Source organism: Gobius niger, assembly GCF_951799975.1.
Source record: "Gobius niger genome assembly, chromosome: 20".
Lineage (NCBI taxonomy): Eukaryota > Metazoa > Chordata > Actinopteri > Gobiiformes > Gobiidae > Gobius > Gobius niger.
In genome coordinates, this window is record NC_136871.1 from 18,830,981 (window position 1) to 18,901,455 (window position 70,475).

The 70,475-nt window shown below is 39.8% G+C and overlaps 7 protein-coding genes and 3 long non-coding RNA genes across 12 annotated transcripts in view; 7 read left to right on the forward strand and 3 right to left on the reverse strand.

Annotated features, from left to right (window-relative positions):
• Nucleotides 1-7,710: 7,710 nt before the first annotated feature.
• LOC306979897 (uncharacterized protein) lies at nt 7,711-9,709 on the forward strand. Of its 2 annotated transcripts, none has more exons than XM_079579055.1 (5): nt 7,711-8,433; nt 8,512-8,622; nt 8,924-8,985; nt 9,238-9,504; nt 9,575-9,709. In XM_079579055.1, exons 1-5 carry the CDS (start codon nt 7,797-7,799, stop codon nt 9,611-9,613), a joined length of 1,116 nt encoding a protein of 371 aa, XP_079435181.1. In that variant the 5' UTR covers nt 7,711-7,796; the 3' UTR covers nt 9,614-9,709. The 2 variants fall into 2 exon arrangements, with proteins under 2 accessions (XP_079435181.1, XP_079435182.1); XM_079579056.1 differs by having other exon boundaries at nt 9,274-9,504.
• A 1,431-nt stretch (nt 9,710-11,140) lies between these two features.
• Nucleotides 11,141-13,136, reverse strand: rplp2 (ribosomal protein, large P2). Its single transcript, XM_079579067.1, has 5 exons — nt 13,036-13,136; nt 11,649-11,772; nt 11,538-11,586; nt 11,351-11,449; nt 11,141-11,275 (listed from the first exon to the last, which is right to left on the reverse strand). Exons 2-5 carry the CDS (start codon nt 11,769-11,771, stop codon nt 11,199-11,201), a joined length of 348 nt encoding a protein of 115 aa, XP_079435193.1. The 5' UTR covers nt 11,772; nt 13,036-13,136; the 3' UTR covers nt 11,141-11,198.
• Nucleotides 13,137-16,819: 3,683 nt separating this feature from the next.
• LOC306979898 (adenosine receptor A1-like) lies at nt 16,820-18,550 on the reverse strand. The gene is made up of 2 exons (XM_079579057.1): nt 18,166-18,550; nt 16,820-17,550 (listed from the first exon to the last, which is right to left on the reverse strand). Exons 1-2 carry the CDS (start codon nt 18,519-18,521, stop codon nt 16,893-16,895), a joined length of 1,014 nt encoding a protein of 337 aa, XP_079435183.1. The 5' UTR covers nt 18,522-18,550; the 3' UTR covers nt 16,820-16,892.
• Nucleotides 18,551-19,103: 553 nt separating this feature from the next.
• LOC306979915 lies at nt 19,104-29,297 on the forward strand. Its single transcript, XR_013793973.1, has 3 exons — nt 19,104-19,143; nt 28,648-28,732; nt 28,828-29,297. It is a non-coding gene; the product is annotated as an uncharacterized lncRNA (long non-coding RNA).
• On the forward strand, nt 21,635-22,063 carry LOC306979909 (adenosine receptor A1-like). Its single transcript, XM_079579068.1, has one exon. The coding sequence runs from the start codon at nt 21,663-21,665 to the stop codon at nt 21,999-22,001; it is 339 nt and encodes a 112-aa protein (XP_079435194.1). The 5' UTR covers nt 21,635-21,662; the 3' UTR covers nt 22,002-22,063.
• On the forward strand, nt 22,195-22,862 carry LOC306979482 (adenosine receptor A1-like; the record flags this gene model as incomplete). Its single annotated transcript, XM_079578435.1, has 1 exon — nt 22,195-22,862. Exon 1 carries the CDS (start codon nt 22,206-22,208, stop codon nt 22,860-22,862), a length of 657 nt encoding a protein of 218 aa, XP_079434561.1. The 5' UTR covers nt 22,195-22,205.
• On the reverse strand, nt 27,222-30,379 carry LOC306979917. Its single transcript, XR_013793975.1, has 3 exons — nt 29,305-30,379; nt 28,806-28,931; nt 27,222-27,336 (listed from the first exon to the last, which is right to left on the reverse strand). It is a non-coding gene; the product is annotated as an uncharacterized lncRNA (long non-coding RNA).
• Nucleotides 30,380-33,648: 3,269 nt separating this feature from the next.
• LOC306979889 (uncharacterized protein) lies at nt 33,649-46,733 on the forward strand. Its single transcript, XM_079579042.1, has 15 exons — nt 33,649-33,735; nt 34,739-34,915; nt 35,562-35,610; nt 37,248-37,380; nt 37,458-37,568; nt 37,678-37,800; nt 41,581-41,706; nt 41,795-41,941; nt 43,121-43,206; nt 43,297-43,461; nt 43,538-43,650; nt 44,098-44,206; nt 44,283-44,381; nt 44,829-45,000; nt 46,391-46,733. The coding sequence occupies exons 2-15, from the start codon at nt 34,869-34,871 to the stop codon at nt 46,522-46,524; spliced, it is 1,614 nt and encodes a 537-aa protein (XP_079435168.1). The 5' UTR covers nt 33,649-33,735; nt 34,739-34,868; the 3' UTR covers nt 46,525-46,733.
• Nucleotides 46,734-48,590: 1,857 nt separating this feature from the next.
• Nucleotides 48,591-64,914, forward strand: LOC306979916. Its single transcript, XR_013793974.1, has 3 exons — nt 48,591-48,738; nt 49,052-49,167; nt 64,881-64,914. It is a non-coding gene; the product is annotated as an uncharacterized lncRNA (long non-coding RNA).
• Nucleotides 64,915-65,002: 88 nt separating this feature from the next.
• Nucleotides 65,003-70,475, forward strand: part of tead3b (TEA domain family member 3 b) — a 15,132-nt gene continuing 9,659 nt past the window's right edge. For both annotated transcript variants that reach the window (XM_079579053.1, XM_079579054.1), the window contains exon 1: nt 65,003-65,136. In XM_079579053.1, coding sequence (XP_079435179.1) covers nt 65,130-65,136 — 7 coding nt within the window. In that variant the 5' untranslated portion in view covers nt 65,003-65,129. The remainder of the gene's footprint in view (nt 65,137-70,475) is intronic.

A 70,475-nucleotide genomic window follows, 5' to 3' on the forward strand; every position in this document is an offset into this window, starting at 1 on the left:
ACTAAAAATGCCTGTTTATATAGTAGTATGGTAACAATCAGGCTATTGTCATGACACTTGTTTTTATGATGTTCCACGTTCAAACATTCTTCACGACATACAAGCTGTTTCAAAGAAGTTTAAATTATTGCTAGGCCTAACCTCTTAACCCCGACCTGAACTAAGCACATTTTCTTCAGTTTGGCTTTCCCCAAATCTTTACCCAAATTTGAAAGCTTCAAAAAAAGCATCAAACTAGCGACAGAAAATTAGAGACAAAAACTCGGTGAAAACACGACAAATAAGCATTAAAAAAAGCTATGAAAAAGCAACACGGACCGGTTTGGTCACATTTTTTGAGCGTTTTTGTCTCTTTTTTCGATCAATCTGATATCACCAAGTAATTAAGAGTCCAGGATCAATGTAAAACAAATGTTACAGCCAGCCAATCAGCCTGACCCTCACCCTAACATTGGCCCTGGGCAAACCACTTTGGCATTGATCCTGGACTCTTAATGACTTGGTGATATCAGGAACATCTTGCGTTTTTGTGACATTCTTTAAGCGTTTTTGTCATGTTTTTGTCTCTTTTTTTTGTCAGTTTTTGTTGCTTTTTTTTTTGCTTCATTTTTGTCGTGTTTTTGCCACGTTTTTGTTGCTCTTTCATCGCTTCTTTTTAAGTTTTTAGATATGGGAAAAGCCAAAGTGAAGAAAATGCACTCGGTTCACGTGGGGGTTAAGAGGTTAAGCCTTACTATTCAGTTTCACCTTAGTTTTATCTGAAATTATTCAAAGTAGGCCCCGACTTCCTGCAAAGTGCTCACCTCACTTGGGAAACATTGCTGTAGATAATCTGGGACGATTATTTTAGATACTTGATGATAATACTCACTCACTTGTACACATGGATAACTTTCAGTAACACTGCCTGGATAATTACCCTATAACATCCACTATGAGGAAAAATGTGCACTAACTACTGAATAAAGTAGTAATTACATTGTATTTTATTGTAATACAATAGATTTTCTCTTCTTCCTTTTCTTCATACTCTCTAGAAAAGATCTGGAGCCACGTCACTGTTAACACTGGCTGGTGCTGAGTCTGCTTTCACCTGCACACAATGAACTGTAAATGCTTTTGCCACAGAGGGATGCAAACACCTCATAAAGCCTGGCGCCTTGTGGAATATCTGTGTCACTACATCACAGAGCATAGAAATCTAATACATTCAGGACTTTTCCTTTTAGTTTTCCCTGACCTGCTCTTAAGAGAAAAAGAACAAATACTGGTCCTTGACCACAAACTAAATTGGAAACCAAACCTTGCCTTTATTAAAAATAAACGAAATGTATTGCAATTATGGGAAAATCTAAATACTTACTCGTTGAAAAAACGTTAACTTACATAAGTAACTGTATAGAGCAGTGTTGGGGTAACGTATCTCAAAAGTAACGAGTTACAAAAATATATTACTTTTTTCAGTAACTAGGGAATTATTTAAACAAAATACGGGAATATATTAGTCACCCCATTTGGTAACACTTCATTTTACACCTTGATACATACAACTAAATTTAGTTCAGTGTAATGTGCTTTGTAACAATGTGTAATAACTTGTGCCTATGCAGTACAAACACAATGGAAAATGTGTATTAATACTTTGGAGGTACATAATGTGACAAGACATTTGACCCTCGGGGTTAGGGCTTAAGGTTAGGGTTAGAATTTGGGTCTGATGTCTTATTACATTATGTACCACCAGAATACTAATACACATTATTCCATTGTGTATCTAACCTGTAGGTACACATTATTACACAGTACTACATAGCACATTACACTGTACTTAATATGGCATGTACAATGTCTCAAGTGTAAAGTACCAATACCAATGTGGCATAACAAATCAAGTTGGACACTGAGGAATAAGATCTGCAGTCTGTAGTTAATGTCGTCAAAACAAAACACAAGAGAATGGGGGAAGCGAAGGAAAAGGAAATCTGTGACTTACTTTTGCTCGGTGACATTATTACTATTTTCAGTTTACATTTTGCCAAAACTAACTCAAAAGTAACTTAATATGTGGTTTCCATAGAAATCAGGAGATTGTTTTTTCTCCTCTTACAACATGTAGCAGTGGCTCCGTTTGTTTAAACCCAAGAAGTCGCTCACGTCGGCACTAACGCTGTTGTCAGGAGGAAGATCGAGCCCAATGGGTTTGTTCAAACATGTCAGGCTCAAAAACACCATCAGCCCTCAGCACTTTCACCTGACGCTGATTCAACTTCACCCCAAACTCATGATCATGACGCTCTGATCTAATACTATGAAACTGTAATGCTGCTGAGAGAAAACATCTGGAACAAAGCACGTTTCGAGGTTTAAAAAACAAAAGCTGGGACATAAAATATGCAGCATTTTTATTTATTGCAGTATCAGAAGACAATGTTGGAAATGTTTCTGGTTCTTGTTCCCAGTTTCACCAAAACATCACTGAGACATTATACTTCAGATGCTCTGCTGTCCTCGGTGAATCCTCTTGTGTCTTTGGAGATTACTCTGGTCAGCAAAGGTTTTCTCACAGACTGGACAGACGTAAGGTTTCTCTCCTGTGTGTGTTCTTCTATGTGTATTCAGATGAGCTTGTTGTGTGAAGGTTTTCACACAGGTTGAACAAGTGAATGGTTTTTCCCCTGTGTGTTTTCTCATATGTTGCTTTAGGGTTGAGTTTTGTGCAAATTTTGTCTCACAGGTTGGACAAGTGAATGGTTTCTCTCCTGTGTGTGTTCTTCTATGTGTAATCAGATGAGCTTGTTGTGTGAATGTTTTCTCACAGGTTGGACAAGTGAATGGTTTCTCTCCTGTGTGTGTTCTCATATGGCGATTGAGATCACCTTTTTGTGTAAATGCTTTATCACAGGTTGGACAGCCGTAAGGTTTCTCTCCTGTGTGTGTTCTCATATGGCGATTGAGAGCACCTTTTAGTGTAAATGCTTTATCACAGGTTGGACAGATGTAAGGTTTCTCTCCTGTGTGAACTGTAATGTGCTTTTGTAAATTTGCTCTACTCCTAAATCTCCTGTTACAAACTGAGCACTGATGCTTCTTCCGCTCAGCTCCATCAGGTCCTGCCTTGTCTTCATTGTGGACAGTGGTCTCTGGTGCAGACTTGTTGTTGTGGGACAGTTTGGTGTTTGTGTCTCTGCTCTGGACTTGGCTGTTTTCTCCATCAGCCTCTGTCTCCATCAGCTGCTCCAATGGAGGCTCTTCACTCTTCACACAGACGGCACTGGACTCTGGACCAGGCCTGAAACATGATTTAGATGAAGTATTCATGAATCTATTGTCAACATTAGTCAGTGAAATGGGCCGTGTTTGAAAGTGTTGGACTTACAGTGGCAGCTCTTCCTCCTCAGTGACGCTGTGTTCCTCAGGCTCCTCTTTGATCTGTGGAGTCTGTGTAAAGTCCTGGTTCAGACCCAGGTTCATCAGGACTCTTCTGCTCAGAGCCCGGTCCAGACGCTGCTGTGTCCACTGGTTCTCCTCTTCGGAGCGAGAAAGCTCCTCCTCATACTCCGCTGTGGCTCTTTCAAACAGCACAGAAATCTCTTCAGCCGCCGCGGCCAGACGCTCGATCACCAAAGCTCTCAGCGTTTGGAGTTTCGACATTTTTACAAACCTGAACAGAGACAACAGAGAAAACAATTATGACCTAGAGATGATACAGATTTAGCTCAAAGAGTCAAACATTACGAGCAAACCCCGATTGTATCGTCCATACATTTACATTAACCTCTTAACTCCCACCTGAACGGATCCCATTTTCTCCAGTTTGGCTTGACCCTAATCAAAAAGCTTCTTGGGAAAAAAAGCACCAAAACAGCCACAAAAAATGAGAAGAAAACAAAAACTCAACAAAGATGTGACAAAAATGTGACAAAAACTCAACAAAAAATTACAAAAATTCAACAAAAATGTGACAAAAATTCAACAAAAAAAATACAAAAACTCAACAAAAGTGACCAACATGAAAAAAACAACAACAACACACAAAATAAGGTGACACAACACAGCAACAACGCGAGGAAAAAGATCAGTTTTGTGGGTCTTAGCTTTCAAATGAGGTGTTACACAGGCCTATATATTGTTCAAGCTTTTAATTAGCTACTTTTGGGCTGCTATGATTTCTGTGTTGTTTTGACCCCTTTTTATATTGTATGTAACTTCTGCTTTTAACTATGTTGTGAAGCGCTTTGTGGCCTTTGCCTGTGAGAGGTGCTATATAAATAAAGATTACTTACTTACTTACTATATAATAGCCAAAGAGGACAGAATGCATTTGGTTTAGGCGGGTGGTAAGAGGTTAAGACAGAAATAAAAAGCATTTAGCGAACAGTCGTACCAGAATACATTAGTGTGAGACTAGTTTGAACACTAACTTCATCTAACATCAGGATTAAGGGCAACAATAACTAATAAATGAACTAATAATAAACTAATCCTTCAAATTGTGTTTAACAAACATATTTAACATGAATTAAACATTGGACTCACCTCGATAAAGTGATAATAAAGTCACAGCTAAAGTCGTCCGTTTTCAAACAGAAAGAGGGCGTTGTCACGGTAACATGCTTTAAAATCAAACAAGTGCCAATAATATGTGGTTTCCATAGATATCAAGAGATTGGCGCTCCATTATTTTATTTATTTTATTGAAATGTTGCACATACGTTCCATAAAAACATGAGGTAATTTGTGCAAAATACATAAAACTTGCCAGGGGGAAGGGAAATTAACAAAATAATAATAATAATAATAATGAAATCTACATATATTGTGACCAGATTTTAGCAGCCTTTCTGTTAGTACATGGCTCAACGCTTTTTATACACATATCAAGTTCTTTTTGACAAAATACAGGGACTTTGTTTGCAAATTTACACTTATGAATATAATGTTTTGCCAAAATAATGGTTAGGTTGACAATAAACATCTTGTCAGGACTCATTAATTCACTTGTAAAGAACCCAAGAGTGACACGCTCGTAAAACATTTTAGAATTGTTGCATAGCTTTGACACAAAAAGACATGTGACGTCTTTCCAAAACTTCTGAATTACTGGTCCAAAATAAATAAAAAACAGTTTCTGGATGGGATTCACAAAACGTGTAACGAATGTCCACGTCTTTCTTGAATCTTCTTAACAAATGTTTTACTGGGTATTATGTTTTATTCTTCAGCTTACTCCTGGGCTTTTCTGTGTACCTTGCTTAATAACTGTATGTGACGCAAGTTCTGCCTGTTTATGTATTTATTTTTACACAAATAGCTCAAATGAATGAAAATGAAAAAAATGAAAAAAATGAAACATCACTTTTAGTCTAATTTGATTTGGCCCAGAGTGTCATGGAAGCACAAGGCATTATGTGTTTACTGTCTTTTTAAATGGGTAAAAAGGCAATACTGTAGTTTATTGTTGTTGTAAAATATGAGGAAGTTGTTGTGGTATCTTACAGTGGTTTGTCTTTCATAATTCTCACCAACTTCCTGTACAAAGATTTGACTCCCACTTAAAGGAAACCATTTATAGCCTGCTTCATTTAGAAGAAGAGTGTTTCATAATCTTGGAGTTGAGTCATGACGAAAGTTTTTTAAAACCAATATGCAGCATTTAAAAATGAATCATTTTATTTATTTGGTTTAATAATTAATGCGATATCATATGCAGTAATAACCAACAAACCCACTTGTTAAGTTCTTGTTACGGTAACCAGGCTGCATGACTGTTGTACAGCGGTTCACATCCTAATCACTCAGTTTCTAAGATAAGAAAATCATAAAGCAACACTTTGAACCTGACTGCTTACTCGTGTAATCATCTTCATCAGCCTGTATTCTGTTCAAATGTGCCCAGTGTGAGTTGTGCAGGGGTTTATGGTCGTTTTAAAGGCCTTCATAGAATTAAGATGATTATTTTCTTGGTTTGAATAGAGAAGGGACACTCACATGGGCAAAATATTTTACAATTGTAACATATTAATTATAGGCTTATAGGCTTAAAGGCTTATAGGCTTGGTGCTTAACTACTAGCTATTATTTAGGCTACTTTCATTTTTTCATAAGACCTAAAAGTGATTCTAAAACATTCCAGTGTTGGGTAAAATGTTTGGGTTGGCCTATTGTCACGATCTGTCAGTCAGTTCTCAGGAACTCCAGTTGCCTGCGGGCTTCTGGGTGCTGGTCTGAAAAGCTTCACTGTTTAAAGGCGCTCTGATCATTTCAATGCTAACATGGCCTGCACTAAATACTTGTATTTACTTTTAGCCTAACTTGCAATATTCACTCCTCTGTTTATGACAGAAGAAAAGTCCAGGCTTTTCATATAGCCTATGCTTCTAGTTATAAAACAGTGCTGCCTGAATAATGCAAGGCTAATGTGTGGAGAAGCTTGTAAAGCTCGCTGTTTGAGTATTGATATCATGGTCAATTGTAGAGGCTAGATAATCCTATTCTTTGTTAAATCTTTGTCCTCCAGTCCCTGTGACCGGACCGGTTCCTCACTGGGGGCTCGTTTTGGCGATGCTGTGGTTTCGCAGTTTGATTTTGTGCAGCAGCGTAAACAACTTCCTGACGTCTAGGTTTCAGCTACAAACCAGGAAGAAAGGTGTTGTTTTTCCCAGTAGTCCGCCCTCTTTCGCCTCTCCCCCTCTTTCAGGTGAAGATCTCCAAATATGGGCGGTGTATGACTTCATGAATGTGCTTCCCCTTCCCTCTGCCATGCGATAACTCTGCGCTACAGCTGCCGTGGCACTGACGCGCAAAACGCGCATTCACCAAGTTCCACAAAGGAGTCACAGGCTTCATACTCTCACCCCGTGTGTGCGGAAGAAGGCGAGGTAAGTGTCGAGACATGGACATGAAACAATGGAGAGCAGATCTCCTTCTTACCCTGTTAGCCAGTGGGGTAGTAGCTACATTTGCCGGTGCAGACCTAGGTCTTAGTAACTGAAGTAATTGTATGAGTTTGATCATACAGTTCACTCGGGCGGTGCTTGTACTTGTACTTGTACTTCACGTCCCGTGCTCGATCTCTGGCCGGAGGGGTTTGTGTAGAGTTTGCATGTTCTCCCTGTGTCTGCATAGCGTCTGTTTATACCACCAAAAACATGTACAATAAGCCAGAATGAAAGTGTGAAGTAGTGTGTGGTGGTCGGAGATTGGCAGTCTCGCTTCCGTCAGCAGCTCCAGGGCAGCTATGGCTACAATAGTGTCTTACCACCACTGAGTTTGGTGTGAATGAATTAAAAGACTGTGGCGCTTTGAGAAACTTGGTAACACAGGCACAATACACGTTTATTGCCTCTGAGTAGACCTAATATACTTTTATTATGCAACCCAGGTTAAACATTTTGTTCCTCTTTCCACTGTGAGTAAATCCCTAAGTGGACATCTTCAATTGACATTTTGAAAAGTGTTAACAATTAATAATAATGACTGTTTTATCTCATTTCAGTGCTTATTCTTTGAAAATATATTACGATTTTTGCATTTATTTAACAACAACAACAACCCTAAGGCATAAATTACACTTTTGCTCATTTTAAACATACCTTAAATTATTATGAATACACTTAATATGAACAGGATTAGGCCTACTTTTACACTAGTAACTTCACCAAGTTTTTTTTTGCTACTCTCACTTTTTCTCTCACTTTTTTGGCCACTTCAGTAGATTTGCTTACACAGTTTTTAAGGAGTTAGAGCGAGCTGCCTGTCTAGAGTTGAGTGTTGTCCCTTTATCTGCATTGCTCTGAATGTGGCCTGTATTTCATTGCAGCTCTATCACAATGGATACAATATCAGAGAGCCAGAAGTCCAATAATAACGGGCAGCTGATCTTGGTGCCCCACAAAGACACCATTCGTTTGCTGGAAGTATACGTGAAGCGCAGCCTGAGCCTAAACGATGGTTCCCCGCAGGGAAAAAAGGCGGGCAGGAAGGCTAAATGGGTGCCAATGCGCAACGCCCTAAAGCAGAGGAGACACTCCAGTGACCCCTCCATTCATCTGAGCGATGGATTAGCTGATGGTGACATAGGAACATTTGCCGGTGTTGAACCTGAAGCAAATCTGCCAGAGACACTCCCAGAAGAAAAGAAGAAACATAAGAAATCTAAGAAAGTAAAAAAGACTTCTGTGTGGAAGAACTTCTTGGGGCTTTTCTCTCGGAAGGACGCTGATGAGAAAGATGAAGAGCAGGGCATTCCAGCAGAGGCTCCTGAACCGTGCATCAATGATGGAGTCTTTGAGGCGGTGCCCACTGCAACAGCTGCCAGTGTACGGAGAAGGTCAACAAAGAGGCGAGATATGAAAAGACGTCTGTCCCGAAGGTGGTCACTGCGGAAATCACACGTACTTGAGGACGTCGATCTAGCCGACATATCAGTAGGAGGTACGATAATGTAATGAACATGAGAAGGTTTATTTTGTTTTTTCAAAATTCATTAAGTGTTAATATTTTATTTTGCAGCTGTGACGAGTGTTGAACCGACATACTCGTATTATGAGAAAGTAACGGAGGAATTGGAGAAAATTGTTCAAGAGGCCAAAGTAAAAGAGGAAGCAAAACCCCTCACAGATGGTAGGTTTGTGTTGTCACGCTGACAGACAAGATAAGATATGCACACTTTCCCTTTTGGTTTCAGATGAGGCCACCAACAACATAAAGAAACAGGGAGATGCTATTGATTGCTCGATTGATTATTTTCCACAAATAGTTAATAATATCATTTAGGATTGCTAAGATTCTTGGTGCATTCCATAACTAATGGATTTATCTTTTTTTTGCATTATAAATTTGAGTGGGATTGGACCCAGTAGCTCGTTTCTCTACTTCTTTACATTGTGTTTAGCTAATGTTTGTCTTTCACTTTTTGTTTCAGCTGAGATCACCGATAGAATCATTGCTTTGATAAAGCAACAGGGAGATGCTATTGATGATAAGGTGGGTATTTTCACACAGAAAACAATACATTTCCACAAAAAAGGGATGTGTTCGTCTTAAGGGGTCAGTACGATATACTGTTCTTAAACTTTTTCAGATCATACTCAACGCAATGTGTTTTAAGTTAGGTGGTTGCTGGTTTTGTCAAATTTAGACTTATATTAGATCCTTTTTCTCCTTGGTTTGCCCACTGCATGGTCTTATTGAAAAGAACATGATGAGAACAACGTTGCCTTCACTTTTGTTTTCCAGATTAAAGACAACCCCACATTGAACAACTTCTTCCAGGCAATGTCATATTCATCTTTCCAAAAATTAGCTGATGCCTACATTGAAAAGGAGGCTGCTCCCATTCAGAATCCACCCACAGTTCCTCCCACAGCTCCTGAGCTGGTCAAACTGGCCTTCACCCTCGACTTTACAGCCAGAATGGCTGGGCTCTCCAAAACAAGACAGAACATTGGCCACATTACTGGCCTCGGGAACCGCTATTTACAGGACAGATTTGAATATAACCAGGTAAAACAAATATAATTAATTTAACATGATTTAATTCATTATTGATTACATTTTATATATCATTTTTCAGGTGTGTACGGAAAACCCATGGTCTGACTGTGATGACTGAACATGTGCCTCTTCAACACCATGGGAAAGTTGAAACAACTTCTGTTGAAGTTACGAAGAACTTTGTTTAGAAACTCGCTGTAGTTAAATGACATTGACACTTTAAAAAAATAGCAATGTTAATCAATTAGTGCGGTTTATGAGGGTACTTCATTATTATGTGGTTAATTCAGAGACTTTCAAGGGCTAAAATGCTGTATACATTTTTAAAACTGATTTCTTTTCGTTTATAAGCTATTTCTGTGCAATATTTTTGTACGTGTTTACAGATGAGGAAACTGTGATGTGACTGTGTATGGGTGCTGGCATTCATATGCAATTAAAATGAATTTGTAATTATTCGATTCATTTGTATTATTCAAAGATATAACATTTCTCTTACCCCACTGACAGCCAGATGCGCTGTTTTAAAACCTTTTTTTTTTTTTTTTTTTTCACATCTGCAGGAGAATGTATTTGGTGGAGGAACTGAACATGTGCAAACAGTATAAAGTGCAAACAAGTAATTGCAAATAGAGGCGTCAAAAGTGCCAAAAGCAATAGAAATTAAAATGAAAGAGTTGCAAAAGTTGGCTTCCATGTGCAAAAACACGTTTAGAAAAAAGTAAAATTAGCAAAAGCTGTACAAAAAGCACCATCTTGGACCAACTACATGGTTTAGATCCTGTAGAAATGATAATGACATGACCTTTTTATATGTACCTGAACATGAATATAAATGTTCGAAGTTTAGGTCATGAATTGTAGTGAATCACCAGATCATCTTAAGATTTTTACATAGAAAGGTCCCAACACCTGCTGAAGACTTGGGGTTAAAAACATTCCCCACTCTGACTCACTGCTATGTGACTCAACCCTTGGCACTTGTAAACAAGCAATTATGCTGTCTATCTTGATTAACACTTCACAAAGGAAGCAATATGGTGGAAAATGTGTGAAGTAATTTCAGAAATTACCATTCAATAATATCAACTGCTGTGATTGAGTCAGTCTTCACATACAAGGTCCAACTTTGATTTTGAGGGAAAAGGATCAAACCAAGCCTTACATTGAAACTATTTGAACAGTTGTCTGTAATTTTCCTGTTCTTAGATCTGAGTTGAATGAAATTACTTATTAACCTCAAGTATATTTTCTCCACCTCAGCTTCACCCAAATCTACAAAACTTTTCTAAACAGATACTTTCCCTTGTATCGCTATGTTAGATCAGCACTTTGCCCTTTTTTTTTTAACGTTTGTCACATGTTCGTCATTTGTGGCTCATGTTTCTGTTGCCCTTTTATGGCTTTTTTGTTGCAATTTTGTCACACATGTCACTTTTTCTCCACTTTTTTGGCCGCTCTTTTGTTGCATTTTCATCCTCATTTTCGTCTCATTTTTGTTGCTATTTTGACGTTTCTTCCAAGAAGCTTTAATGTTCTAACTGGAGAAAATGTGCTCGGTTCAGGTGGGGGTCAAGAGGTAAACGGGCTACACTTTATAACTAACCAAGATCAACATTAATTCAGAAAAAGAAAAGTACATGAATTCTATTTGTGTAAACCTTTTACATTTTTATTGCTTTTCAAACAGAGGCAAAAAGATTTTAATCAAAAAGTCCAAATCCCATATCTTCATCAGACTCCTCAGATTCCTCTTTCTTCTCTTCCTTTTTCTCTTCCGCTAAAAGTCAAAATTAGACACTTTAGTACTTGGTGGCAAGATATTTGTGATAAACATTACATATTTGGTACACACCAGCAGCAGGTGCAGCCCCAGCTCCAGCAGCTCCGGCAGCAGCGGCGGCCGGAGCTGCCACAGCGCCACCTGCTGGTACAGAGGCTAACTTGGAGAGGCCTGAAAAAAATAATTGAAGATGACAATAAATTCAAAAGGTCAGTTTATTTGGTTGAGGTTTATGTTAAGGTCTTTTTTTTTTTTTTACCAGAGTTCATAACTTCATTGATGTCCTTGCCATTCAGCTCACTGATGACCTGTTGAAACATTTATTAAATACAGTCCACTTGTGAATAGGTTTATAGTCTTGACTTTATACCTTGTTCATGCGTTCGTCATCGGCCTCTATTCCCACGCTGCCCAAGATGGCCTTGATGTCCTTAGCAGAGGGGCTGGTGTTCCCTCCGAGAGCACACAGAAGGTAAGCGGCCACGTAACGCATTCTGAGATCAAAAGCAAAACCTGGGTTAATGATCGTCATCTTTTTTTAACAAACGCATTTGAATAGCCAGTTAACACAATGAAACCCCTGTGAAACCTTATTCCGCCCCGCCCACTTTTGCCACTTTTTGCGTTGTCTCGGCACTTCCGTTGTACAGACACTTCCGGTCGAGCGCGAAGCCCGTTCATTTAAACGGAGAACGAGGGAAAATATTCTCCGCTCAAATCTGATGTTTAGTCGATTGATTTGTGTAAAATGTTCAATGTTCATTTGCACCGATATGTCGACACTGCAGAGTTTCTCTGCGCGGCCGAAAAACAGCTTTGTTTTCGTGTAGCAACTGATTTTATTTGGACTTCTCCAGCCCCATGTTAACAGAAAAGGGGCGGGCACAATTCATGGCGGCGGCGGCGCCCACGCGAGCCTCCGGAATAAGGTGAAGTTGAGATAAGTGTTCATTACTGAAGCGTCATACACCCGAATTGTCACTAGAGGGCGCTATTGCAACTCCATTACAAATCTGAAAATGAGATGGTTTATTTTGATACAAAGCGTGTCAGTGAATGGTCCGTAATCAGTTCACATTTCAATTAATAAGTTTTGTTATGAGCAATATTACAATGATGATGGTTATTATATGTGTTCATTATTAATACGGCTCGGAAATGTGACGTCATATCGTTAAGGATTAGCGGCAACTGTAAACGAATGGAGATTTTAAAAGTTAAAATACTGGAGTTATTGTTCACATTAAAACACTTGGACACCACAGTGTGTTAGATGTATTTACCAGCAGTAACTCAGCAGCTAACGGAACTGTTCCACGGCTTTTTTCTTCACTTTTTATATTGTTTTTAGCTTATGTTAGTCAATGGAAATGTATGCCAACAGCTGCAAAGATGGCGGATCTCCATGGTAACTGTGGAAATTCCCGAACTCCATAGGTTCGGTTCTGGCGTTTCAATAAGCGAAATGTGAAATAGCCAACATTGTTTGACATACTGTGTAAATAGTTGTAAAGTACAGCCGTATGTATTAAGTGAAATTTGGGATTTTCGCGTTTTAGCCAGTGCACAGGAAACAAACTGCATGGCGTTTGGCAGCTAGCATGGCTAATATAGGCCTCCATCTTTAGCAAGACGTTTAGCTTCTCAGGGCAAAAACAGCAATACAAATATGATACCCATCAAACGACTATGTCATTTAAACCGTATTGCCTTTATCGTACATGGCTTGGGTTAGCTATTTCTTCTTTTTTACTTACTTTAAGTCTTTGCAGACACGAAACGTAGGTCACGCTGGAAATCCGGAAGAGGGAGAAGGAAGTTCCGGAACCTCATAAGATACCACACCGACGCCCTGATTGGTCAGTTTTGAGGTCAGTTTTTGTGGGTTTTTGTCAAACCCACAACCCGCCTCCTGTTGGTTGTTTATCATGTTGTTGTTGTTGTTGTTGTATGTTTTTTTTATTTATGTTTTTTATGTTTTAACACATTCTATGAAATGTACATGGAACTTACTTTAAACTTGAATCAAAGAAATATAATAGACAAAAGTTGAAAAGAAACTAAACAAATCATTAACACAAATACGATCTAAAGATAAAAAAAAATACAGAAACCATTCAGACTACATTTTGAACACATTAGGGAAAGTCAGGGAAAAACAAAATAAATAGTAAAAAAACGAAAAATAAATAAATAAACATATTACGTATCTCGCCCAGATATCCACTCTATCAAACTGGACCGCCGTTTGTCATGAAGTTCTTTTTCTTTTCCAGATTTTAATGTACCCTCAACTTTGATGTTCAATACACAGTACTGCAAAAAACTTAATATACTGTATTCAGGGAAGCCAAATCTTTGGCTTTAAAAATAAATAGCTTATTTAAAAGAAGGATTAGGTTAACAAATTACTTCCATTTTTATTCTCCAAGAAACCCTAACATCATCGAAGGCAGACCTAATTGACAACTTATGTTCATGTCTTTGAGTATTTGTTGTAGCCTACTGCTTCCCAAAATAAATGAGCAATAGATTCTGGTTCTTTTGAATAAATCCGATTCAACAAGACCCCATATTTGAAGCATTTTATTTGTAAAACAAAAACAAAAAAGATATATGATTTTAATTGGAAAAAATCTGGTATGCACATTTACTACAGTTTGATATATTTGTTTGAAAACCATCTTCCAATAAACCAGTTGTTGTTGTTGCCTCACCTTCCCAGGCAAGTTACCCTTAAGCGACATTGTGAGTGAGTAATTATTGTGATCCTTGGAATTAGGCTATAGCGGGGGGGAAATATAGGCCATATGGGTTTTTTGATTGATTGTTTGATCCCATAATAATGAATAATATAGTTTAGGATTGTCAAAACTGCTAAGATATTGGTATGTATGTATATACTGTACATAGGATACATATCTATCCTTGTGCATTCCATAATTACAAACTAATGTACATTTTAAAATACTGGCGTTCACATAAAATCATTTGGACACTACAAACTAGCAGCTAAAGGATCCACAGCTCTTTTATCCACTTCCTGTTAAGCTTATGTTAATCAATGAAAAATATTTGTTTGTACCTCCTAAAATGGCAGATTTCTATGGTAGCATTTAGTTCATAACATATTATCATGAACTTAACTCAAATCACACAACTAAAACATATGCAAGTCACTACTTTTAAAAAAAATGTGATTTATTTGATTGAACTCCGAAATGTCTTGGTTTACATTGGCTCTTTCAACATGTTTCTTAATAATGGATAAATAAAATAAGCAGCCCTATTGATTCAGAATAAACATTTACCATGAGGCATTATTATTAACATTACAATTCAGCTCTCTCCTCTTGTCTATCCTGCTTGAATAGCCATTGAAACAACGACTCCAGCAAGTCTGTGACCAACTCTGCAATCTTATTCACATTTGCCACATACCACATTTTGTAAAGGGCTTCACCAAACAGTACAGTTAGAAAAATGATTAAGATCCCCAGGAAAACTCGGTCAAGGTAATAGTTGGTTTTCTCCTTTAAAGTCCACTGCTCCCATGGAAGAGCGCGTCGGGCTTCTGTGTATTTACTAAACCGAAGCAATGCCTGTTCTTCATCCATGTCCTCTTCATTGGCTTCAAGCTCCTGGATTTCGGCTGCTCCATTAGCCTCAGCCATTTGTGTTGCTCTGGCTCAAAGGCTTTCTGCAGATTATAACTCAAAATCAGACACATAGCATTGATTGACCAAACAGAAGATCTGTGACAGTTTTTCTTACTTACTGATTTTTTGAGTTAGATAAAACCAATGTTGCCGGTATAGATTAGCATTTGTCTTCACAGTGTTCTTTTCCCTGGCTTCCACACTGTGTCTGTGGAGTGTCGTAACTGCTAGCCACTGCAGTAATGCAAAGGATTATTCTGAGCACATTCAAATCCCTCATAAGGATGCAGGTGGCAGATGGTAAAATGTGCCCTGTTGTCTTTGAGAACTCTTAAAGCATGTTCAAAGCAAACACATATTCAATTTATAAGTAATTACACGTAAACTAGGTAGTTGTTTCTCATGACAATACACGGAAACAATCCAAGCATGTTTTAGGCCAAGATTGAAGTTAGAGTGATGAAAAAAACGTTTTGTTAACAGCTATGTAGTGAAGTTGAATAAATCTCTCCTGCCATAATACATCGTGAGTTATTAACTATAGTGCTTCACAGCCTATCTGCCGAGTGCCGACCGCATGGCTTGTTGATTAACCATAGTTTTATGCATCCACAATTTGCCCAATTTAGTTCACCTCGGGTAGCCCTTTTATTCGCTACAATCAAAATGTTTTTCGGAAACGATACATTTGACCTAGTGTTGATCCTGCCAAGTAAATTTTCCTTTGCTTTGAAGAGGTGTTGCTGCTTTGTAAATTTGCTAAACTGCACAGAATGTATGTTTCTCTGATAACAATACCTTTTAGTTACCAATAGCGCTTACTCTAATGAATACATTACCTGTAGTTTGGATCGTTGAGTTGTGTGAACTTCATCAGATCTATTTTTTGAAGCAGTGGCTCATGACCCGGAGAAGGTTGAATGCTTTGATCTTAGCTGTGGACAATTACACACTGCATTGCCTCCATGAGCAAGACACTTCACTGGCTCTGGTTCCAGTGTCTGCACTGGTACATGAATGAGTCCAGTGGCGGCTGGTGATGTAAATTCTAGGTGGGGCTGTTGTTGCAATGCACAGGCTGTGTTGGGTACATGTTTGACTATCATATATATATAGGATATACTCTATCAGCCTGGCCCTACATCAGGAGATGGGTCCCTGGGCACAGCAATGACGTCAACCACTGCTCCTTACAGGTTTCCTCAGGCATCAAAGGATGGTCAAATGCAGAGGACAAATTGGACAAATGTATCTTGTGTTGCCAACAAAAAGTCCCATTACTAAAAAAATAAGAACAACATCTGTATAATCCACTGGTCTTTTGCTCGTTTGTCTCAGTGTTTAGGAGCCGCGTGCGAGTGAATTTGACCAATGAGGAGTCTCTGCGTGTATTCAGGTGCTTTGTGTGCTCCAGACAGATCTCAAACTATTCCCAGTGGCCTTTTTTTTTTTTTTTAAATTGGTCGGGACAGTGCCTGTTAATGATGCATGTAAAGAAGCCACCGAACTGTAGCCTTTTAGACCACATAAAAAAAAAGTGCGGATACAACGCGGCGGGAGTCTGGACCATGATCTGAACCAGCAAAAAGCAGCTGTGGTCAGCTCCGCGGGCAGGACGACGCCCCTCTCAGCCTGAGCTGAGCTTTCTTTCCGGAGGGAACAGGTGCGCGGAGAGACCGGAACCTTACCAGCCCGACCGGACCGAAGACAGCACTTCGATCATTCCCTTAACGATGCGTGTGATCCCATGTGACTGTGTCCACTGATTTATGCCATCGAGTAACTTCTGGTATTTATGACTCACTTGAACAATTTCTAGTCAGCACTGATAGTCAAGAACCCCAAGAGTAAAGCTTTTTTAGTATTTTCTTTATTTCTTTTGTTAGAGATACTGCATCCATGTATTTTAAATACATTATGCAAACAGCGTCAATGCAACAATATAGTCTTTGTTGTTAAGATCCTGCATCAGTCATATAAGTTTTTGCATTGGTTTTCTCTGTAATGGCTGCTGCGCTGGTAGCGCATGGTGTGGGCTGTGTGCGTTTGCATAACATGCATCGGCTTGTGATCTCAATTAACGTAACTCTGAAGCGCTTTATCCTGAAGGCATAAACCATGGGATTGACTGCTGAGTTTACATGGGACATAAAAATGCCAACATTCATGGCTACTGTTGGGATTTTGCAGTCTTTGCAAAAGAAGCTAATGCAGTTCATGATGTGTATTGGCATCCAACACACTATGAACAGAAAAACCACTAAAGCCAGAGACTTGGCAAGCCTCAGCTCTTTTTGATAATATCTTTCTGCATCACAGGTGGCCTCAGCACGACTGTTGAGCTGTCTTCTTATCACTCGAAAGATCTCCACATATAGAGAAGTCATTATGGTTAGTGGAACCACCACCAATCCAAAGAAGTTAAAGTACACCATGTAGTCCATCCTCATGACGGCCATAAACGTACAAGGGATGTCTGTGGAGTCACTCAGGTTCATCTGGACATCTCGGTTGTTCCAGCCCGTCATGGGCACCATTCCTGTCAGGAAAGACAGCACCCAACACAGGGCGACTGCTGCCCATGCTCTCCGCTGGGTCACTACGGAGCTGTACCTTATAAAAGAAAACAACCAGGACAGTGCATTTGAATAATAAAACCAATTTGAACCAATGCCAGAAGAACTATATTGTGTTTGTAAAAAGTATCTACACTTAAAATCTGTTCATCTGAAAACAGGATGTGGCTGCCAGAAGCCCATAACAAACTACACCACTCATTTAAGCAGACATAGACATTTTCATTTGCTTAAAAGCTTTTGATGCCCAGAACATTGATTTGCATTAAACCTGGCCGCAATATATATAGCACCATCAAGTTCTCGTGTCAGCTTCTTTTCCTGTGAACCTCTTAAGCCTGCATGTGTATAGTATTTAAGAAACAGTAATTATGCTTTTTTGTTTACTTGTGCGCAAGCAGGATGGCAGCTTGCTTTTAACATTGTCAAAATGATTAGTTGAAAAAATCTGAGTTGTGTTTTATATATAGAGAGAAGCATATGATTTTATAACATAACATAATCATTACTGTGTTTTTTAGGTTTATTAGGTTTATTTCTACAGCCAAAGTTCTGACTCATCTCATTTAGCCAATTGTGTCCTAGTACCTATTATAAACAAATGTCTGACTAAGCCATCATTAATGTTCTTGGAATGACGCATTTCACATACTTAGTGGGAATCTTGACCCGCAGGTATCGGTCGATGGCGATGGCCAGCAGAGATAGGATGGAGCTCTGGGTGATGATGAGGAGCAGGCAGGAGAGGAAGAGGCACGTGTAGAACTGAGTCTGTAGTCCCAAGCTTATGACGATGGCCAGGGGTATGACCAGGAGCCCCACAGCGATGTCAGCCACAGCCAGAGACACGATGAAGAAGAAGGTGGTGTTTCGGAGCGCCCTGTTCACGTAGACCACCAGCACCACCAGGACGTTCCCCAGCACCGAGGCCAGGGCGATGGCTGTCTCTATGGAGATGTAGACCACGTCCACGGGCTCCTGGGGCTGGATACCAGGGGAAGACGACATGCTCAGCTTTTCAGAAACTTAGTCACAGTTGCTTGGGGAAATGTGCAACTCTATACGTCAAAGCAATCTCTTCTTCAGGTTTCGTAGGTACACCCAACTCAAAGGACTTGTCGCTACATTATGAAGACTCCTGAGTTGTACTTCTCCAGCATCTTATTCAGAGTGGTCCCAGTGCACCCCTCTTCAGCATCCACTTGCTCTCTCTCTCCTTTTTTTCTGTCGAGCCATAAACATGGAGGGGAGGGACTTTGCATTCTGCTGCACCCTGCAGTACTTTGGCTCATCTGTGGTTTTGGAACGGAACTTGATGTAATAGCTGGCTCCCTGCATTTCATCTATTTATCAGCAAAGTCAACGGGTGCGCAAAGCTCGAAGAATGAGAGCAGACGTGCACTAATGAATGCACTGGTACAGATATAGCCTGTAATCTTTCTCCCTTTTTGATATGGCCTACATGTGTGTATGGTTGGACTTTATAAATCAGTAGACCGCAAGTTTGTGTATTTATTTATTGTTAACTGTATCTTATGTGTATTTATATTAACTTTTTTTCTGCCTTCTTGATCATAGGGGGGAAAAGCTGAGAAACCCTCATGCATCACCATGAGACGTGCAACACCAGGTGAGTTTTCACTGTTTTTATTATAATCATAGGAATCGTGTTTCAGAACGAAGATGCTCAACAATATAAATCTTGAGAGTGAAATAGTATTAAGTATTAAGTTGACATTCAGTCACCTTAAAAACTGGCACAAGTGACCAGCAATCACTGAAATTGTCTGCAGCCGCAACAGAATCTGAGTTTGCTGGACAGTGGACACACACGAGCGGTGATTACTTTGTTGAATTGAGATGTTTTCCTACTGAACGTTGTTGTCGCATTAAGAGTCCTAAGTCAGATTCATTCTTTATACAGTCAGTACATCCCTTATAAGAGATAAGTGACCTGTTTGCATGTTTTTAAGAAAAGACTCTTAAAAGTTATGTTCCATAGTGGGGTCCGGTGTCCCCTGAGCAAAACTTATTGAGATAAAGTTTATATTTATGTAATTATACTGCTTCAAATTAATATTTAGTATTAATAGTATTCATATGTTGAGGCTGAAACAGGAAATGGATCCATAGAGTTAACCAAGACTTGTAAAAACCTTGTAAGTTGTATACTCAAAGGTTTAAATGTGAAAAGTGTTTTTCAGAGAATTTAGTAAACTGATCAGTATCAAGACTGTTGATTTGGGTTGGGCATTTTTTATAGGACTTATTTTTCAGTAAAAGCAAGGATTGGATATAAATCATACTGAAATGTTTCTTCGATGTTACAAACTAAAAATTGTCCCGACAAAGACACCTGGGGCGCCCCGTTAATTACTGTAATTGCAACTGTCGGACTTTCCCTGAACTGCTACAAAGTAGCTTCCATTGTGTACGAGTTAAACCAAAGTACAGCATCTCTGGACAGGCCAATAGCATAGAGCTTGTTCAGAAGTAAATAATGGTCAACAATAAGTACAAGCAGAAGGCTGCAGCCTCGTTCCAAATCTGGCCACCAGAGGGGGGGCTTCTTCAAAAAAAGGTTGGGAACCACTGTCTTAAGCAATCAGAGAACACTAGTCCCTTTTTTATTATTATTTACTAAAGTTTAAGTTGCGCTATAGAACTGACTGGAGCTTTTGTAAATCAGTAAAAAAAATTAAAGATCGACACAACTGTAATGTTCGCCTTTTTTTTTTTGCTCTCACCGACAGCAGTGACGTTTTGGGCATTGTGCTGCCTTCATGTGCTCTGGTAAATATTATCCTTTCCAGTTGTGACATAGAAAGTATGAGTGCATTGTCTTCAAGTGCTTTTGTGTCGTAGCAAAGTGAAACATGAAAAAAAAAGCAATTCACTATAAACAAAGAAACAAAGTCGTCTACAAACCGCTGAAGTACTGCTACTTTGTATTTGCTTTGATTGAACATATAAATAAAAAAGACACACTGTTAAAATTGAGAAGCTAAATAGCTAAATGCGTTGTGTCGGCTTCATAACAATCAGCTAAAAGACATAACATCTCCCAGGTTCCCAGTGGAAAATACGAGATGAGTGATGTTCATTTGCAATTTTACCATAATTACGAGACCACATGAAGTCAGCATCAGCCCTTCATCAGACTGTAGTCTTATGACCAGCTATGGCCTGAAATGTCTGTATCAGCCATCAGACTGCGGTCTGACTACAGGCAGGCAGCACTGACGTTTCAGGGTTACTGCATTGGACTGCAGTCAGACTGTAGTCTGATGAAGGGCTAAGGCCACTGCTGCCAATGAGAGTAAATAAAACAAAACAAATATTGGTGAGCATCACACTTGCAGATCTTTCACTTTGTCACTGTACTGTTTTTCGATCCAGCACACTGCTTGAGAGCTGTGGATGGGCGTGTCTTTCCTCTAAATCTATTTTAAATCAGCCTGATGAAATGATGTTAGGTCCATTGTTAATGTGGTTAGCAAGTTTTGTTTTTGGTGCTTGCCAACAGGAAAGGTTGTCATTGCTCTTTCATGAAATTTGCATTTCCACTGATGATGCCAAGAGAAACCAAATAACTGATTTGCATGATTTTTTGTATTTGAGTATTATTGTATTATTATTGTATTATTTTCAAATATATTCCCTTTACCAGTATGTGATATTTTTTACCCTCTTTGGTGCTTTTTATGACTTTGTTTCTCATTGATGTGATAAGTTTAGCCGGAGCTTAAGCAATCCAGCTGCTTGGCACAGCGGTTAGCGCTTGTGCTTCACAGCTAGAAGGTCCTGGGTTCGATCTCCAGCCGGATGGGGTCTGTGTGGAGTTTGAATGTTCTCCTGCCTGCGTAGGTTTTCTTGTAAATACTCCCCTACCACTAATACATGTACATTAGGCCAGAATAAATGCAAGTGTGAGGGAGTGGTCAGAAGGGTGTAGTTTGGCAGCCCAGCTTCTGTCAGTCTACCCCTAGGGCAGCTGTGGTTTCAACAGTAGCTTACCTCTGAGTGTGGTGCGAATGAATAATGACAGTGTGTTGTATTGAGACAAAGCAGAGTGAACACTTCCTCAATGCTGCACTAGCAGTGTTACTACACTGCACATTGAGGCTCTCATTCAGACGAAGTCAGTGTATGATGGAGGTTGGTCAGGTCGTCTACACTGTGATGGAGGTGCTCATAGCCTTGAGCTGCTGTGTGGGGAACTCTCTGGTGATGGTGGCTCTGTGGTGCAATAGTCACCTCCAGCAGCAGCCCACCTACTGCCTGCTGCTGTCCCTGGCCGTGGCTGATGCTCTAGTGGGGGCTGTGGCCATTCCTCTGGCCGTGCTGGTGGACGGCCGAGTCCAGACGTCCTTCCACCTGTGCCTCTTCATCAGCTGCGTGCTCATCCTTCTTACGGTGGGCTCTGTGTTCAGCCTCACCGCTATAGCCGTGGACAGATACCTGAGAGTCTACACCCCCATTAGGTAACTTCACGTTCATTTGCACCTTTTGTATGAATACATTATGGCCAAATTTCAGAAACAATTTGCTATTTTTACCTGGACTTTGTTTTATTTGTTTGTTTGTTTTTTTGGCTTTTTGAAATAGCTTAAGTTGATTAGACTTTCTGTCTTCACTGAATCTCAGGAAATAAAATAAATATTGAATAATTTATTATTATTATTATTATTAATGAATCATGTTTGTATGTTTTTAAGATACAAAAGAACAGTGACTCGGACACACTCCTGGCTGGTGGTTGCTGGATGCTGGCTGCTCGCGTTCCCTCTCAGCTTTGCCCCTTTGTTCGGATGGTACAATCAAGAAACTCTGACCAACTCAAACAACTCTACTGTCCTCTGCCGGTTCATCGCTGTTATCCCCTTGTCCTACCTGGTCTACTTTAACTTCTTCCTTTGCACACTGACACCTTTGCTGGTGATGGTCTTTCTGTATGTTAAAATCTTTTGGACCATTCATACAAACCTCAGGGAAAAGCCAGGAAATCGGGTTCAGACAGAATCCCACATCTACATGAAGAAAGAACGACAACTTGCAACTTCCCTCTTTTTTGTTTTGCTGTTGTTTGCTGTGTCCTGGCTGCCACTGCACATTATGAACTCCATTGCTTACTTTGGCGAGGTGACCTTGGTGCCTGTGGCAGCTTTCTACATTGGCATATTGCTCTCTCACGCAAACTCGGCTGTCAATCCAATTGTGTATGCCTTTAAAGTGCCAAAAATCAGAGCGGCTTATTTGAAACTTTGGAAGAAATATTTTTCTTGTGGAGTCAAAAGCCAAGGACCAGAGAACAGCCAGACGACAGATGACAACCTCAACAGTCACTAGCATTGGGGAAAAAACAGTGGATCCTCCACTTTTTTATTGAAAAGACACTTTTTCTTTACATTTACTAGCAGCACATCTAGGTGCATTGTATTTACTTCACTGTCAGGGTCAGTGTCTGGAGGTGCAGGTTAAACTCTCCTCCAATGGAAACTTGAACTTCTACTTCCTAAATTCGGAGTTTCATTTCACTTGTTTTATGTTTCTGTTCAGCTCTAAGGTTCAAATGGAAAGAGTGCTCTGAGAAAGTACCTCAACTTCTTTTGCTTTTTACTAGTGTGAATTTATACAGTGGCATTAATTACTCTGACTCCATGCCGAATATTAATGAATTATAGTGACAAAAATGTACCATGTACCATTTTATTCACACATTTTTTTTATTTTTTATTTTTTTTACTGATGGCAAAGAAGTGGTTGGGAAAATACAAAATAAAATTAGAATAGCGTTAAAAAGTGCATTCATTTCTGTTATTCAAACTGTGAAACTAATATATGATAGACTCATTATATGTATAGCCTTTATTTGTTTTCATTTTGATAATTATGGCTCACAGCTGGTAAAAACCCCAAATTAAAAATCTTGTGAAATTAGAATATTATAAAAATGGACTTCAGCCATAATCATCAAAATTAACAAACAAAGGCTTGACATTATTATGTCACTTTGCATGTAATGAGTCTATATCATATTGTCATGGTTCTGTCTATTTGTGCTCTGTCCCCTGTTTTGGTTTGGTTCTGTGTCAAGTCTTTTATTTTGTCATGTCTGTTCTGTCCTCGTGGTTTTGCTTTGCTTCCCTTGTGTTGATTACCTGCCCCGTCCTAATGTGTTTCACCTGTTCCCTGTTCCTTCTGTATATAGACCCCTGTGTTTTCCCTTGTCCTTGTCGGTTCATTTGTATTCTCATGGTGCGTTGTGTGTGTGTCCTGTTCCGTGTTCCTGCTAAGTGAGTTTTGCATTTTTTGTCTGTTCTTGGCCTTTGCCATTAAATTTCCTTTGAACCTGTTTTGGCTGTTTTTGCTTTTGGGTCGAATCCCCACCACACTCGTGACACATATATTAGTTTCACAGTTTAAGTTGAATTACAGAAATAAATGAACTTTTGAACGATATTATAATTTTCCGAGTATCACCTGTATATCATGATGGGTTCTTGTTTTGAAATGAGGAAAAATACATAAACTACAATCAATACACACATTTATGACCATTGGTTTTGTTTTTGGCAAATATTCGCTTATTTTATTTATTTATTTGGCCTAAAAAAAGCTGAGCGCTGTGCAATTCTCCTTTAGAAATAACCAAACATGTAACTTTTATACCGTGCGTAGCAATATTTAAATCACATATTTTTTTCTATTCTAGATTTTTACCTAAGTGAGGTAACGCTTTATATTGGTGTTAATAAGGTACTAATATGCATTAATAATATGCTTGTAAAGTATTAACACACTGCTTATTATACTGCTTATCAATAATCTGCTTATTCATTGCCAACCTTAACCCTTACCCTAACCCTAAAATGATTACTAATGCTTATTAATACTTAATGAGCACACCTTAATCTAAAGCGATACCAATACTAAAATACTAATAAATAGATGAATAAACTAATAAATGTGTACCAGTAATAATACAACATGTAGTTATGAATGACGACGATAACAATGAATGCTACACAAAGTTTCAGTGTTAAAATACTTGGGTGCTATGTTCGTCATTGACCACAGGATGGCATAAAGGTGCTGTGAATTCTCAACAGCTTGCTTCTCTGGCTCTCATTGTACCTGTCAAGGAAGGTAATAGACTGTATAGTTATCGCCTGAGTAGGACTGACTCCATCCTACAAACTATACAACCTACTACCTCACCTTGCTAGGCTCAACTCCAAGCTGTAACCATCGTTCTGCAGCAGGTTCCATGTGAACTTGTTTTCCACAACTCCTAGCCTGTTGTTGAACCTGCCTCTTTAGGGAAGACAGTAGATTGTATAGTTAACTCAGAGGGAGGACACTATCCCCACAACTATTCAATCTACTACCTCAGCCTTAAGGACAGCAGCAAGACTGGGACAGGGAACACAGGGATCCATCTGTGGAAAACAAACAAGACAGTAAGGCAATCATTTAGAGCTTGAAAGGGTTACTGGTGCAAACGCTGAATTTGCTTTTTTGGGGGAGTTTTCCTGGTGTTTTCAAGAATACAGTACAGATGGTGGGTAGATGTTGAGTGACTGGACTTGGACTCAATTGAGGGTTTGAAACTATTCATTAGTTTGTGGTGCGTTTCAATTGTCTTAATTCTCAATGAGTTTGTGCTGGATGTGGTTTCAAGGCACTGGAGCCTTTTCTGGACTTACCTGCAACTGACAAGTCACTGATACACTTATTTTAGAGTGAAGCACCAACACCTCAACCAAGCATGCTCAAACCATCCTTTTGGCAGTAATCTCACATAAAAAATGATCATCAATTACAACCAAAACACACAGAACAGTTTATGGTGTACGTTTTTTGCTGCCTACTCTACATCCATATGCTCCCACTATAAACTGGAACATCTCTAGAGCGTGCATTATTGCGGCTCAATGTGTCTGAGCTTTAGTCTATATGCTATAAAAAGCTGACTGGAGGAAAGTGCCGTCTTTGTTTCGCTTGAAAGCCACTTCAAGTCCATTGGCAAGAGAAGCATCTTTACGATGCCAGCTACAGTCTGGGACAAGCTGGACTGTCTGGACACAGAAGCCAATGACCGGCAGAGCTGACTGAGCACAGACAGTGCTATGGTCAAGCTTGCAATTTTTGCATAAATTAGCATGTGAACCGTGGTGGCTGAAAAGATGCAGGGCAGTTCATTACATTTTGAATTCCTCTTTGGTCTAATTAGTGCCGGCGGTGATTGAAATGTTTTGGCAGAGAGTGTGTCTCCGGTGCCTGGCCATGCTCAGTGGAGCTGCATGCACCGGGCATCGGAGTCAGAGCACTGATTGAGATGTTGAAATAATTAGATGGTAAATGGTATCATCCCCAGTCCAGCCAGTGGCAGACAAGTCTTTTGGCAGAGTCCATGCCTTAATTAATTGAACAGACATTTGGGGAAAAGCTTCTGCTCATCATCTCTCATCATCCCGATATGTGATGTGATCTAAGTACGACAAATGCAAGCTTATTTCAGTTGCAAACAAATCTGTTTAAAACATTACATCAAAAGAGGATTGTAGATTAAAGTTTGACAGTAGGCATTATTTTAGACGGCATATACAGTACTGTGTTGAAACCTATGTTTAAGAATCTAGATCAAGGTTGATTGCAATTGAAATGTCAAATATCAAATATAATAAGATGAATAAGAAGAATGCTGGCTAAAAGAAAGTTTGCATCTGCAAGTTTGTCTTTTATTATGTCAAGATGTAAGCAAAGCCACTTTGCTGCCACAGGACAATACAATAACAACTGATGAAGAGCTAACTGATTTAGATATGATGTGGGTAGTTCTACCAAGACAATAACAATATTAGTGGTTATAAATGCCACCAAGCAAAAACACCAAGCAATTTACGAAACAAACAAACAAATATACCCATGACATGTTGGCAGAGGTCCACGACGATCCGCAGAAAACCGCCACCACAATGACGGCCAAGGTTGCGTCTCTTTCCAACATTTGGTGCCGGGGAATGGGCATTGTTTTTGTGCCAGGCTGAGTCTTAATGAGACAAAAGGGGGGTATGACAGAAAGCCAGCAGTGATGGGGGAGGAGAGTTTTGGCGGCGGCGCAACGAGACAGTGCCATGTCATAGAGAGGGTCGCACAGCAAGGTGGCACACACGCTCTGACCACAGGCTCATGTTAAAGAAAGGCTCATTGTCTCGTGAGCAGACTTCAGCCATATGTTGAGGCGGCGGTCAGCTTTGTGATCTGTTTATTAAACACTGAGATGCAGGGTTTAATCTGTCTGTACGGGCTATGGGATTGTTGTTTTCCAGGTACACGGGCGTCTCTCATTCCCCAATGGAGCCTGGTTGTATAGTGCGTGAGCATTTACTCAAAAAATTAAAAAAAAACATCTTAATAGTTGCTGTAATATGGTTACGATTTTGATATCACTTGTTTAAACTAAACACACTTGTATTTTAATGAAATAGAGGCCCCCTGGAACTTCTTTCCCATACACAGGATACAGAATATACAGGGATATGACATTTTTGCTGAAGGTTTCATATTAAAAAAAGTCATCCCTTTTCCGGTTGTTGTGCATCGAGGATCACACCAAAGATTTAAAGCCACACGCGTAACATTTCACCCAATGAATTGCCTTTTTTATTATTATTATTATTGCAGATATTTTTATTGTAGAGAAATACCTAAAAAATAAACAGTGTGTGTTTGCTGTGAGCGGCTCATCTCTCCTCAGACCTGACTGTAACTTTCATGGGAGCGGGACATCTCCATCTCGTCTCCATGGAGATGTTGACTAAAGGCAGCCAAATATGACATTTAAATAGGTTAGATCCTCATCCAAATCCATTATTTGACTAACAACTGCAACAATAGCTTTTTGTAGTTGGCCAATAGGAGCATGTTTTGTATTTCTGGCAACAGTATAATCCAAAAACTGTTACGCTGTGTGCCTTTAAATTCATCATTATTGCAAGTTTATTTGAGCTCATATATAGCTGCTTTGGCTTTGAGTTGATTTACGACCTATAGCCGACAAAGTGTCTGTTTATAACCGATGAATCACTGTGCTAACAAACAGGAAGTGCTGGATGTGTGTATGCCGTATTCTCAGATAAAAGCAACATGCAAAAATGCAGACTTTGATCCTACCGCAGAGTGACTCTAACTATGGGGAGGAGACACACTCAAATAGCTGAGGATATATCTTTCCAAACAACATGTCATCAGGCCGCACAGTGAGTTCATGTGAGGAGAGAGGGGGCGGGTGGAGGAAACGCTGGACGGCCATTCTTCCGCTGGCTTCACTCTTCCTCCTGTTAGTGTGTACAGTATGCCCTGAGCCGCACACTCCGGCAAAGAGGCGACCAAAAGCTGAGTCAACTGTTGCACCGACCGAACCACACAATTTCACACTGTGTGGCACCCAGCGAAACGTTTACACAGACGAACTCGAAGCAGTCTGGACGGCAGCTATTATGTTATTGTAAATATAAACATATCATTTTAAAGGCTTGCATTTGCGGTTTTGTCATGAGAAAACAATAGGGGAAAATTGCTTAATAACAAACCTGCACCCTGCAATTTTATAGCACAAGGAATTGTCATATATGGGACAATACTTGCATTACAAAATCAGGTTCTCACTCTTTACAAACTAACAATATAAAAAAAACATCTGAGTAGATATTTGTGTATAACTTTCATACTGGAAGGTCCCACGTTAAGAAGCACTATTATTTTGATGGTATTCTTTTGTTTGTGGTCACCCATTTGCTGCGGCTTTAGAAAATGTGTGGTTGCCTCGAATTCTCGCCTCTGGTGCAGAACTGTGCAACAATCAATCTGGAATCCAAATTGACATAGAGCGAAAGATCATTTTCGGTAGTATTTCTGTTAACACTTATGTCGGTTATGCCCATAACGTTCGACAACTGTATACTGCTTCACATTCGAGGCCAGGCCTCACCACGGTTTGTCATGATTCCCATGTGAAAGAAGCTTCCACATTAGGTCAAACTTTTGCCTATTTCTCTGTTCTCACCTATGACCATTGTCAAATCAATTTTGTGTTATTATTTTAATGAAACCTTTTTTGTCAACGTAGAACGGAGCAAAGGCATCGTGTTTGGTTGAAACAATGCCGATGTGTGCACAGAGGAAAGCAAAAAGGCGAAACGAAGAGCGGAAAAGTAAGTAAAAAGAGAAATATATCAGAAGATGTTAATAACTTAAAACAGAAGCAAATTAAAAACCATTAAATACCTGGACGAATGCTTTTGAACAGGTCAGGCTACTGTTCAGCCATGGAAAATGAGGCCATGGTTGCAGCGGATAAAAAGGCGGGTTACAGAAGACCCAAGGAGGCAGTTCCCTATCCCTCTCCTTCGCCTGCAAGACGAAAGAAGAAAGGCTCAGAAGTGAATCAGCATGAAGCCCCACTCGAACATGGGTAGGGGCTCCGCAGCGGCCGTGCCCTCCTCTGTCCCTGCCCACTTTCAGAGTGCTGCCAAGAGGACAGACGACAACAGGAGACGGGGCACAGTGAGGCACTAACTTCTGCTCATGCTTCCACAGTCACATCGCGGCTTTATTTGGGGCCGTGGGAAAGGCACATAAATACTGTTGATCAAGGCGACCTCAGGCCAGCGATTTTCTGAAGCAGTTTGAATCGAGTTCAATCTGCAAACCTACAAAATTGTGCATAAATAGACAAAAGACAAGTCGTGAAGCTTTTGTGCAGTAGTCAGAAATGCATACTTACTGGACAATCCTAAACACTTTGGCAGATTTATTTTGTGTCGGCCCAACAGTTTGGTGCTAGATATTCCTTCGGCAAATGAGTTAAAGGCTCCTCTCAGAGCTGTGCAGTAAAGTCTTTTGTCAGCATTTGGCATCAGTCCCAGGTAGTACATGCCTCACTGTTCTCATTTTCCGTAGTCACTCTGGGCGTCTTTAGCCGTTCTGCACCTGCCTGTGTTTTTGAGTTCAGTTGTTGCAGCACTAAGACTGTAACTCTCGTGGTTGTGGTTGTAAATACAAGCAAACATTTACAGCACACAAATGAGAGTCAATAAATGATGGGCTTCTGTCCATAACAGAGCATGTGAAACTAAATTTAACAGGGAAAGTAACAGAACGGCCATTCTCAGTGAGTGAGCGCAGCAGAATAATCCTCAAAATCCATTTCTACAAAACAAAGCTTTAATACAATCCCAGAAAGCAGTCCAAAATATGGTGCAAAGCTTTCACCGCAATAAACTCATCAGTTTATCTTCTCAGGCATCCGCCGAGGCAGCCCTGCTTGTGACGTCACTGTTCCTTCTCTTTCTGAGCAATAGTCCCCTCGCATATACAGCAAACCTTTGCACAAACTGTGCTTTTCTGGTTCTGCAGTTACTCATATGACACAAAACTTCAGTCATGGGAACTTCTGAGAGTTGACTGAACAATGTGCAGAGAGTTTCTGTCTATGCAAAGCGGAGTCTTTCTCCTCGCTCACAAACACACGGCTTATAAAAGTTCAGCTGCAAAAGCTTGGGCCAGCCTCCATTGGCACTGGTTCAAAAGAGCACTGCCTCTCTGAAAAAAAGCAGTGGGACAAGTCCGCGCGGGACTGCAGGCTCTTGTGGCTCGCTCTAAACGCAGGGCAGTGACCGCTCTCAAGGCTGTCCCGCTGGCAGCAGGTCCCTCAGACATCTGTTCATCCATGTGAATGGAAGAGCTGTTCTCAGAGAATAGGAAATACTGGCCCACAGCTCTGTTTCCTCCTTACCTCTGGGGCTGCTTTTGAGCTGTGACTGAAAATAAAATAGGTCAAAAATGCTATTAGAGAAGTATTGACCTGGTACTGGTAACATTATATAACTACACCTTATTTAGCCTCAATAAATGATGTATTAACATCATGAACGTTTCATTAGTTAAGTGTGACTCAGACGAACACTTAATACCTACTTAACTACTACAGTTAATTTCTTACTCATAATGAGTAGCTCTTCACATACTTGACTTATTCATTGTTAAGTAGTTAAGTGTTAGCCACTTAACTAATGAATTGTTCACCATTTATTAAGGCTAAATAAGGTGTCGTTATTATAAAGTGTTACAATATGTATACAACATTTGACACATTAACGATCTATAAATGTGACATAACAGTGTGAGCAATCTTTAAAGTTGTTTTATTGTTTTTATATTTATGTCTAACACAACTTACACAGTACCTTCAAGTTCAACTTGAGCCATGCAAAAATACTTCAGCTAGTGTTTGGCTGCGCAGATAAAATAGTGAAGGCTATAGTGCAAATTTCTATTGTCAGTGTTACTCATTGTCACACCTTCTGTAAACTATTAGCCTCCCTAAAGGCAGTATGAACTCAAATGAACCCTGACATACTTGTAAAGCTTGGCTGTTGTTCATCAGTTGTTTCCTCTCGCTCTCAGGTTCTATGGCACGGATACTGTTTGTACATGAAAAGTGTTTGCAGACAATGATGGATGCTTTGATGTGTTCTCACATTTACTGTATGTGGCCTGATACCGGCCTTTATTGTCCTGTTTAGCTTTAGGTCAGTACAAATACAACACTTCTACACTTCCTCTGAAGGAGACGTGAATCAAATACAATGTATTGGGGTTAAATTCATAAAAATAAATTAGTATTGTCTTTATTCAAATCAATTAACGTGCACATACCTTAGTCCTTTGGATGTTGTTGCCACCCAAGCTTAATTGACTGTGCATAACTTCAAATTTTAACAATGCCGCCCAAGAAGTGACTTCCTGTTTTGATCCAGCACACCAAAATAAAAGAACCATCTTATTCATTAGTTCAACTTTCTTTCTGCTTAACTATTAACAGACAAAATACTTCAAATGTGTGCATTTAATTATATATTTGTGATGTTGCAAGTACCTGCTGAACTACTCAAAGAGACGAGCTGTGTGCTTTTATTTTAGCGAGCTTGATCGAAACAGGAAGTCAATTCTTGGGCGGTGTTGTAATGATTTGAAGTTATGCACAGGGTCAATTTAAAGGGAATTTTAAAAATGTCAAAATTATGTATTTTCCTCCCCCTACATGTTCCAGCAATGTCCCAATGTGTAGAATGAGCCCAGACCTGTTCACCACAACTGCCTCTAAAATCCTGCGCTGTCACTCAAAAAGGTGTTAATTCGGGTTGAAGTGCCGTCATGCACAAGCTTAAAGGGTGGGTATTATACAAAATCGACTGTTTCAAGCTTTACATCATGTTATTATGTCATTCCCTCATTAAAAAAATGCCTGAAGTGTTGCCTTGGCACATTCACGTATTTTGGAGTAATCTGTAAAAACATTGATGGCAGCCATTTTAGGGACAGCTTTGCCTGAGTCCTCCTAGGAACGCCCCCACCTCCTGAAGACGCCTCCGAGCTTTCGTCACCAATCACTGCTCCTCAGCAGAACCCCCTCCCCACTGATGCCACAGACAGCATGTGGAGGGTTCGTGTCGGAAAGAGTCAGAGGTTCTTAAAGAGACAGAGGCCTATTTCAAGACATTCGCTGCAGCCATTTTGAGAGGGCACTTTTATGCAAGGCAGTTATTCTAATTTACTGCATTTACAGACCAACAGAAGGTTTGGTCATCATTGTAGTGTGATATAGACTGGTGCTATGTGATTGAAAAAAGCATAATACCCCCTCTTTAATATAGAAGGTGCAGTTACATGTATGACCAGAGGTGGCAGTAATTTTTTGAACTATTTTATCTGCACTCTTGCCTTTTACTGTAATTGATTAATTTTATGTTGATGTCCAGAGGAGAAGGAGCGACAAAACAGAGGTTAGGTAACTTTGTGTGAACGAGCAAGTAAAAATAGGGCTCAAGACAGAAATAGTGCTCAAGACAGAAATAGTGCTCAAGACAAAGCGAAATAGTGCTCAAGACAGAGTGAATCTAAACAAGACTTAAAATAGTTCTCAAGACAGAGTGAATCTAAACAAGACTTAAAAATGGATATAACTGAAAGTATTTTATCTACACTCTTGCCTCTTACTGTAATTGATTAGTTTTATGTTGATGTTTTCATTGATTCTATTTGCTTTCTTGTATTTATGCAACTGTGAAGCACTTTGAATTGCCTTGTGTATGAATTGTGCTCTACAAAAAAAGCCTAATGAGTATAAAATGGCTAACTTGCATTTAGCCCCTTTAAAAGAGAAACAACTACTCTTTATTCCTATTACACTGGTTCTCAATATGTTCAATACAGCTTGAAAGAAAGATGCGACCTGTCGGGCTCACAAACAATAGCCACAGTGTTTACAATGGATTAGATTGGACTCCTGTACTGTATGTAGCTACTGTATCCCTATGTCAGATTATTTAGGCTGCCATTGGATTAATCATTCACTTGAGTTTACCTTATTCAGTTCAAGTCCCCTGCATGTGCTTCTACTGTCTGCAACAAATCTATGTAGCGTATGTCTGACCCAGCTTAACATATCATTGTCATTATCAGACCCCATATCCCTCCTCCCAAAGGTCGTGCTGCCCTTATGCATTACCCATAATTCCTCTGGTTTAGTGTTTGTACAACTGCTCTGAATAGTCCCCACTTCACCATAACTGTGATTGATGTGTTTTCATTTCATCTGGGCTTGTTGTTACAGTTGTTGGTATAGACAGGAGTGCTTTTACTGCCTCTCCGCTAAACTCTCTTGTGCTGCTTCTTATTGCTTCACAAATGTTTACTGTCGTGCTCACAGTTATAAAATATCACTGTCATCTAAATGCGCCGGAGAACGGTGGGAAACATGTTTCTGTGTCTTGATGTGTTCCCGATGTCAATAATTGTCTGTCATTGGCCATTTTAATAGCAGATAATGGAAGTCCACTGCAAATTTGCTATTATTTGTGTACATTTTGTATATATATATATCGGCCTGTAACAGTGTAGTACAGAGGTTCCCAAACTTTTCAGGCTGCGACCACAGAATCACTTAAGAATCAACTCAGGACCTCCTTCTGTAAAACGTAATTAGCATTTTTAAAGTGCAAAACATAAGGAAAATGATCAAATCATCTTGTGACTCCTTCAGGGTCCCAACCCCCACTTTGGGAATCACTGGCCTGGTAGATATCCTCATGTCCTGCACCTTAGTGAATCCTGGACTAAGGCTTCGTCTCTTTGGGAACAGCAGCATCTGGTGGTCAGTGAATGAACCAACAATTTTTGTAACATGCATTTAATACATCAATGAGGAAATAGAGCGTGAGCTTCTAAATTATAATCGTGATGTCCACAGATCGTACTTTGAGATTATGGGTTTGAGTTCAAAAGTGTTTTATTGTTTTGTGGATTTTCAGGAGTGACACCAACCATGAGAATAAACAGCTTCTTAAAAAGGCGGGACTTGTGCCTTTGACCCGATTTAGAAGTTTGGAGTTTCTCTATTTACTTAATTATGAGGACAATTTTGTACTTCTTTACATTCTTTTTGTTTTACAGTTTGATAATAAAATTTAGCAAAATAAGATCCAATAATAAATCCAATACAAATTGCATGTTTTTGTGTTTAATGTTTTTATTTTATTCCTTTAATCCCTTGACACCTTAATTTATTGCTCATTATGTTTTGTTTTATTCTAATTTATGATTGGTTAAAACCTTACTTTGCTGTGTGTATCATCTTTTTTTCTTCTTTTTTTTTATTTATCAGGACAATGTACAATTACTTTATGCCCGTGAGCAAAGATTGACTAATTTCCATCTGTCGTCCAACAAAAGCAGAGTTACAAAGTGCAATATCTACATGGCAGTTAATCACTCAGTCAACACCATCACATCCATAAGGCGAAAACACTTCATACCTTAATCTCTTCATGCTCATAAATAGACAACAATAATCACATACAGACGGTGATGCTCAATCCTTACAAAATATATTACATCATGTCCTTGTAAAAGAACTTTCTAGCACGTTTGTTACAGCCAACAACTGTTAGTATAGTTAATCTCATCAAGTTAATGCTCACATCTCTGGTTCTCCATAAACCACTCAGTCCTTTAGTGAAAGCTCTGGGATCATGATATTAGTAAAACGTTTTTTTTTTTTTATTATCTTTCCTCTTAAAAGGATGTGTTTTCTTTCATAGGTTTTGTGTGGTCAAAGTAATCTGTTTGAAGGGTCAGAGCTTGTGCTTGTGCCACAGTTCAAAGGGGGACTTGTTGCTTTGTTTGAAATCCTCTTATACTGAGGTCATGTGACCCCTCGTGATTGCGGGATGTTCATGGAGCGGGTCTTGGAGAGCATTTACAGGCTGGACACCAGAAGAGTGAACCATGCCCCGTCCCAGCCTTGCAGTCAAAGAGGCCTGGACACGAGAGAGGTACGTCATCACAAACACACTAATAGCCTTCCGCTGTTTTCCTTGGTTACTTCTTCACCTCACCCATCTGCTACAATGACTTGACAACAAGAGCAAAACCAATCAGTGTCAGTGGAGCAGCCTCAGATGTTGCTGTCAAGAACAACGAGACTGAACCATGTCCCATGGCTCATGTGACCTGCTTTAGAAGTGTGACCCACAGAGATCACACTTATAGACACTAAAGATCAGATACTATTGTTTACAGGAAACATTTATCTCAAAGCAGTGAACATTATATAACATTATTTAAACCAATCTGAAACTGTGTGTATTTATATGTCACGCAGCTCAGTGGCTTACAAACTGTGGTACCGGTGCTCCCAGTGATGTATCCCAGAAGATTATAGAGTGAATTATTCTGAAACTGAAAAACAAGTGTACCTCGTGGGCCTTAATAAACACACGCCCAACAGCAAATGAACATGACATGCTCATAATAGATATTGTAAGTGTACAACTGTAAAACAAAGGCAAATTTGAAGCAATGGGCTGAAAAGTACCATAGAAGTAGTTTCAAATGTGTGTGTCTCAGTTACATAAATTATTTAGGCCTATATGTAATGGATCTTCTCCAAAATATTAATTTCAGTTTTACTTCTTCCAGAGCTCCGCGCAGTGAAGATTCAGATTCATCTTTAGAGAAGACGACACAAGTAAGTTCTACATCCTTGTGAGTTAAAAGCTTTAATTTTGACAGCTCTAATTTGTACATGAACACCCAGTTTGCTCGCTGAGTGTCAGACTGTATCTCTGTATAAACAGCGCCCTCCCTGCTCCTGAACAGTTGACGCGTCTCCACAAAGCAGATGGCTTTACACATAAATCCTATTAACAACTTTCTGCTGATGGAGATGCGGCGAGTGTAGGGCTTTCACAGTCTTTCATTCGCACCCCGAGAGGCACGCTGTTCATTTTCTGACCATAGGAATAAAAACCTGCACAGGTCAGGGGCGGCGTCATGTCTGCAGAAAAGGTAACATTTAGTTTTTTGATGTGTCACGGTCAAAGTTAATCGTTTGTAGTTCTTATGGTGTTGTATTTTTCCTTCATGGCAACTTAATTTACAACTACAACATCTCAATCAGTCTATACTTTTGAGCTATAACATGTAATGCATTTAAATGTATTTCCTACTGTGAGTGTAAAGATAAGATAAGATAAACCTTTATTGATCTCACAAAGGGGAAATTCACTTGTTACAGTCGGTCAGTGAGTATGACCCACATGTAAAGTAGCTGCTCTAGTCACAAATCCACATCGGAAGCGTGTGACGTCTAGTGACAGTGACCTTAAAACTTCATATTTACTGTCTGGCTAATCACTTTAACTGCTTATTGTTTCTTGCCGCTTTATTGAAGATTTCCACAGACATGTGCAGCTCAGCCCTTTACAAAATCCAATGTTTTTATTGTAATGGATTTGGAAAACGATCACTGATGTGCAACCTCAGCCGCAAAACTCTTTCAATTATTTAAATGTTGTGTCTTCAGTTTTGTTTAAGACTTTGCCCAGGAGTTTTTGCACCGATTCTTCAGTATATTGTCACAATGGTCAAAATTAAAGACAGACTGAGAGCTTTCATGAGACAATAACACAATCACATTCCTTCTCTGTATCATTGCGGTGGATGTGCGTTTTACATCCGCTCTGTGCACACGTAAACAATGTATACAGACTGCTGACAAGTTTTTGCATTGAAGTTATAAATAGTAGCCTGTCCGTGTGAGACCGTGTGTAATAGGATTAGCTTCACTTGGCCACAATCACGCTGCCCTGGTTCTTCTGTGTGACTCAAGAAAGTGACGTGTTATTGTCACATGGAGAGAGAGAGAGAGACCTTTGCCTCCGGAAAATGAACTCCGTCTTTTGAACCACATTCTGTTCAAAGGGCAGCTTGCAATGTTAAAAGAGTGTCCACTAATGCACGAGGAAACGGTAAGAAGTGGAAGGTGCAAAGGTCAGATGCCCAGATCCTTAAACTGTCTAGACAAGGCAGACACAGCCACCGTTTTCCTTCATGCAGGACTTGTTATTCCAGTTGACAATAATCACTTGTTTCCTTTGGTGGTATATGTTTCACACATTTATGTAAGCAGGTTTAGGCTCCTTGTCATCTACAGCTCATGTACTAAAGAATGATGTTTTATTGGTGCTTTAATATTATTTTTCACTGCTTTCTTTGCCTTTTCCCGCTGGGCCTTGTGCTGGTGAGTTACATTTCGGTTTGCAGACGACCTCTCAACACACTTGCCTAATCTGCATCATTTGTGTCACTTTCAGCAAATGACAGAAGACGAAAAAGAAGAAAGACGAGACGAAGGACTCAAAAGAGGCGAAACTCAATGGTAGCGAAGCAAAGCCTAAAAAATTAAAGAGCAAAAAGCATGAAGACGAGGAAGAGGAGGACCCACCTGCCGAAAAAAGTGTGGAGGAGAGAGCAGATGAAGGTATTTAACGCCATGATCTAACCATGCTCACATGTGTGCTCTGAATCCAACAGATGGAAAGAAAGTGAAGAAAAAGAAGCCAGAAAAAGAGGCAGAATCAGTGGTAAAGGACAAAGATAAAGAGGCAAAGAAGAAGAGCAAAAGTGTTCCAAAAAAGAAAAAAGGTCAGTCAAAGTGTCTACCTTAGTACACGCAAACAGAGATGTTACTATATGTGTGTGTGTATTTTACTAAGTGCACATCATTCCGAAATCTCTTTTTTTTTCTGTTTAGAAAGCTCAGATGATGAGGATGAAGACGACGACGACACACCTAAGAAGAAAACAAAGAAAAAGACGACAAAAGACAACTCCCCGTCGTCGACATCCGGAAAAGAGAAGAAATCCAAATCTAAAGGTAATATTTCAACCACAGGTCAACAGCCAGACAGTCGCCATGTTAAGAGGATTTTATTGTGTAACGAGTCACAAAATAAGAGGCTCCGAGTTAATCTGGCAAAAGTGATTATTGAACGTTTAATCTTTGCCTGAAGTTTCTAGAAAGTTTCCAAACATTCCACAATGCTTTCTATTGTTAGTCTACTTATTCAACATCAATGAGCGGTGCACTGCGCAGGCTAGCACTCTCACAGTCCCGGGCCGAGTGGAACTGATGTTAAAGGAATAGGCCATTGTTTTTCCATACTGAGATATATTCCTACCTGAGGTTAGACAAGTTGATGTGTGCCTGTCTGGTCTTTGTGCGTGCCCTCAGTCACGCAAAAAGACCAAAGATATTGTTAGCATTCAGCCTCTCCTCCTCTCCTCTATGGGGCCAAACAGGGGTGAAATTAGAAGCAACCGAGCTCTTCCACGTTTCCCCTATTTACATACGGTTACATGAGCAGTTACACACAAAAGTAAACATGTCGATTTTCTAAGTGGATACAAATGGGTACTATATTGTGAGGCGAAATAATACATTAGGAGCACTTCGACGTCCGCGCAGTAAAGTTCTAGTGCTCCTAAGGTATTATTACGCCTTACAATATGGTACCCCATTTTATCCACTTAGAAAATCGACATGTTTAATTTTGTGTAACTACACTTGGATCGTGGAACTACTCATGTAACCGCATTTAAATAGGGACAATAAATAGGGACCTCTCTCCTGGTGCAGCTGAATTGTTTGCCTTTTTCAGCGAGCTGCATTATCCGCGTTGTTTTTCTGGATACTTTTGTACGTCTTTACCGTGTTTTTGTGGAGGTTTGGAGGATTTGTTTACTTTGAGAGTCCAAAATGGTCCTGAAAAAAGCAACGTTTTGAAGGTAAACAAACTGCTAGCTCATCAGCAAAACCCCTTTGAGATCTACAAGTATCTTCCTCTGAGACACTGAAGAGTCACCTAGAACCCCCACACTTGTAACACAGAGGAGGCGTCACAAGAGGAGCTACAGGAAACAAAAAAAGGGATAATGGAGGATATGGTGAAGGACTGTGCAGGAGGAGGAGGAACGAGGAGGTGAAGCTGACCAGTGCAGGACACCACGCTCTGAGACGGGGACAAGCCCAGAAGGCCGTGCACCGTTTCAGATGATCAGAGGAGACAGGGCAGCTACAGTTTCTCCGTCCTCCAAGGTCATGCGGGTCAGGTTGACGAACAGTGGCAGCGCAGCTCAGCCGCAGCAGCTCAGGACTGACACCTGAACACTATTTCCTTGTATGCTTGTACAATGACAATAAAGCACTTACTTATTTACTTACTTACAAACCGGGAAGAGCTCGGTCACTTCTAACTTCACCTCCGTTTTGCGTGACTGAGCGCACGTACCAGGCATCAACTCATTTAAGCTCAGGTAAGAACATATCTCAGTATAGAAAAACGGTGGCCTGTTCCTTGTACCTGATTTTTTAGTGGAACAAATTTTGTTTTGTCCTTCAGTATACTGTAAACCCGTGGTGGAAAGTAACAAAGTAAAAAGTACAAGTACAAGTAAAAAGTACAAATTATAGGAACTAACTTTACTTGAGTACATTTTTTGATGAATACTTTTTACTTTTACTTCACAACATTTTAGAGCCTGTATCTGTACTTTCTTCTACATTTTTAAATTGGGTTAAAAGTAAAAATATTTTAATTTCAAAGTGACCTCTACGATGAACTGGTTTAGTCCCATTTTAGACTTTAGTGGTTTACTCCTTTAGACCTTGTTTGGATCTGGATTTGACCTGAGTTAGTGGTTTACTTGTTTAGACCTGGTTTGATTACAATTATTCAAAAAATCCTGCACATTAAACTCTTAAATACTTTTACTTTTTACTTATAAAGTACATTTTACAATGCATACTTTTATACTTTTACTTAAGTAAAAAAAAAAAATCAGATACTTTTACTTTTACATTTTTGGTCCTGTATCTGCATCTTTTATTTAATCTTATCTTTTTTTTAAAGAATATTGAGTACATCTGTTGTAAACACAGAAATTTGTAGAAAAATTCATCTAATTATAAAACATTTGTATCGATTTCATGAGCTTGCAGGCTATAGCATTTCTGTGATACTGACCCTAAAATGTGGCCCTGTAAACTGTGAAAACTGCATACTTCCCTGTGAAGAATTTGAAAGTAAGGAATGTGTCAGGAAAGACACAACAAATTGATTTATACGCTCTGGGTTTCATTGTTTGCAAACACAATACATCAGGTATAGAGCCTTTAAAGTAGTTTCCTTAATACAAAACTTGCACTGCAGGCTGATTCTACAGTGAAGTAGTTCTGATCAAGATCTTAATTGAAGATCTTGAAATTTGTCCCGGGACGCTGCACTGCCTTAGTCTATGAGGTTGCCCTGAAGCATTGGTGCCAAATTACCAGGAACATTAATGTCTAGCCATACAAATAAAAAGAAAAATACAGCGAGGCCGCAAATGGCTGAGTTTGAACGAAACAACAAACTCAAACTTAATGAGTAAAGTTATTCTGATCTTGAACTTGCCTTACTTTACTTTTTTTATATATTCAGCGTAAATGTTAATGGGCGACCTGGAGAAATATGAAGTTGCTTTATTTACCTCTAACTTGTTTCATGCTTTTGCCTTTGAGCTAAACCTGGCCTTTCTCCCGCCTCACACTTGCCATTTCACATCTACATGCACTAACTTGTGTTTGTGGTGACTCCGCCTTCAAAACCACCCTTATATTTAACTGCGTTGTATGTTTACTGTATATGAGGATTTTACTTTGTTTTTATTGCAGTGTATATCCACCTTTACTGGGGCGGCACAATTCTGGAAAATAGGAAGCTTAATTGCTATTACATTTGTGATGAGATTTTCAATTCATGCTTTGAAATCAAGCCTCAGTTCAGAAACATTCACATTTGCAGTGTTAATTTTGACAACATATTTTAATTTAGTTTTAGTCTTAGTCTTTTGACTAAAATGTAACTTAATTTTAGTCGAGATTTAGTCAAAAAAAAACATTTCAATTTTAGTCTAGTTTTAGTCGACTAAAATTGCATATCAATTATTATTATTTAGTCGACTAAATTTAAGACTAATTTAGTCGACTTTGCATTGATGATATTCATTATAATCATATTTAATCTTGTTCCTCTGCTTCATGGAGCTGCTCCACATGAACAAAGCTCAGAGTTGATCCTTTGGCAGAGGATTTACATGATATGAGGCCTTTTCAGACGGTCAATAGAAGTTTGGATGATTTTAGTCTCTCCCTTTCATTTTTATTTAGTCTTATTTTAGTCGACTAAAATATCTGGACATTTTAGTCACAGTTTTAGTCTCATGAGAAACTTTTAATTTAGTTTTAGTCCAATTTTAGTCGGCAAAAATATCACTTTGACTAAAATTAAGACTAAATATTTTAGTCGACGAAATTAACACTGCACATTTGAGAGACTAAAATATGAAATTCCAAAATAATACAAGACTCTCATGCAAAATTATAGATATTATGTTTTTTTAAAATCTATAACTTTAGGAAAACAAAGATTTAAAAGATTTACACTTTGGCGTTAATAAAGGCTCAACCTGTCAGAATCATGGACAGTGGATGGAAGTGCATAGACCTAAACTTTGACAGTTCAAATAATATCAAATAATATGATATGAATATGAAAAGAATGGGTCTGCTGTTGTTGTACTGTTAAACTTTCTGAACCCACATTTTTATCTTTAGATGACAAAGATTCTGACGGCAAAGAGAAAAAGTCCAAGTCCAAAGAAAAAGACAAAGACAAAAAGAAGGAACCTGCCTCACTGTTTCAGATAAATGGGGACAAGGACTCGAAAACCAAGAAGAAAGGTTAGTTACAATATATATATATGTTTTACTTGAAGTGGCCAGTTGTTCATCACCAGTGAATGATCAATGATCTTTCCACATAACACAGCTGCAAAATCCGACAGTGAAGACAGCGAGGAGGAGACAAAGCCCAAATCAAAGAAGAAACCGGCCGCTAACTCATCCTTATTTGTAGTGTCAGGCGACAAGGACAAAGGCAAAGACAAAGACAAAGAAAAGAAGACTAAGAAGAAAGGTACACAGTATTAAAGTAATAGTCTGTAAGTTTAAATGTTGACCGACTGGGCCTGCAATTTGACGACATATAAGTAATATTAAAGTCACGCCACGTAACATTTCACCCAATGAAGATGAAGAAATACAGGCATTTATTTCATTACAGATATTTTCATGGTTGGAAATACCTAAAAAGTAAAAACATGTGTCTTTATTGTGAGCGGCTCACCTCTTAAAGATGGCGCGTGCAGCCACTGTTTTCTTCTGCTCTTTCGTTTGTTTTGTTTACCTTAATAAATAGCTTTCATCTTTCCCTGCTCCGACCCCGAGGCCCCAATACACACTAATGGAATCACTAAGAAGAAGCTAACAGGCTAACGGGCAAAGCTAGCTGCGGGCTAGCGCCACTTAAACAGCATTTACAGCCAAGTTTGAGTGAAAAAAAAAAAAGATCTCCATTGTGTAATTGGGTTGTGGCACAATGTACAATATTCCTCTCTGCCTTTGTCTTTTCTGTCAGCTTTACTATTTAAAAAAACACAACATGCTACGACACCTGCAGTGGCGCTTATGGCCTCTAGGGGCATGAGTTACTTTACTGTGCAGTAAGGTAACTGTACTGTACTGCCTTAAATAAGAAGCAGCGTTGTATAGGCAGACATGGATGTTTACTGAAAGACTTCCTGCAGCCTGTTCCTGCGTCACATCAAGCCTTTCTCTAATTGGTTGATGCCGTCTGTCAGAATACATGTCCTTGAAAAAGCATATAGTTTGGCAGACCAGGCAACAACTGGACGTCTCTGGCTCGTCTCCATGGAGATGTTGACCAAAGGCTGCCAAATATGAGATTTAAATAGGCCTGGTCGTCATCCACATCCATTCTTTGATTACCCACAGAAAAAATTATAAAATTCTGTGCCTAGCTGGTCATTAGGAGCATGCATTGTATTCCAAGCAACAGTGCAAATCCAAAATGTTACGCAGTGTGCCTTTAAATAATCCGATTTTTTACTGATTTCAACAATTAATCAGAATCCCCGGTGCCATCACTTTGGCCAATGAGACGAGCTTTCCTGTGAACCGGCCTGTCAGGTCCAATCAGGAGGGAGCTTGATTGTTTTGAAAGCTTGCTGTCACTCTCCTCATTGTGCAAACTAGTAATAATATTAACTAACAACCCTCATGTATTTCACCACAGCCAAGAAAGAAGAAGACAGTAATGATTCTGAATCTGAAAAAGAAGAGAAAACTAAGAAGAAGAAAGGAAAGGGCAAAAAGAAGAAGGTACTAAATGAGGATTTTGAACCTAAATGAATCTTTAAATGAAGAAAAAAAAAAAAATCTAGATTTTTATCCTGTAATGGTTTCATTTAGACACGGTCCCCATCCCCTGAGATTGAATTTGACAACTTGGAGAAGTTTGTGTTGGAGCCAGCTCCTCAAGGCGTCACTGTCAAGTGTCGAGTGACGAGGGATCAACGCGGAATGGACAAGAGCATGTATCCCCTGTACTACATTCACCTCGACAATGAAAAGAAGGTTTGATTTCAGAGACTCTTATTTCATTGCTTTTGTTTAAATTATATTAATCTCTAATTTAACTGTATTTTTGTAGACATTTCTATTGGCTGGAAGGAAAAGAAAAAAGAGTGCTACTTCAAATTACCTTATTTCTATCGATGCAACTGATCTATCGAGGGGAGGAGAGAATTTTGTCGGGAAGCTAAGGTAATGTGAATTATAGCACACAGTTTGTACTTCAGTCTATCCTTTAGATCAGTGGTTCTCAACCTTTTGGAGCCACGACCCCCATTATAACAGGTAAAGGCCTCGCCCGGGTCACACCGTGAGATATAGGAACATTAGCCTATATAATTCTTAAAAAACAAAGAAAAAAAACAAATGGCTAAAATGTCATTCATCAAACTACAAACAAATAATGGCACTCTGGTACAATAGCAAACACATTTTACAATAAAACATCAGATTATATGCTAATGAAATATGTATATTTTATCTAAATGATCTGGCGACCCCCCCAAATTTGTCTCGCGACCCCCTTGGGGTCCCGACCCCCAGGCTGAGAACCACTGCTTTAGATCTCCTTTGTGTCTTGTAAAGCGCTTTGTGACCATGTCTGTGAAAGGTGCCATATAAATAACAGTTGCCTTGTAGGTCAAATTTAATGGGCACCAAGTTTACTGTATACGATAATGCCCTGAATCCTGAAAGAGCTCTTCCGGACATGTCTAATGCGCGGCAAGAGTTAGCAGCAATCATATATGTAAGTCACAGAACAGCTTTGTACAAATCTGCAGTTGTCATGTTTTCAATATAACTTTTTTTATTTTCTGGCACAGGAAACAAATGTTTTGGGAATCAAAGGCCCCAGACGAATGACTGTTGTTATACCAGGAATGAACAAAGACAATGAGCGAATTCCTCTAAGACCCAGAAATGTACGTCTGTTACACTTGTTTCTTCTTTTATTGCATGTAACAGGGCTTAATGTCAAAGCACCAAAAGGTTTTTATATGATGATGATGATGATTACTTAGTTCAGAAGGATGAGTGAAAGTAGTGAAGTAGTGTCAGTTTCACAAAACCTGAACAAGAAGAGACTGGGACTCGCTCATGGCTTTTATGTACAGTACGGTTGCACGGCAACAACAGTCTTAAATAGAGTAAGATAGATTTGACTTCATAAAACCAAATCGAGCATTATGTCTATTGTCCATAAGCATATGGTCTAATTATAGTGAAAATCATAATCTAAATCTTAGCGAGTCAAAGGTTTAGCCCTGCAATATATGCAATGTATTTTAAATACAGATCGTATCGACTCCTCGTCATTATCTAACTGTTTGTCTTTGAACCAACAAACCAGTATCATGTTTGCTTGTCAGGACTATGATGGCTTGTTGATAAGGCATCAAAACAGAAGGATGGACAATTTGATAGAGCTCCGCAACAAGGCTCCGGTCTGGAACGAGGAATCATCATCCCATGTGCTCAACTTCAACGGCCGCGTCACTCAGGCCTCCATCAAAAACTTTCAGATAGTCCACAACAACGACAGTAAGCAATCACTATTTAAAGGTGCTTTAAGCAACTTTTTATGGGGTATGGTATATTAATTTTAGGGTTTGTGGTAGGTTTTCCCTGCTGATGGGTCTGTCCAGGGCAGTGGTGGACGAAGTACTCAATATTCTTACTAAAGTGAAAATGCAGATACAGGACCAAAGATTTACTCTATGCAAGTTATACTCACTACTGCCACCTCAGGTCATACGTGTAACTGCAGCTTCTATATTAAGCTCGTGCATGACGGCAATTCGGACCCGAAGTAACACCTTTTTGAGTGACAGTGCATGATTTTAGAGGCAGTTGTGGTGAACAGGTCTGAGCTCATTCTACACATTAGGACATGGCTGGAACATGTAGGGGGAGGAAAATACATAATTTTAACATTTTTAAACTCTGTTTAGTCCCTTTGACTAAAAGTACAAGAATCTGTTAAAAATGTACTTAAGTAAAAGTATTAAAGTATGCACTGCAGAAATGTATTTTAAATGTACAGTGTGTTTTAAAATGTGCAGGACATTTTTTAATTTCAATCAAGCCTAACCACTAACTCAGGTCAAAAACAGAAACTAAACCAGGTCTAAACAAGGTCTAAAGGAGTAAACCACTAAACCTTGTCTGCACTGGGACCAGTTCATCGTAGAGAGGTCCCTTTGGAAATAAAATACTTTTACTTTTAACCCAATTTAAAAATGTAGTGGAGTAGAAAGTACAGATACAGACTCTAAAATGCAGTGAAGTAAAAAATATTCATCATAAAATGTACTCAAGTAAAGTAAAAGTACCTATAATATGTACTTGTTACTTTCCACCACTGGTCCAGGATTACGTATACAGTACATTGCATCTAGTAAACCTACCAGAAACCCTAAAAACCTGAAACAAATTTGATCCTGGAGCGTCCTAGAGGCCCCTGGGATTGAATGAAAAGGTGCCAAAGGTCACTGAAAGGTCAAATACGCACTAAGATCAACTCTCTTTCTCCACATAAAAAGTTGCATAATTTAAGGTTGCGTTCACAACATTATCGACATTCTTAGTGACTAAATCAAACAGAAATTACACACCATGTGTTGAGCCAGATAGTATTTGTTTGATCCCTTAGAGTGATGATAATTACACCTTTCTGATCGCATAATGACACCACTTTTTAATACTATTGTAAAAACAAAAGCAATAACCGAACCATTTGGCATTGAACTCTATGCAAGTTTAATGTGTTTATTGTGGACGGGCTCCAAATCCTGTCAAAACATCTACAGGTAAATTCAGTTGTAATAATTACAACATGTTGTGTTATGTTTCCATATGAACGCAGCCTTTAGTTGTATTCTTATTTATTGTTAGGTCAATAACAATAATAAATCTTTGCTTGCCTTTGCAGCGGACTACATCGTGATGCAGTTTGGGCGTATAGCTGATGACATTTTCACCCTGGACTACAACTATCCAATGTGTGCTGTGCAGGCATTTGCCATCGCTTTATCCAGTTTTGATGGAAAAATTGCCTGTGAATAATATCTTCAATAACTTAGAATTTGTATTGAAACACTTTTGGCGTACGACTGTCGCCATCATAAACCTCTGTTATTCTTTGCCGTGAGATCTTGAACAATGCAATTGATTTATGGTTAAATTTCCATTGTCATCTGTGAAACCAACGAGGAATTCAGAAAATGAAACCGTGGTAGAAGCAGTAGGGTAATGTAAAGGTAATGTACATTATGTCAGTCATGGACAGGTGTATGTTCTCAGGTCAGATTTTTGTGTTCTAACAGTTGTAACTTTTTCTATCTGTCGTTTTTGCCTGTTTTTCATATTCATTTATGTGAAATAAAATCATCCACACTTGTTTGTAAACGCTTGCTTAATCCTTCACTGCACAACAGCTGGATCAAACTACTTTGTTTTGTGTGCATGCTCATATGAAGCAGTGGCAGACAAGGAAATGATAAAGATTCCCTCCAGTTTTAGGAGACACCCACGCTGTTGTCGGAGACTGACACGTCGAGAGGAGCTCCTCAGGAGAAAAACCAGTTTGAAGCGTGGGCCCCGAGAGCGAGAGAGAGAGAGGTGTGTATTCTGCCTGAACCTGCTCCGGCAGTTGTCCAAACTTGCTCAAATTAAATGAGGCCTGGAGCTGCCAACTCTTCTGCAAAATGCAGTGGAAAGAGTTCATTTGTGTTTGAGATAATTTTATGTCTTCCACAAAATGAAGAAGCGTAGTGACATTTAACACTAAAGCAGTCCGTTTTTGGTGCTGTTAATTTGGTGCGTCCCTATTGTTGACCAATAGAAGGAGCTGTGGAGGAGGGAAATGACTTCATGGGATTGGTTTGGAACATGCATGTCATCAGTGTTTACTTGGTTAATTAGCTCTGCTGACTCTAGTGTTACTGCTCGTTTGCATATATCACAGTTGTTCAGGATTCTCCAAAGGATGGCATGGTTACAATTCTCTGGACTGCCTTACCATTCAGTTCTCTTTTCAGTCGAATAACCTCAGTTGTTCAACCTCACTGTAAAATAATGGACATACATAGACATACCTCAGGACTTGTATGCACTCCATAGTTCTAAACTGACGAGGGACTTTTCACTTTTGATTAACCTTATCATGATTATGGGCAAATACCACATTCACAAAAAAATAAAAAAATGAATTTTGTCTTTTTTCATCCTCCTTGGAAAAAATACAACAAAACTGTGGAAGCAATTTGCCATGCTGCTGAAAAGATCCTGTAACACTTTTTATTTATTTGATAACAATAGCCTCGCAAAAAAAAAAGCCACAAAACAGGAATGAAAAGGTGACAAAAATGTTATGAGGAAGTGATGAAAACCCGACCAAAAAGCACAGAAAAAAGTGTTAAACTGCGAAAACACGACAAAAAAAAAAAGACAAAACCAAAATCACAAAATCATGGTGGCAAAAAGATCACTTTTGTAGGTCTTTGCTTTCAAATGAGGCATTAAACTGGTCTGTAGACTGTCAGCTCCAGTGGAGAAGCTTTCAGATTTGGGTAAAGCCGAACTGGAGAAAATGCACTGTCTAAAAAGAAGAGGGGGGGGGGGAAAGAAAAGAGTGCTTGTATGTACATATTTGCATATCAATTTGTGTGTGTGTGTGTGTAAAATAATAAAAATAATAATAAATAATAATAAATAAATAATAAATAAATAATAATAAAAAATAATAATAAATAAATAAAAAATAAAAAATAATAAATAAATAAATAATAATAAGTAAATAATAATAATAATAATAAATAATAAAATAATAATCTCTCTTTCAAGGCTGTTTCTTCACACTGAATATTCTAAACACTTACAATAAATGATCAGATGAATTCAAATCTAAGTCTATTTCTTTTCCCTGACACATATTTGCCCCGTGTCTCCCTTGACTGCCCTGATACTGTGCTGCGGCAGTCATCACCACCATGAAGAAGGCGCAGAGAGGGGGGCGTGCTGCGCCCCTTTGCCCCGCCCCTCGCGCTGTTGATTGACACTCACTGATGGCTCCTCCTCGGACGCTTTTTTTTTTCCTCCCCCTCCGTTTTCCAGAGTAGTGCGTTGATTTCATACCAAAGTCATACTTCACATTCCACTTATACTGTCAAACCTCCGAGAAATATTACGGAAAACAACAAGGCGCCAAATGAAAACAAACTGTCTCAAATTGAACAATAGCTTTCCCTGAGTAAGCGGAGGTATAAGGCACATTTAGAGGTAAGTTTTCCAACTAAAGTTCGCTCTTTCTGTTTAGAGACTTTCAGTGGAGGCTTTTTTTCGTGCCGCTTGACTCCGTGAAGTTTTCAGATCATTGTCATTTTTTACATTTTTTCGCGGAGCTCCCTGCTTTGGGAGGGAAGAAAACATTTGGAGTTTGATAGTCTGTTGTATTTGACATAGGGAATGTGCCGTGATAACTTTGACAAGCTCTGATCACTGATATTTGACCGGTTGCCCGCTCTTTCACTTTGGTAAAAAAGCTTGTTTTTTTTGACAGAAGTCGCCCAACATGGTTTTGTTTCTCACACAGTTTATCGCTGGATCCGGCTCTTTCGGTCCTATTGCTCTGAAGAGTTTTATCTGCACGCGTAAAAAGAAACAAACTAGACTTTGGACGAATACAAAGCTTCAGACTGTATCCTAAAGGTAGGTGCCCCAACTTCAACACAGCATCTTCAGCACTATTAGATATCACAAACTGATCATTAAATCTACTGAACTCAGCTGACCTGAGAGCTTTGAAGAGGATTTTGAACAGAATATGCTTTATTCTTATTCTAAACAAATAAGACTAATGAAAATAAATGAAATCAAAGCTCAATTTTGCTTTGCTTATAATAGGCTATATGATTTAAATTGAACAAATGTGGCTGTTTTCCATCACTTATCACATTGCAAAAATATCATCTACAATTTCTGAAGATGAACATCCATTATATACATAAAGATCAACATTATTTTACATTGTTATATAAATTGTGTGTTTCGCCTTTTCATCGTTTGTTTCATGTCGTCTTTAAATGTGACTGACTTTCCCATATTATATTCTTCACATTTTACTCAAGTGTGTAGTTTTTCTGTTCGTGTTTGTCTTCATGGACATAATGTCGTGCTGTTGCCGCTGTGAATTCTCATCAAGCACTTAAATTGTAGGCGTTTGTGAGCGTATGCGATGCTGGGATATGTGTGACCAATAAATGTCACTGAAATGAGGACGACTGGAGTCGACACCTGCTGCAGGACAGCGTGGCCCAACCCTTTTGACTAAGACAATTGTTTACTGTGTATAGAGTTTTTAATTATATTTTTGCGTTCCTATTTAAACCGTTGTGTAATCTTTAGTAAATCATAGCGACTTCGTGTCATCCGGTTTGACTCATCAGGAGAATGTAGTTCATCAGGTTATTCACAGTGAGTAGAATAACCGGTTAACGTTAAGCCTGACCCTCTCACTAAACAGTTACTCTTTTTCAGTCAAATCTCGTACAAAAGTTTCTTTTTTTTTGTCAAATCTCTGCCCACGTGTGGCTGTGTGCTCCAGATGTTTGGTGCAGCGCTGATAGAGTTTTTTTTCTTCTTGCTGCTGGTCTTGTCAGGTCACAGTGGTCGATTATTTGTTCTCGCACCCCTTCCATAAGCATATGGAAATGATGCCCTGAAATCAAACATCCATCCAACACAACCAAACACTGTGTCCTTGGTAAACGCGACACGCCAAGACGCCTAATAATAGAGTTTATGCTGATGGGTAAATCTGGAAAGGATTAAGCATTCTGCTGTTTCCCTCATTTTTAGTCCACATGAACGAATCGAGCGCACCAACAATGTGCTTCTTCTTTCTTCGGCTTTATGCTTCGTGATTTCTCAGCTGTTGTGGATTTGTGTTCTGCGCTTGTGTGAGAGTTCAGTGTGAGAGGAAAGTTTTACAACTTTACTCATGCTAGAGGTCAATTAGATTACTTGCAGTAATATCCCCTTAAAGTGGCTGTTTTCTCTCTTCTTCCAAGCAGAGGTCCCTAAGGCCGCTCATCCGAGGGAATGATCTCTGTGGCACACATTGTTTTTAGTTAGTAACAGTTATGTTCAAAAGTCATTCACAAGTTTTTAAGCCTTAAGACATGGATTTAATAAACTGTTAATGTTCTATCCCCGATGTCGGAGAGTCCTCGCTTAAATTCTGTATCGACGCTGCTATAGATTCAGAAATTTAAGCCAGAGTTTGACGATGATTTGAGCATTGTGTTTGCAGAGTGCCACAGATTGTTTGCTTTGGATGCCGGCCTGATGACTGTTTGTCAGTGGAGGCTTCACCCGCCTGTGCTAAAGCCACAAGAGAACAGCTAATGAGCTTTGGCCCATTTGTACAGACTTCGTTTTTGTTTTAGCACCCCTTCCCAAAAGAGCTCATCCAAATGGTGGACACTTGCCCCTCTGTCAACCCCGTTCAGGACAAATACCACTGTCATATGTCCATGTGACAACACTGAGGATCTTTGAGGGGATCCTGCAACTCAGCGGGAGAAGGCCAAATGGACAATGCCTTAGTTTATGATATAATTTGATTGTGGGAAAGGTTTTACTCTCCTTAATAGCGTTTCCTAACCAGAGTCCCATGAAACAATACAGCTGGACATGTCTCGATTTAGACAGTGATACTTGTAAACACATTTCTCCTCCAGAGCCAAAAAGATTTCCCATGTTGTGCTCCATAGTTTGTGGAAATGTATTTACAAATGTTAATTGTCATGGCCATATAGACATCAAATCATAACTTTGAGAACACGTTGCGTCTCTCAGCAAGAGTTGGTGAAATAAAGAAACAACACTGAGGCACAATACTAAATATTGGCCTGTTATCTCACGCCATGCTGTGCACAATGTATCACTCTTACATCCATGTTAAAACAGTGCACGTGCTCACACATGCTCCAAACAAGGCTCTTTTTTTTTTTTTTTTTTTTTTTAAGATAAGCTTTTCGAGCCTCCCGTTAGGACCACTCAGGGGTGGAGCCTGGACACAAGAACAGTGCAGTCTTTGTGTGAGTTGTCCCCAAACGTTTTAGTTCTCTCTGCGGCGACCAACTGTTACAAATGACATAAATGTGCTGCTGTGAAGAAGCCTGCGTTTCGAGAGCAGGGGGGGAGGCAAACGGTGGGTGCGTATGTGTGTCTTCTTACAAAACATGGCCGTCTTTTCACTTTCAAACACTGACGAACCTCATTTCAACAACAGTAAAAACGTAAAGAGAGAGAAAGTAGAGATTTCCAACGGATATTTTCCCTCAATTGTTCAGCGTAACAGGGCTGCAGCATAGTGTGTGTGGCCTATGTGTCGCACCCAAGCCCCGCTGACCCAGGGCACCCATGTGAAACCCCTCTAATCCCAGCGCTCACACTGTTTGGGGGCTGGGGGGGGGGGGCTGATCCACTAAAAGCCCCGCGTTATTGTCGTCAAGTTTGTCCTAAAAATAACCCCCGCACAGGTGTCTGATTCACGGAGCGGGGCTTGCGACGGAATGGGGGAATTTATAATTAACGGGAAAAGAAAACAACGGGTTATTATTATGGCTAATGTTTATTGTGACAGTTTGCGTTACATTGTAAACAAAGCAGCCGGAGAGTGCACGGACGCATTACTGTAAAGACGACGGCTTAAACCTATGGACTTTACAGACACAGCAGAGCAAAGTAGAACTCACTCAGTGTTGTTCGATTGTTATGTTGATCATTGTGCATCGTGCGATACAACAAATAAACTGAGAAAGGTCGTTTTCTCGGCGATAAAATGTTCTGTGCAGCGGCTGTGCAGGTTAATACTGGTTTGCCAGCAGTGTATTTATAACGCATGTACAAAGAAGGGCAGATGGAATAAAATATGAACGTCATGAACACCAGAATTCCCCCCTAAGGTCTCATATTTAAAATCGCACTGCGGAACATTCCAGGTCAGATCTTGCTCGCTACAAAGGCTTTTATATTTCATTCAAAATAGAAGGAAACATGCTCAGAGCTGTCACGATAACTACTATATCGACTTATCGTTCAATAAATAACAGACGAACGATACATTTTTGGGCTTGATATTTATCGTCTATACATTTATTAGCATTTCCCCCTATTTTTTTCTTTGCAAAGCCAGTTGAATTACATTGTATTTCATGATTATTGCAGCTTGTGTGGTGTTTTATGATGACGCACTTTTAGAACAGAGGTTTGCTGTCATTTTTTTTGCCTGAGAGTTGAAAGTATCTAATATCGATAGAGTCAGTAATATCGTTTATCGCGATACTTTCCTGCCTCGATACATCGAACCTCTTCAATTTTGTTATCGTGACAGGCCTAAACATTCTGCTGGTATACATGCCAGCCAAACCAAATGTGCTTGAAGATTAAAGATTCAGAAGCATTAACATCAACTAATACTCGAACTACTTGTCTCTACAGGCCAGAAAGAGGGACACCTACATTGTCTTTATGATCGCCTACTTTCTCTCTTTTTTCAGTTTGGTTCACACTATTGCATGTCTCATCTCTTTTCCTTGTGAAATCCCTCCTATCAGGCGCGGATCAAAGCCACTAATGCCCTGTTCCATTCTACGTCCTCAGATGAGTTATTGGCCAGTTGCATCTGAGCGCAGAGAGTTATGCATGTCTTGAAGGTTTCACAGATTATGGCTTCAAACCGCTCCCCTCACCACAAAATGACCAATTCAGCCGAGAGAGGCTCCTCTGTTATGCTCCCTGGAAAATTTCCGATTAAAAACGCTGATTCAGGCTGTGCGAGAACGCTGGCGCTCCCCTGTGCGCTTTGTGTCAGTCTTTCCCTCCTTACGTGAATCTCAGCGTTTTGAAGGTTTTTACGGGATTAACAACACCGTCTGCACTGCGAGATTATATGAAACAATGAATGGTACATAAAAGTACTTATGGCAAGCCTTGTTTTTGCCAAGGTTCATGGGGAGTACACGGCACAACAAAGCTTTTACACAGAGTCACACTTCACCAACCAAAATAATTGTGTTCACGCAAAGCTGTTCCTCGGGCATTGCTTTTGTTTGACTTTCAGACCAGTGAGAAGTAGTTGTGGTCGACGTGAACGGTGTGGTGAAATGCCTAAATGTGATTTGTGTATTTTTCTTTTACAACAAAATGTTTATTTCACATTGCGCACGTCCTAGAGGTCATTAACATTTGAGAGGACTTGAAGTCACTGCTGCTAAACTGCACTGCCCGAGCACAAAAAAAGACACACAGTTTAATATTTCTACGGCCGCCTTTGACTTTGAGTAAGGCAAAAAAGCTTCTGTGATATCAGAAGATCTGGTCGCCAGCTTCTTTGGGCACATAGTGTTGCTCAACCTAGATCATAACCGTTAGTTAAATCCAGGTGGCGACTTTATTTTCAGCCGGTGTGAAGGAGTTCAAACTTGAACCTTATGGACAGAAGGTTGCGGGTGAAGGTCCAGAGTAACAATGATGGAATCAATATTTAAAAAGTAAGCGTGACTGACAGCAGCGGGACAGCTCAGTTAGCTGCTGGGTCGTATTTTAAAAATCTCCCTTGGTTTACCGTTATTTTTCAGTTTGTAGAGAGCAAAACTACTTTCATACGCAGTGAGACTGTTTGCCGGACTCGTTTATTTGCCTAAATAATCGCAGCCTTTTGCCTAATTATGCCTAAATGTTGCAGCCTTAGCTTGTGGTCTGCCGCCTCTCGTCTCTCGCAGCCTGTTGCCGTGAGCTGCTGGCCGTCCTGCCCTTCTCTCCCTCACTCTGGGCTCTGATTGTTTCCTGAGCATCGTGCCAGATAGGAAGTAGGAGGAAGTTATTGGAGGAGCTAGGGAGAATTTATTAGGCCCGAACGCAGACACAGAAAGAGCAGGGGAGGGTGGCTCTTTGATTTTTTTTTGGGGGGGGGGATTCTTTGTTTTGTAAGTGTGAGGACGGCAAATGTGTTGACAATAAAGGGACGGGGATGCTCGAAGATGTAATACTACTTGAGTAATAATCTGTCTTTTTTGTTAAGTGTATGCATTTGAAGCAGAGGATTTTTTCCCATTTTCAAACCATGAAGAGAGTTGGTGCTTGATTTAAAAACTGCCACGTGCTGCCCCGACATGTTTCTAGCTTTCACAATACTTCCTACACTTTTGGGCATGTGTACATCTTGGTGTAAAAGTATCAACCAAAAAGAATAAACAGAAGCAAACTGGGATATTGCATCGTACTATTTGTGGGCATGTTGCACCCATTGGAAAGGGCATGTGATGTTGCATTAAACATATACAATAGGTTAATCGTCCAGCCAGATGTTTCTGTGAGCCTCGCTCCCTACACCGGTTGCCCACTGGTCCTACAGGTTTGCCCCGGCGGCATTGAGGATGGGTCAAATGCAGAGAACACATTTCTTGGGATTAATAAAGTATTTAAAAAAAAAAAATAACACATTAGGGCGAAAATGACTCTGCTGCTTATCCACTTTTGTTCTTCTTGTTTTGCACATGAGCGTTTAGTAAATGAGAATGTTTATGTATTTAAGAATGTTTTAGGCTTTTTACTGCTAAATATTATTAACCATTATTATAATTTCACATTATACCTATACTAATAATGTATTTGGCTCAATATTTTAAGATGTTATATTACAAAAACAAACATTTGAGGTAGGGGTCTCGGACTTTGACACAAACCATAACAAAAACTCATAATGTGTGTGAATGTATTGCCGGCTGACGTTTGGCTTTCAATTAATTTGAGTCTGGTTTCGTTTGGAAAATGCACCGGTTTCAGTATCAGGCCTCTACAAGAGTAAATAGCTAAATATATGCATTGTATTTGTTACGATAGTCATTTTTATTCTTAACAGGGTGACAGTGGCTCAGTTGGTGGAGCGTCTCATGATCAGAAGGCCGGGGTTTGAATCCCAGCATCTGAAAATGCACACTGTCGATGTGTTCTTGGGCAAGACATAAGACCCTGCGTACATCGGTATATGAATGGGTGACTGGTCCCTTGCTGTAAAGCTCTTTGGGACTAATAAAGGTAGAAAAACACTATATAAGTTGAGACCATTTACTATTATTGGTGAGTGCTCAAATTTAAGCACCAGTTTTCATATCAGAAAAAAAAGTGGTGTTGGCACATCCCTGGTTGTTATGTAAATCAGCATTGGCATTGGGCACTAAGTGGAAATATGTTGTCATTTTGGAGTGCTTGCTGGTGAAAATAATGAATTTTGTTTCCCTGTCATTTCATTAAACTTAAACATTAAACTCGGGGCCACAATTGTGCTGATCCCAAGCCAGGATAACCTTTGAAGACATGTGATCCTTCAACTTGCCTGTGCATGCATTAATGTGTCCCTGGCAACCTCCTATTTCATATGAGATTTATGGCAGATTTTAGAAGATAGTAATAAATAGTTTGTAACAGAGGTCGACCGATTTATCATACTATATTAGCCGAGAGCAGATATTGTTAATCTTAAGTTTGTATATGTTGAAAAATGTTATCCCAAATACACATTATACATTCTCTCTGTGTTGAATGTGTGCACAGTGGAGGAAGCCTTGTCCAGATTTTAGAAGAGCAGCAGCTTCCCTGGCCTGAAACATAAAATGTTTTCTTTATCTGTAATCTGACCTTGGAGAGCAGCTGCTCCTTCTGCTGCCAGCTCCTGTTGTTTTGCCTGTCAAGTGTGTGTTTGTGTGGCTGTTGGTCTGCTCCGGTGGGTGGGAGTCTCTCCAATACTCCCTATACATCTGTGTGTGCCCCTCAACTTTAACTAGACTGTGTTGTCCGGGCCGCCAGTGTCAGTTTTCTCCCGTTTGAGAACTAGTAATGTGTTATTTTGTTATTCAGTGTTATTTCCACTGACTAAAACTAACAAAAACTAAACAGGAAGCAATTAATGCAGACTTAAAGGATGATTCATCTCCTTATGTTTGCTGAATAAAAACAGCTAAATAAAAATGTTAACAGAAGGGACAAATGAAATTGTATCCAAGCTCGTGATAAAAGAATTTGTAAAATCTTTCTTCCATATCAAAAAGTTTACCCTGTGTCGCAAGTTGGATTTTACAAAGTCATAAAAATCCGTGGATAGATTTGTTTGATTTGATCACTTGGAGTAATTCTTAACAGCAAAACACTGCTGCCCATTTACAAAACGAAAAAAGAGGTTGTTTTAACTGTAGATGATTAACTCTATGAATTATAATTTTATTATCGTAGCGTGACGGAATGCACCTGGTATCGAATATCGGAGAAGATACTGAACCGGTACCAGTTACGGCTCTCAGTCTCAACGCCTTAAAAACACAACTTATGCCACTTAAATCTAAGTGAATATGGGCATGCTGTATATCATTTTGAAGCTATAGGAACCTTGGGAATTTAATCGCTGAGTCAGTGTTAGCCTCCGCAAATGTATTTTTGATCGCCGTGCAAAATGCCGCGGTTAGCATCAGTATGCTAATGCTAGCGGGCTATGCTAATGCTAACGAAGCTGGATCAGAAACTATGATTGAAATAGCTAAAGTAGCCTAATAAAATACAATCGGCCACTGCTGAAGCCAAGTGTTTGTATTTTAGTTTTAGAAATAACTGATCTTACATATTTGTAATGATCAGATCACTTCATGTGAGTTGTTTATATTAATGTAGCCTAAAGCCTGACATATACCCAAGGATTATTAGGGAAGAAACGTCCAGTGATCCTTGTTAAATATTTATCCAAGAGTTTATCAATAGATATAATTGATAATTGATCTGTACGATCATGACATATGCAATAAAAATAGGACTTCATTGATCTTGAAATGGAGAAAAGAGTCAATTCAAATTTTCACTTTAAAGAAAGTCACTTTAAAGAAAATCTTTTGGTATCGGTAAATATCGGATATCGGCAGATGCTCAAACCCCAGTATCGGTATCGGTAGCAAAAAAACTGGATCAGTGCATCTCTAGTAGCATGTTGGTCGTTTATATACGACGTCCAAGGCTTTTACTGTGATTTGATCAAGCTTCTGGGTCTCAGCCCATCAGCCACAGTCGCTCAAAAGCACATCCTCTTCTCAAATGATTTAAGGGGAGCCATTCCAGGTTAATTTTACTGGACCAATGTTATTCGCTCCGCATTATCAATCGGGCTTTTGTAAAGAGCAAAGAGTCCTGAACTATACAAATTCACCGTCCCAGGAACAAGCCCACTTTGTTCCTTTGTACATTTGCCAAAAGGTCAATGAAGCCTGACGTCTACAAATAACACTTTCTTTTGCGACAGTTTCAGCTTCGTGTCATTTTAAGTTGGACAAAAAATCAACCTAAACCAAAAAGAAGAGTATGACTTAATCTTGACTTAACAAAATAGCGTCAAAACAGTACACTGCAGATCATGAGTGCTCTGTTTAGCTGAGTTGAGCGCTCGTCTTAGTCAAGCGGGGGGGGACTCTTGGGCTGCCAGCGGGGGCCCGTTCTCTGCCAACAAGTGTCCCAGCCCGAGCAGCATTTCAACAAAGGGGACGTTTGAAAAGACGTGGACAAATCGCGTAGTGGGTGGGTTTGCAAACAGAGCGGCCTTGCCTTAATCTACAGTGAGGAGACAGATTTGAAGGAAGTCTGCTAACAATCTGCTGCGGCTCGTGAGTGAAGGGGGTTTGAATCATGCGTCGGGAAGTTCGGGAGGAGAAGCCGTTGTTTTGAATAGGTTACTCATGAGGTCGACTTTGGAAATAGATAACTACAAAGATGCTCCTCCCAATTTACCCTGTGGGGCAAAGCAAAAATAAGTAATTCTATTTTATTCCAAGTGCTGGGTTAGATTAGGTGTTTTTTTTGTATTTTACTTAGAGGTAATCTTATTTGTGTCTACGGTGTGTTTTTGCCAGTTTTTGTATTTAAACAATGATTTAATCTGAAATAATGCTGGCCTTGCTTCACTCCATTTGTTAAAGTGTGATGCCAGCCTTTCCCTCAACAGTATTTGTTGTATATGTTTGTGCCTGTCCCAACTCTGGATAAATGTGGTCGCACCAGGTTGACCACACTGCAAAAAATATTTAACTAGATCAGTATAAACATCTCAATTTGAGCATAACAATCCAAATTTTAGTTGTTTTGACTAGTTAAGAAGATGTTGGGCATTTGTCCTAGATTATTTCACTTGTTCTGAGATGTTTCTGACTCATTTCAATACATTTCGTCCTTATTTCAGGTAATTTTCTTTGCCAATGGGGTAAGAAAATTGTTCTTATCTCATTGGCAATTTTACTTTCTTATTTCAAGCGAGATTTCCATTAGAACTGGTCTGAAATGTCCTCAAACAAGCAAAGTAAACTTGGTCCGATCAGGAAAAGTGTCTAAATGAGTGAAAACCGCTCAAAACACGATACATTTCCTCAATTCAATGCTTGATATTTACTTTTTGTAGTGCAGGTATAATCCTTTCCCAAAAATAATAGTATCCCTGCTTGCTGCGGTAAAAAACTAAAGAGAAAACAGGTTGACGATATTATCCAAAATTAATTTTCGATGAGTAACTAAGTATAAATCTCAGCAAAAAAGTAATGTGTGCAGGAATATATTTTACAGTGCATAAGTGATACTTGAACAAGGAAGTTGTTCAAAAAACAAACTTCATCCTGCATTTCCTGGTACGATTCTTCCCAACAAACTCTGTTCCACCTTTGCCATTTGCGGAGTCCGATTACTGTGTGTTTTGATGCAGGTGTATGAAGTGATGATTATCTCTCTTTTTTTTTTCTTTTTTTTTTTTACATGAATGAAATATGAAGCGCTTACAATTGAGATTTTTAGTTGTGTGGTCCCAACTCATCATTCCTCACTTTGCCTAAAGTATTTACTAACATCCCAGTTCTCAGTCGGGATGAGTTAGATGAGAATACGGTCACTCACAACTTGCCTGTTAATTCACCGTCAATGAAAATGCTTTATGATTAAATGCACAAACGTCTGCCTTTACAATATGCTTAATCTGCTATTCAATGAAACGGAAAAATCTAAGTGAGTAAGAGTCGTGAATTGGAGGTGATTTGTTCCCATCAGGTTGTAAAAGGTGACGTGCTGTGATTTGAACTTTTTTTTTTTTGTGTGTGTGAAGCAAGCTGACTTTCCCCTCAGTCTGAGCACAAATCCATCTGCTTTCTGAGAACACGGATGATCTCATGTTTAGAGGAAGATAAACGTGTGAAACAGAACTGCTCATGATGAAGACGTTTTCGTTTGTACATTTTTCCAACAATTTCCTCTGGATTTCTCCGTGTGGAATATCATAGTTTTCCATGTTTATCGTGAACTTCCTTTATTACTTGGATAGGCTCCTTTTTCCTGCTTTAGGTTTGGATTTGAACAAAACTGGCCGGCGAAAGAGTGACTCACCAGAAATACTGGAATACACTTGCTCAGACTCTTGTGGGTCTGTGGCAAGTATTACTATATCATAACTGCATAACTGTTACTTTTTTATCATTCATACCTTTATTTACTACATTGAAGAGGTCAGCTGATATGGGTTTTCTAAGGCAGATTTTTTTAGGACTTTCATTGGCCGGTGCCGATATGCTTGGCCGATATTTTCAACCGATATTTTTGACAGATTTTTCCAAATGTCTGGTCTATAATCCCGTAAAAACAAATAGCATACTTGGCCACTCCAGCAGTGGCCAATTTTATTTTATTACTTTAGGTGATTCAATAGTTTCTGCCCCAACTTTGATTAGCTGCCGTTAGCATTAGCATGCTGTTGCTAGCGGCGGTATTTTGCGCGGCAATCGAAAATACAAAAAATTGCGGAGGTTAAAACTATCTCAGCGATTCAATTCTCCCGGTTCTGTGCTTCAAAATCATATGCAGCATGTCCATATTGACCATGACTTTTAGTGAAACTGTTATAAAACTTGTAGCTAACCAATTTTCATCGCAATGTTTCTCTGTTCCCTGAGGCCTAGGAAGTTGTGGGGGACTCGTTTTAAAGCCCTGACTTCGCCCTTTCTATTGCAAAAACACTAGATAAACAATTTGTTCACCAGTGAAACGCAGCGATCTTCCAACTGTAATATGACAAAATGTGAACTGAAAAAGGAAACAATATATGAATAATGGGCTTTGAAATCTACACATTTCAATGGTTGGGTCTTTTTACAGACAGATAAAGCACATTAATATGGGATTTCAACAAAAGACCAAACCAACTTTTTTCTGATCATAAACTGTATATCTGATGATTTTAGAGTATTAGCCTGCTGCTCCCATTTTTTATTTTTTTTATTTTAGTATAAACTAGTGTATTTTTCTTTTGGTGGAAGTTTTTAGAGGTTCAAGTCTTGAACACACGACCCCGATCTCGCCCAGCGAAGGATAAAGTGGAAGTGTAGGTTATTACATCCATAAAGCAGCAGGTGCGCGTGTCATTAGCAACTCGGCCGTGTGAGAATTTTCGGTGTTTATTTGACGCTGTTCACGGTGGTTTCTCGTAGCACTGATGGTCTTCAGCGCCACTTTAAGGTTGTGTGTCTCACTAATACAGCAGCAATAGTTAATAATGACTTGATGAAAACGCACGTCAGTCATGGGTGTAATTGTAAACATGCTTTGCCTGTTATGTGATTGTCTTATGTAAAAAAAAAAAAAGTGAAAGGTGAGTTTACGTACAGTATAACTATCATCCGCATCGTAACTACAGGCTATGCACTGCAGTCAGTTAACAGGAAGTTTTACTGATCAGGTTTGGGTAAACAACAACAAAGGGCCGTTTTTGAGAGCTACGATGAAAGCAGATTTTAGAACAACGATCGGTTTGTCGGCCTGCTGCCAAAGCTAAGATCATTATTGCTGCTGACGAAGCTTCTTGGATGAGAAGCGAAATGCCTAACTCTTAATCGACCAAATGATGGTTTAAGAACCTTTGCCTATGATGGAAAATGACTGAGAGCTTCCATAAACACATAGCACATAATCCCTTAAAGGTAAAAGAGGCAACCTTATGCAAAGCTATAACCTCTCGCTGATAAACACAGATAAGCTGATTGGGATTCTGGGGCATGAATGGTGAAGTCTGAATGAAAGCATGCAGCACATAGCTTTGCCGTGTTATTTACATTCCTGCCGCGCATTGGAATTCTGCTGTAGCATGTTGTCCCGTGGCCCGACTCCCAGAAAGTGGAGCGGAGGTGTGGCCCTGATTTTTGTGTCAATGCGAGAGCAGCGTGTCATTCAGTGAACCACCCCATCTGCTATTTTTGCGTGGTAACCCCTGGTCTCCATGCAGGTTTTCATTACTGTTGTAGCACTGTGATTGTCACAACAAAGTGGGAAATGTAATTTATTTTTGTGTAAATCTTTCAAATCAACCCTGAAATCAGTTGGTCATTGTCAAGCGCGTTCTCTGCCTGAGGCCCATACGACAAGCTCCAGACACAACATTTACATTGACCAAGTGTGGCAATTGTGATTAGATTTGCTATTAGAACATTCAAATGGTTCCTTTGAGAGATTGAAACATCTGAAATAGGATTGTTTCAGTTCATGTTTAGCAGGTTTAGCAGGTTTTACACACAACGAGACCCAATGATGGAGACATAGATATAGAAGATATAGAAACGATTTACTGAAGGGAAAATGTATTTTGTGCAGTCTCATCATTTAACATAGTCTCTTATGGTATGTCCAATATGACACATATTTCTGATCACTATCAGGATTCAAGTCTGGTGACTCCATTACGAGGCTCTATTGAAAACTGACTCCTCTGACAATGCGGCCCATTCAGCGGCTCAGCTCGTTCAATGCTGATGTTGCATTCCAGCAGGAACAATCCCACTGTTTTCCAAACCCCAAAGTGGACGCCTAAATTGGACAGCACCCTCCCCCCAAATGCCCCCCGCCCCGTCCTCCACACACAAACACACATACACCCCTGTGTCCTGTGCACTCTCCAGCCAATCCACCCACCCACAAGCCAGCACCCACTCCTCCCCTGTACACGATCCCCTGGTCTCTGTCCTTATTTGGGTAGAGCAGTTTGAGAGCGGCGTGCGGAGGTGGGGGTTAGCGAGGGAGAGGGGGGCAGGAGGGCGTCGGGTTGACACAAGGGAGGCAGGAGGGGAAACAGAGCGCACTCACAGCCCTTTCTTAATAAGGACATGTCTGGAATTCAGGCCCCTCTATCGCTGCTGGAGAGGCGCTCATTCTGCACGGCATTGCACTTCAGCAAACTCTTGTTCTCCTCTGAGTCGGGCCGCGGCCGCGTGTCTGCGCAGACTTCTCTGGAGTCAAGGAGGTCGGACCCTGTTTTTTTTTTTTCTGCTGTAATTGGAGATCAACAATAGTGACCACCGACCACCATGTCGCCCCTCGATGTGCCACAAGGCAATCGGCTCCACTCAAGCACCTGTGCAGTCATTCAATATATTAACAATGTCTGCCTTCTGTTTCTTAAACGTGCACAACATGCACAGAAATGTGAGCATAACCAGAAAATACAAGTAGATTTCTGAAAAGTAAAAATTAAATCATTGCAATTTTGCCTGACATTATTGCGATTCGGTTCACTGTGCACATGTTATAAATGTGCATTTGAGAGATGACTGAACTGCAAATCAAATTCAAGAATCACATACATTTAGGGATGATTTTGTTGAGGTCTAAACTGCAATGTTGGTAGGTTTGATAGCACGTATTCCATAACGATGTCCATAATAAGAAACTTTCTGTTTTAAGATAATGTTTGCTAACTGCTGTTGGGATAGAATTGCGATTTATTGTGCAGTCGAAAAGAATTAGGCTACATGTAATCACTTGTACTTCAAAGTGGGTCCATTAATCCACATGGTGTGAAATCTGAAATCCGTCCAGATTTCCACTTTTATCTAACTTTTATCTACCAATTTGTGTGCTTATGCTTATGTACATATTATTATTATTAGCACATGGGCTATTTTTACTTTGGGGTTTTTATTGAAGAGCATAGCATGACTGCAGCACACTCCCCTGGCGTTCATGTCTCCAGCGGTGCTACATACTTAGCGTCGATTAGAGGTGTGTAGAGTGTAGAGAAAGATGAGTGGAGCGGCTGATGAGAGCCTGGCCTCAGTGTTGAGTTTTAGCACCATGACCCCGTCGCTCAGGGTCTACCATAAGCAGCACCCTCCTGGCTAAAATTAGCAGCTGGGCTTGTGAATATTTTCAAACTCTCCTCTGGCTCCAGTGACCTCCATAAATTACAGGTTAAGAGTTGTGTGTGTGTGTGGTATAATCAGCGCCAGGACTTTCATATTTTGATAGTTAACTTTCACATAATATGGAGAGAGGGAGGTAGGGCGGCACAGTAAGAGTATTCCTTCCACACTTTCATAAACTTTGATCAATTTGTTCACAATTTCATAATCATTATCTTCCTCAGTATCTATGAAATGATGTTAAATTGGTGTCTCTGTAAATACAAGTCATAGTTATGCTCTGAGTGACCTTTCTTTTCAGATCTAATACAAGACAAAGAAGGCAGCTTGGAAAACACTTAAGATCTTTGCCTGCAGTCAGCCATAAGCCGACCACATTGGGACACAGTTCCCAGACCACAAGAATTCTTTGAGGGCAGCTCTGATTAGTGAGGTCTTTAAACTTCATTTTATGGAATATCTTGAACTCATTTGGCTGTTTCAAAAGAAATAAAATTGAGGAAATTGCTGTAATAAGTATATGGTTAGCATTGTTTATTCATACAAATTTAATGACTGCCATTGCATGTAGCTCACCAGTGTCTAAATAACAGGAAAAAGTCCACGGCTTATACTTTGATGAACACATTCTCCACAAAATATGCTCACCATTGTTGCAAAACTGTTCTTTTTGGTCTCTTAATAAAAAACTAGTCTTTTGTGTGTCAATGCATTAACTGGATTGGAGTTCTCGAACGTTTCACACCAAGTATCAATTTGGCAAAATGTATCTCTCAGCGTACCTCCAGATCTTAACCCGGTCTAAAATCGGACTAACAGATCAAAACCTGGTCCAGGTCTAAAAGAGGACATATCTAAACTAAAAGCTGTTCTAAAGAGGATGAAATGAAGCAAAAAGTAGCCCACATTTTACCACTTTGAAAGGGGTCTTGGCCAGTAGGCTGCATTGGACACGACAGCTTAGGGTGAAACGGGGGAAAAACAGGAGAGACATTCATCAAGTTGCCGGAGCTAAGACTTGAACCTACAAAGCTGTGGTTTTGCCAAATCTGCAGCAATCGCAACAACTAGACTGTCGGCTTTATATGTTTGTAAATTGGCACTATTGGCTCTATCAACATTTTGATACATTTTGAAATTTGTTATTTGTGTATATTTCTCCAGGTCACTTCCAGGTGTCTTGATCGCGGGGCTCGGGGTTCGGGCCCAGGGGTAGCCGCCACCATTGCGTCCAACGAGTGGAGTGCGAACGGCAGCCCTGAGGATGGGCTGGACGGAGACAGCGAGGACAAGGCCTTGGACGGAGACGCAGAGGGCGTATGGAGCCCTGACATCGAGCAGAGCTTCCAGGAGGCACTGGCCATCTACCCCCCCTGTGGGCGCCGGAAGATCATCCTTTCTGACGAGGGCAAGATGTATGGTGAGTGGCCACACAAACAAGACAAACACAATTGTATTCAAATGAGCGCCTTATGAAGTGAAGCAATGAACCACAGACTTGTGGTCCATGGAAAACAATAAACTTCACGATGTGCTTTCATCCTTAAATATCTAGTCATTTACATTCGTGTCTGTCTAAGCATTGTTCTGGTTTATGCTATCAGAAATTAGGGATACATTTTCACTCATGGCTAGAGGGCGATATATCGGGCCAATATTTGGGTATTTTACAATTATGGCTATCGGTCAATATCCATCCATCCATCCATCCATTTTCTTCCGCTTTATCCGGGGCCGGGTCGCGGGGGCAGCAGTCTCAGCAGAAATGCCCAGACGTCCCAATCCACACACACCTCCTCCAGCTGTTCTGGGGGGACCCCGAGGCGACACCAGGCCAGCTCGGAGACATAGTCCCACCACCGTGTCCTGGGTCTTCCACGAGGCCTTGTCCCACGGTCAATATCTTGCCACTAAAAGGCTGAACCGACAGTGATAGAGGCTTCCCGTTTTTTTGTGTTAGAAAGAGCTCAGTCAGAGCCCTAAACATCCTAGGCCTCAGAGGAGCTGAGAACACAAGTTTGAGAACCTATATGATATATTTTATGTTGCAAACTTTTCCTTATAATTTCGGAACTATAAAAATCAGAATTGGTTTTATTGTCATTGTCAGTGAACAAGTTCACAAACTGAAATGTTCTTCATAGGAATCATGCAACATTGCCCCAAAGAAAGAGACAGAGATAGAGACTGACCATCGATCTGTGGCCCTCTACAAAATGTGGCCCTCGGTGAAAAAAGTTTGAACACCCCTGGTTTAGAAGCATCATACACGAGATTATTCGAGAATTATCGGCATCAGCCAATCAAAATCCAAAAATCGGCTTTTGGAAAACCCACAACTGCCACAAAAATAAAACTTTAAGCCAGTTTTCAACCTACCACTAATGCAGTTAGAAAATGAAATAAGTGCCAGGCTTTTCCTCACGCAATAACGCCACAAAAAACTGTGTTGCAACAAACTGTTTGGATCTAAGTAATAATGTGTTTTTATGTACAGTACATATAAAATGATGACGGTTTCTGAATAACATACCCTATATGTCTCCATGAGATAAATTAATGTGTGAAAGCAAGTAGGAAATCTAGTTGTATGGAGCATCTTCCTCCATATTGGCACGATTTTTACTGTTCCTGTGGACTTTTTGTGTTGTTTTTTTTATATTGTGCCACTACATGTTTATATTTAACACAAAAAGAACAGTAAATATCCCTAAATATATCACTCAGGCTTCTCTACTTTTCTCCAAATAATAGCGTCGATTAAACAAAGGTCTTTAAGCCTGGCTGCAGGGTTGAAACAGAAAGACTTGTTTTCTTTTGCGCGCCGCTCGCTCTCACATGTCGGGGCTTGTTTTGCGCGGGGCGACCCAGGGGCAGGTTCTTCCACTCGTCCCGCCGTTTCTGAGCAGGTTATGGTCCGTCCCGAGAGCATCGCCACAGCCCCTCATCCCATGATTTACACCTGTCATTTTCTTCACTGTTGTTTTTCTTTCAGGCTTTTTTTTTATCACCTCCTCTCATGCACTTAAGAGTTGCAAAACCAGCTCTGTAACGTGTGTGTGTGTGTGTGTGTGTGTGTGTATTTTTGAAGTGATCTCTCCCCACACCGGTATCGCTGGTCGAGTTTTGCCTGTGGGTGACTTGTTGTCAGAGCGAGTTTCTGAGGAAGTGTAACGTTTCATGGTGGATGGCTGAGGTTAAATTAGCGAAATTAGCCCAGCATGAGCAGAGACAAAAACATGTCGTTCTATTGAAGATTTTAAGCATCCATATGGTGTTGGGGTTGTGCTCTTTCCTGCTGCACGTTCATTAAGGTGCAGGTGTTGAGCTCTTGAGAAACTCCAGATGGACGCACTGGCTTTGTTGGACATCCAAGTGTCGGAAATTGATCACATTTGTTTGTTGTTATCCAAATCTTCTCGTTAGCCAAAGCTATTGTTTAGTAAAAGTTGTGTTTTTTACGGTGGAAATTGCTCGCTAACAACAAACTCTGTGGTTAAGCTTCTTTTTTTTTTTTTCTCCTTCTTCTTACATGTCCTCAACAAACCTCTTCTTTGGGGTTTTGTGAAATTATGTTCTTTTCACCATTGTAACTAAACTCCCTCGAGCGATGCTTTATAAGTCTTTTCTGCCCTCTAATTATTGTCCGTCATGTCTCGAAAAGCTGAAATTTATTCCAGCTTCAGTCAAACCATAAAAAGCATCACTCACAGCCACCAGACTCGAGTGCATGGTTTATGTATATTGCAGCAGGATTAGTGTTTGTAAAATTACTGTTTCCAACTTGACGTCAGATGAAATTCTTTGTGTGTGAATCATGGCTAATGGCATCCTCTCGTTTGTCGCATAGATTTGGATATTCACGGCCTCAAATAGTCAAGTCACTACAAAAGCTTCTGCACTATCATACCATCAACGAGAAAATGTAAACTGGTTTGAAGTCAGAGTGCATTATATTTTATGTTTCATTATTATCGTTATTTCATCGTTATATACTTGAACTTCATTTTCAGTTTATGAATTCTGCAGATTCTCAGTATCCTTTCTCTTCTGTGTGTTGCATCTCATTTAATTGGTGTTAAGCCTGCAGTTCTTGATTAGCCTGGCTAATGGCAGACTGCTGTGTGCGCTCGAGTAATTTCGAACTGCACTGCAGCCTGGGGACCATGGCCGAAATTTTTGCATGGATTTGGGAACCAATCACAGAATGAGGAGGGACGGCAAGACGATGACGCGCTATTCGACATACGGAAGCTTGTTTGTTTACGGATTAAAACAAATAAAAGGTTATTTACGGATCCAACATGACAGCAACAGACATGAGAACATCTGTTGCATCTTTCGATCAAGCTTCAGACACCCTGATGAAGGCGCAAGCCGACACGCGTTGGTGTGCTTTTTAATGTTTCTGGCCCATTAATAAAGCCTTTTAAACTTTTGCAAAATATGAGTGCCTGGACCTGATCTTTCTCTCCACAAGCTTCAGACCGTGTTCTTAATATTTTAACTTGAAAGTTTTATTAATAATAATAATAATAATAATAATGATAATAATAAATAAATGGCTATGGACAATTGTAAACCATACCTCTCCTACTAGAAAATGAATTGGGGGTCCAGGCTAGTTCTTGATGACAATTAAAGGGATATTTCAGGATTTTTGACATAGGGCCTCATTTCCTAGTTATTCAGTGTTGTTGATTTCTGGAGGTACATTTATTTTTTGATTCATGCAGTCCTTATATTTGAAGAGTTTAGTGGCGCTAGGCTAGTGCTAGGCTAGCACATGTCTATGGTAAGAGGTTGCCTGCATTAAAACGATCTGACCCACTTCATAGTGCACCTGAGACAAATCACAACACCAGACTGCCGATATAAATGTCTGTGTCGATAGAATCATTTTTGAAATATAACTGATCTTGCATCACAGGAATTACCGCATTTTGAGGGCCTATTTTCTAGCAGATCACTCCGCCGCTGCGTAGCTTACAACCATGAAGCTGATGCTGCTCAAATATAAGTTCTTTTAAATGTAACATTTTTCTATCGACTATTTATATCAGTAGTCTGGTATTGTGATTTGCCTCAGGTGCTCTGTGCTTGGGTCAGAGTGTTTTTAATGCAGGCTGCTAGTTGCCATAGACATGTGCTAGCCTCGCACTAGCCTAGCACCACTAAACTCTTCAAATATAAGGACTGCATGAATTAAAAAATATTTGAGTTGGAAATATTTTTTTTTATGTTATTTGACAACTACTTTACTCATTAATGTGGCAATGATTTATTTTTTGGTGAATGGGTTCATTGTTAGACCGCAAAATGCGTGGCACTGAGAATACAGGATTAAATTTGAACCACATGAAGCTAAAGTGATGCCTCTCGAGGACTTATTGATCGAGACAATGTACAGACAACATAGTTTTTCATCAAAAACAATACATTTATATTAGGAAATGGTAGATGGTCTCAACTTATATAGCGCTTTCCACCTACATTAGGCACTTAAATCGCTTTACAACAAGGATCCACTCACCCATTCATACTCTCATTTATACACCAATGCACGCAGACACTGGGGGCAATGTGGGTGAAGTGTCTTGCGCAAGGACACAATGACAGTGTGCACTTTCAGGAGGTGGGATTCGAACCCCCGACCTTCCGATCACGAGATGACCCGCTCTACCATCTGCGCCACTGTCGCCCAAGGTGCAGGGTGATATGGCCTAAAACCTCTATCACCATATAAAAAAGAAATATCACGATAACAATATTTTTGACGATATAATTGGCAACGAACAAATTACTTCAAAATCCCAGCCTTACACCTATTGGGGAGATTAATGCAAAGATGTTTCATTCTGTTTTTAGAGCCTACACAGTCAGTGTTTATGCTGCTCTGATGGAGCTCAGCGTAACATAAATTATGTATTTATTATATTATATCCCGATAATTAAATGCGATGCGATATGGCCCAACCCTAGTTTGATATTTGTTTCTCCGCTGAGCGACCAGGTTGTATATTGTGTAATGTAATATTTTTACTCATGTTATTTGACAGGTACTTTGCTTATTAATGTGGCAATGACTTATTTTGGTGAATGGGTTCAGCGTTAGACAGGATATCATTTGAACCACATGAAGCTAAATTGATACCTCTAGTCTCGAGTTTTTTTGTTGTACTACTTTAATTCGTTTTCTGTTGTTGATTTTCTTAGAAGTTTGTCAAAAACGTGTGAACATATGGTATATTTACACTGCCTTTCAGTCATCCCAATTTAGCAAGGCAGTGTTGTGTCCGGGCCCCTCACATTTGTTGCGTGCTATCGGCCCACTACGCACAAATCAGTTCCCGTAGCAACAAGCTGTCGGATGCTTTTTAGAGACCTCTTTTGGAGTGCACTAAACACCCTCTCCACTTACAAGGAGTCATCTGAGGCGCTGCTGGCAGAGCTAAGACATGCCCGAGAAGAAGGCCACTCACAAGGCTATTACCTCAGAGATCTGAAAGCCGCCCTGACGTGATGCTAGGGGAATGTTAACCATTGCGCTCTATGTAATACTGTCTACCTTGCATTCTCAGACTCCCAGCGGCCTCCAGAAGCAGGCTTTCTGCGAGAATACCAAACTCAGCCAGGGATACTCTTCCTCTTGGGTGGGAAGCCTTCACAGTTTTTCCATTACCTTAAGCAGTGTAAATATTAGGTATATTATTTTTCTGCAAGTCTGTCTAGACTTCTCAGTAGCTTTGCCAATGATTA

Bases quoted from the DNA above. Each gene is read 5' to 3' on its own strand.
- LOC306979897 (XM_079579055.1), top strand. From the start codon at position 7,797: ATGTGGCCTGTATTTCATTGCAGCTCTATCACAATGGATACAATATCA. The intron at 8,434-8,511 runs GTACGATAATGT...TTTATTTTGCAG, and splicing joins AGCCGACATATCAGTAGGAG to CTGTGACGAGTGTTGAACCG. The intron at 9,505-9,574 runs GTAAAACAAATA...ATCATTTTTCAG, and splicing joins ACAGATTTGAATATAACCAG to GTGTGTACGGAAAACCCATG.
- rplp2 (XM_079579067.1), bottom strand. From the start codon at position 11,771: ATGCGTTACGTGGCCGCTTACCTTCTGTGTGCTCTCGGAGGGAACACC. The intron at 11,450-11,537 runs GTAAAAAAAAAA...TATTTTTTTCAG, and splicing joins CAATGAAGTTATGAACTCTG to GCCTCTCCAAGTTAGCCTCT. The intron at 11,276-11,350 runs GTGTGTACCAAA...TTTGACTTTTAG, and splicing joins TGGGGCTGCACCTGCTGCTG to CGGAAGAGAAAAAGGAAGAG.
- LOC306979898 (XM_079579057.1), bottom strand. From the start codon at position 18,521: ATGTCGTCTTCCCCTGGTATCCAGCCCCAGGAGCCCGTGGACGTGGTC. The intron at 17,551-18,165 runs GTATGTGAAATG...TTCTTTTATAAG, and splicing joins CGGGTCAAGATTCCCACTAA to GTACAGCTCCGTAGTGACCC.
- LOC306979909 (XM_079579068.1), top strand. From the start codon at position 21,663: ATGATGGAGGTTGGTCAGGTCGTCTACACTGTGATGGAGGTGCTCATA.
- LOC306979889 (XM_079579042.1), top strand. From the start codon at position 34,869: ATGCCCCGTCCCAGCCTTGCAGTCAAAGAGGCCTGGACACGAGAGAG. The intron at 43,462-43,537 runs GTTTGATTTCAG...GTATTTTTGTAG, and splicing joins ACCTCGACAATGAAAAGAAG to ACATTTCTATTGGCTGGAAG. The intron at 45,001-46,390 runs GTAAGCAATCAC...TTGCCTTTGCAG, and splicing joins GATAGTCCACAACAACGACA to CGGACTACATCGTGATGCAG.